We start from the raw sequence: 72,089 nt of genomic DNA, 5'->3' as shown, positions 1-72,089 counted from the left end.
AAATGGAGAGATTTCTGAAAACACTAAAGGTTCGATTTCAAGTTTGGCGGTCTGGGAGTGGACCCACCACACCGCTGCCCCACTCCCACACCGCCAAACCTGTGTGCTCACCACCTGCAAGATTATGACTTTTACAGTCACTGTCGTACTTTGATATTCGGAACCGCGTAGGGGACAGGGCCCTACCTCTGTCTATCTTGGTATTAGCGAACCGCAAATGGTAAATGCGGCACGTACGAGTGTTTTATGTGCCGTTCTAGCTATGAATGCACTGTGTACACGTTATTCTGCTCAACTACGCGGGTTCCATTTTGGAAGCAGTGGCCATCTTGTCATTGCCCTCACATAGGCTATGATGGAGTTAATACGGGCCTCACAGTACATGGGCTTTCCCTCTGACTTCTCTGTGACCTGGGCAGCTGGCTCTGCTGCCCCGGGTCAAACCGGTCTCACGAGCTCCCCTTCCTCCGTCCACCTGTGATTCGTATCAGGGCTTGACCCGTCATAAAACCCTTTCATTCTACACAATCCCCCGGCTAATCTCTTCCACACCTGCTTGTTCTTGCTTTATGACTTGTTTCCCAAAACAGGAGATGCTCATGTTTATTGGGGGGTCTATTTACTTCAAACGTGGGATCTGAATCTTACTGTGTAAATCATTGTGGGCTGGCCGAACTGGAATGTGGGATGGTCATCATGACTCTGCCTTTTCTTTGTAATGTACACTTGTATATTGCCGTATCATAAAACCTAGGAATGTATGCTTGAGGCAAGGAAAAGCGTATTTAAGATGAAGTCCGTTCCTATGATTTTCAGCAGTCTCCTGAGAACATACACGCTGTTGTACTTCTAGGATACCTGTCATTGGTCTGCAGCCAATAAACGATTCTTTGACTTCACCCAGAAGACTCTGTGTTTCTGTAGGTCCGGAACAGGGTGAAACCCAGAAGTCATAGGGTGTGTGCCCCTGCACCGCTGGGACTAAAATACCCAGTACTTCAATTTGGCGCCCAACTCGGGCCGATTTCAGCGGTACCAGTCCAAGCCAGAGGTTCGTGAGGAGCTTCGTGTGGAAATTCCGGAGGAAGGCCGCCACTTCATCGACCCCTGCATGTCGACGTGGTCCGAAAGTCTTTTCTGCGAGGTTCTCCGCGTCCCGACGGCTACGAAGGACTGCTGCCCTGATTAATCGACCTGTTTTGGACCCTTGACGAGTTTGAGAGAGCGAAACAATCGAGAGAGTCTTCTGGTGACGTCATCGATCAGCAATATTCAGTTAAGTATAAGTGGAGCGTCTCCCATTTGTTTTGGTATCCTTCGGGATCGTTTGGTTTGATTTGGTAATTGGTGATTTGGTGTTTGCAAACCCCAAAGCCAGAGGACTCGTGTATTCACGAGAATATCGTAATCGATAATCCTCTGACGTTTGGATCTAGACTAGTGAGCGAAGATGCCTGGTTCTGGACTATTTGGTAGGTTATTCTGTTTGGGTTGTGGAAAAGATTTCCAGCTAGAGGAATCATGTCCGGTTCCTCCGGTTGGAACTCCAACTTATGAGCTCTATGTGAAACATGGCGTAGGCCCCATTGCATATAACGAAGTGTGGATCCACTACACCAGGAAAGACGGTGTTTTAAAATGGCCCCAAAATGGTAGTTTTGATGCCGATATTTTAGATAATCTGGAAATTAAATTGTTTAAGAAGAAAGCCCGGCCGGCGATGTTTGACTCTTTCCGCTTATGGCGAAAGGAAGCCAAACAGAAGGAAATTAAGCTAGCGAAAAAGAATAAGAGAGAGAGAGGTATGTCAGTAATGCAAGCAGCTGTACAATTTAAAGACAATGAAGAGGAGCAAATGAATGAGCAATTGCACAGGCAGCGTAAGTTAGGGATTGACAAATGTTACCCAGCTTTGCCACATTCTAAGCAGGATGAGTTAGAAGAAAAGGAGAAAGATCCCCTGATGTCACATTTGTTGAGTTCGCCACCCCCGTATGCTCAAACTGCCACGGCGCCTCCCCAGCTTGTAAATATGCCACCTCCAGTGCATATACTGCAAGCCTTGCCGCAACCGCCAGTTGCTTTGCAACCAGTTCCTATTCCTGTAGCGCAGTCCTCTCAAGCGCCTCCGGTAGTGCTTCCAACTGCCCCCGCACTTCCTGCGACTTTGCTTAATCCAGTAACTGCCTCCCCTAACACTCTTCCTTCTACCACTCCAGTACCTGTCTCTACATCCTCTTTTCTTCCCTCTGTTTTTCCCCCTGTTCTCGCCTCAGCTTCTCCTTCAGCGCGACAGCGTTTAGCTAATGTGGTTACTACATTAATGTCGCCTCTCTTTGGGTCATCTGGTGCAACTCCTGGTGTACAGCGTAAGCAGTTGCGCAGCCAATTGCCTAACCCCGATGAGAAAAAGGTAATAGATCACATGGCGCGTAGATGGATCGTTTTTCCTTCACTGTATGATGTGGAATCGGTTGTTAACACTTTCCATCAATGGGATGCCCCAAAACAGAGATATGTATTTGAGAAAATGTGCGAAATTCTCTGTGAAGAATTGGAGGATAGTGGTAGAAATCCGAACCCGCAGGAATTGTGTAGAGTGAGGTTCGATTTTGGAACTGGTATAATTGTGGACCGCGAAGTAGATAAAGCAGTTGCGGTTGTATTGTCCTTAAGGAATGACGATTGCCAACAGTCATTGTTTGAACAAGAGGTCCTTGTGGGGAAAAAGGCAAAAGCGCGACAATACCCTATGAGAGAAGTTCCCCCGGTATGGAAGGAAGCAGTTGCAGCTGTCGGCAATAACCCCGCTGTGCCAGCGCATTTCCAACGTGTTTGGGTGCATGTTCCATGGAAGCGCTCTGAGGTGTTAGCACTTAAGCAGACATTGCCTGATCCCCGTAAAAACCCAGCAGGTTATTATAAAGAGTTGTCACAGACGGCAGGGTCATGCATTATGAATCTGGCCGACATAGACATGTTGTTTGGTAATGTTGTTCCACAGCCTCTATGGGGATCAATTCGTAATGTAGATCACAATGCAGAACTAGGGGATACATGGGCTAACATTGTCGCTGCTGATGCTAGACAAACGGGTGGTGCGAAACCAGAACCTTTAGTAGCTGAATTGCCTGGTAGAATCATCACGTATATGAAGACACTAATGCCTGCGATGCGCGTAAATTGGGACAAGTTATCTGCATGTAAGCAGAAGAAAGATGAGACAGTGTCAGACTTCTTTACTAGGTTTGAGGAAACGTTTATTGACCACAGTGGACAAGATATGAGTACTGAGGGTGGCCAACGGTTGTTTGTGGATAAGTTTGTGCAGAATTTACTTCCTGACCTGTGTAAAAAGTTGAAAGATTCAGAAAGTTCTTGGGCCGTTTCCTCTTCAGCGCAAATACTGGCTACTGCACAGTATTATGAAAACAGAGATAAAGACGAGAAAGATAGGACAGAAAAGAAAACGAAGGAATTAAAGACAAAGGTCCTTTTACAGCAGGCCTATCCACCACGTGGAGGTCAGAATAATTATAGGCAACCCCAAGGTGTTTATCACCAACCCCAACAATTTCAGAACAATCAGCAAATGAATGGGTATTATCACCCACGTGTCCCTGTAGGTCCCAACCAATGTTCATATGCAAAGAGGAAGGTCATTTTAAATATAGTTGCCCTAAATTAATGCATCGGAACGGTAATACGTATGGCGCCAGAGGTAGAGGTGGTCAGCAAGCTCCTAGAGGCAGAGGGCGTGGAAGTGTTCCCCAAAACGCGCGTCCTCTTCCGCCCCAAAGCGCCATTAATAGTTTTGATCAGCAAGCTAACGCGACTGGTAATACGGCACAGTATTACAATAATGATTATTATGTGGAGGATGTCGATGCAGAAAGTAATGATTACTAGGACAGCCATAGACAAAGAGAGGGAGTTGTTTCAGTGCCAGTGGATCAGAGTGGACCGTATGTTGAGGTGACTACAGCAAATGTAACGGAGCCTTTTCTGCTAGACACTGGTGCTGCAAAGAGTTCAATCATTCATTCAAAACTCCCTGGCGCACCTTTGTCTGGCGATATAAATGTTTCAGTAGGTTTTTCTGGCGCCCCAGTTAGGAACCCGATTTCCAGTCCCATGTCACTTTCTGTTGGACCTTGCGAGCTGAAAGCGCCCCTGATCCTGACAACTGGTTGTGGTGAGAATTTGCTGGGATTAGATTTGTTGAAAAGATTGCACGCTACACTATATTGTTCTCCTTCAGGAGTACAACTTACATTAGGCAAGAAAGTGGTTTCCCCAATGTATTTGTCTAAAAACACGATGCCACCTGAATTGTCATCCCTTCCGGATGCCCTTTGGGCTACTGGTCCCAATGATGTGGGCCTCTTGGAGATACCGCCATATGTGGTGACTCTAAAGGCTAATGTCAGACTGCCACGTATTCCCCAGTACAAGATCTCTAATGAAGGGCAGAAAGCATTGTTAGACATTGTCAGCGATTTGATTAATAAGGGTGTGATTGAGGAGACAAGAGGCAACGTTTGCAATAGTCCGATTTTACCTGTCTTAAAACGAACGGACCCTTCACAGCCACCTGTTTACAGATTTGTGATTGATCTTAGAGAGGTTAATAAGATTGTTGTGCCTCAGTTTCCGGTTGTCCCCGATATAACTGCCTTGTTAACGATGATTCCAGCCTCTGCTGCATGGTTTTCAGTGATTGATTTAAAGAATGCTTTCTTTAGTATCCCAATTGCAGAAGAGAGCAGAGACATCTTTGGTTTTAGTCTGGGAGGCCGAAGCTTCCGCTTCAAACGCGCTCCCCAAGGCTACTGCGAGAGTCCATCCATATACAGTCAAGCTTTGAAAGCGCAGCTTGATGCACTTGTTTTACCTAGTGGCGCTATCCTGATCCAGTACGTGGACGATTTACTGATCGCCGCGGATACTGAGAAGATCTGTAAAGAAGCCACATTGTCACTGTTGCGCCATTTATCCGCATTCCATCACAAAGTGTCTCTCTCTAAGCTGCAATATTGTCGACAAGAAGTGACCTACTTAGGTCATCTCTTATCGAAGGAGGGAAGGAGACTGACCCCAGAAAGAATTCAAACCATTGCACAGTTGAGTGTGCCAAAAACACAGAGAGAAGTGCGTGCTTTCTTGGGCATCACTTCATACTGTAGGCATTGGATCCCTAGTTTTTCTTTATTGGCAAAACCTTTGTTAGCCTTAACATGCAAAGACACACCGAATCCTATCCCATGGTCTGAAGAGTGCCAGAAAAGTTTTGTGGAATTACGCAATGCGTTGTGTTCAGCTCCTGTGTTGGGCACTCCTGACTATAGCAAGCCTTTTACATTGTATGTTCACGAGAAAGATGGATGTGCGTTGTCAGTGTTAACACAGCCTTTTGGCGACAGACCGCGCCCATGCGCATATTTTTCATCCACCTTGGACCCTGTAGCGAGGGCATTGCCAAGCTGTCTGAGAGCGACAGCTGCTGCAGCGATGTCTATCCGACAATCTGCTGGTCTGGTAATGGACAACACATTGATTGTCATGGTTCCACACGCTGTAGACACATTATTAAATAGGACCAAGACACAACACTTGACTAGTGCGCGGCTATCAGGTTATGAACTTACACTGTTAGCTAATCACATACACATAAAGAGATGCAATACGCTGAATCCAGCCACATTGTTGCCAATTCCAGCAGACTCAGATGAGATTGAGCAACATGACTGTCTGTTCAGAACAGAAGAAGAGACGAAAGGGAGAGTAGATCTCAAAGATACTCCCCTGACTGAGTGTGATGGCACTTTATGGGTAGATGGGTCATGTTTCAAGCTCCCTAATGGTGACACGACTGCTGCATATGCTATCACGACTTTGCACACGGTCGTGGAAACTGCACGAGTGCCACATAATTCGGCCCAAGCAGCAGAATTAATCGCCCTCACGAGAGCATGTGTGTTGTCTGAAGGAATAAGAGTGAACATATACACAGATAGCCAGTACGCCTTTGGCGTGGCTCATAATTTTGGGCGACTGTGGAAAGAGCGTGGGTTCCTGACGTCGCATGGAGCTAAAATTCAGAATGGCAAGTTGGTGAATGATCTCCTTGAGTCACTGACCCTACCTTTGCAAGTTGCGATCATGAAATGCAGTGCGCACAGGAAAGTCACAGATGATGTTGGACGTGGGAATGCGTTTGCTGATGAGACCGCGAGAGAAACCGCACAGAATGTGAAGACTAGAATGTATGTTGCAGGCCCCGCAAGATGGGTTAATGATGTGGGAATATGTGAGAACACAATAGAGAGTGTGAAGTCGCTTCAGGCTGAAGCTACGGAAGACGAGTTAAGTAAGTGGAGAGAGAGTATGGGTAAGTTGGATGAGAATGGTTGTTGGATTGACCTGACAGAACATAGGCGATGGTTGTTGCCTGATGCATATGTGCTTCCAGTGGTTACTATGGCGCATGGAATGGCACATATCAGTACGAAAGGTATCTGTAAGTTGTTGGCTCCAGTATGGCAGAATGCTGGGATTCCCAAGTGTGCAGAGAATGTGGTCAAGAATTGTATGGTATGCTTGAAGTACAACCCTGGTAGGGGAACCCCAACTCCGGCTGGTCACTTTGCACCCCCATCATGTCCATTTGAAGTTTTGCAGCTGGACTTTATTCACATGGAAAGATGCAACAACCTGAAATATGTACTGGTGGTTGTTTGTGCTTTTTCCAAATGGGTAGAGGCTTATCCTCTGAAAGATAACACTGCCCTATCCACAGCCAAAGCCCTTGTGAAGGAGTTTTTCCCCAGGTTTGGAATGCCGAGAATGGTATGGTGTGATAATGGAAGTGAGTTCGTGGGTAAAGTGATGAAGAATGTATGTGAAGGTTTAGGCATAAGGCAGAAATTCCATGCTGCAAATCACCCCCAATCAGCTGGATTAGTAGAACGCTACAATGGAGCCTTAAAGCTCAAGTTAGCCAAAATTCAGGCGAGCACTGGTCTTAAATGGCCTGACGCTCTGCCTTTAGCACTCTTGTCCACCAGAATGACGATACACTCACGAGTGGGACTTAGTCCTTATGAAGTAGTCTTTGGCCGCCCGGCCAACGTATGGGGTGTACCAAGGCCTACGAAGTTCAGCGAAATTGAGCATCCAGTACTGCTCGATTACCTGTATGATTTGACTGTTAAACTGCGTGTTTTGCACCAACAGGTACATGATACTCTTCCCCAAGCTTCTGGACCTCCTGGACACCCCATCAACCCTGGCTCGTGGGTCCTGGTCCGGAATTTCCAGCGCAAGGGCAACGACGAGCCTCGCTGGATCGGCCCTCATCTTGTTCTTCTTTCGACAAGATCAGCAGTGCGAGTGAAAGGGAAGAAACACTGGATTCATGGTACTCACTGCAAGGTAGTTCCCTTGCCTCCGCCATATGACCAGTGGGTCAAGGAGGGTATCGCCGACTCAGAGACAGACATTGTACCTTGCTTTGTACCATTCAGTGACGCACGCTTAAGAGACACAGCTTCAGTCCAAGAAAGTGACAATATTCTGCAGGAAGCTGTGCCGCCATCAAATCAACTGGACACCACTGAGCCTGAACTTTTGTTTCAAGACCAAACAGCACCTGGCCGTCTCCGCTATAATTTGAGACCTAGACCCATAGACAAATAAAGATTTCCTCATTATTTCCCTTTTGACATTTTTTGCTCTCCCATCTGAAGGACTTTCTTGATTTTTGTTTTTCGAACCACCATCCGGGTTCTGCCGCAGGGTCGCGGTGCCAAGACTTTGGGGTACAGGCCGAAGACGCTAGGTCAACAGTTCTGGTTGGTCTAGGGCGTTTCCCTGGACTGACAGGCGTACTCCTTAGCAGAAGAAACTCATCCACCGCGAGCGGCCCGAGTAGAGGATGGAGTTTTGTAAGATGGAGAGACCGATTGAGGAAATGAACTTTCAAACAAGAATGTGTAGAATTATAAAAAGTAAATGTTTTGTCTTTTTGTGCTTTTTTACACTGTGTAGTATCATGATGTTTATTGTAGGATGTGTGCTTTTCTCTGCTCAAAAACCCATTGCACCCACTCAACAGCCTATATCTCTTTCTACTGCCTCCTCTCACTCTTTTCACCCTTTGCCTGAGCACGAACAGACCAGACGATCAGAGTTCGTAAATAACTCGTTTATCCAACTCTTGCACCAGCACCAACTGGTAATGAATACGACCAATTGCTGGGTCTGTGGGTTAATGCCACATACCATTAACAAGGGTATTCCCTACCTGGTGCTACCGTACAGTTACAATGGATCGTCATGGGCATTCCAAACCATGTTTCTCTACGCTCTAGATACATACTCCCCTCGCCCACCGCGTTCTATCAGACCCATCACCAATAATAAGGCTTTGATGAAAGGAGTTGCCGATATGAGTAGAGATATTGATGCATACTCATCCATTCCTAAAGAAGAGCTGAGACCTTATGTAGGATGGAACGCGACGGGGTATAGTATTAGTCTGGGTGAAAGACAACGAAAAACCTCATCTCCAATCTGGGTCGTACCCCACATGGGTCGGTTCTGCTTACAGGGTAATGGTCAGAATCCAAGGGCTCAACTGGGAAGGAGTGACTGTACTGAAACGTACACTTTCCCGTCACAGTTTTCCCCTGCGTTTTTGGCTGCTAAGGGCACATATTTCATCTGTAATGATCGAGCATATACATGGTTGCCCCCTGATTTCTCGGGCACATGTTATATTGCGAACTTGCTACCGCCGACATTTACTGCCGCCTCTGACTATCACAAGACCAGAGTTGTGAGAGGTGTGATTAGTAAGGAGGACACTGCCGGTCAGGAAGCAGGAGACTTCTTCTTGGGTTTCCTGCCGTTTTGGGGACCTATGGTCAATAGTAGGAACCTGAGACAGCTGACTCGTGTGGTTGAATCCACCGTCAATGTAACGGCTGGTGCCCTTAGTAATCTGACAGCTGAGCTCCAAGCGGATCGCCTTATGACTTTGCAGAACCGCATGGTTCTAGACGTTATTCTTGCAGACCGCGGTGGGGTATGCAAGGTCATCCAATCCAGTTGCTGCATTTTCATACCAGATAATGCTCCAACAGTGTATCAAGCCATCTCCAAACTCCATAAAATATCTGAAGCCATACACGTGGATAAGGGAGATTGGTCACTGATGGGATGGTTCTGGGAAATGATATCTGCCTGGGGTTGGAAAGTTCTGATGGTCATTGGAATGATCTTAGCCATTCTTTTCCTGTTCTGTCTATGCATACAGTGTGCTCCTACGATATGTGGCCTCTGTGCTACCTTATGTGTAAGGAAACCTGTATCGAGGGACGAGCTAAGTAATAGGATGATGCTACAGCAACATCTCCATGACTTCGTGGACATTGACCTAGACTCGGATTAAGATGAGTATAGTGATTGCCTATGTAAGGGCAAAAGGAGGGTCTGTCGTACTTTGATATTCGGAACCGCGTAGGGGACAGGGCCCTACCTCTGTCTATCTTGGTATTAGCGAACCGCAAATGGTAAATGCGGCACGTACGAGTGTTTTATGTGCCGTTCTAGCTATGAATGCACTGTGTACACGTTATTCTGCTCAACTACGCGGGTTCCATTTTGGAAGCAGTGGCCATCTTGTCATTGCCCTCACATAGGCTATGATGGAGTTAATACGGGCCTCACAGTACATGGGCTTTCCCTCTGACTTCTCTGTGACCTGGGCAGCTGGCTCTGCTGCCCCGGGTCAAACCGGTCTCACGAGCTCCCCTTCCTCCGTCCACCTGTGATTCGTATCAGGGCTTGACCCGTCATAAAACCCTTTCATTCTACACAATCCCCCGGCTAATCTCTTCCACACCTGCTTGTTCTTGCTTTATGACTTGTTTCCCAAAACAGGAGATGCTCATGTTTATTGGGGGGTCTATTTACTTCAAACGTGGGATCTGAATCTTACTGTGTAAATCATTGTGGGCTGGCCGAACTGGAATGTGGGATGGTCATCATGACTCTGCCTTTTCTTTGTAATGTACACTTGTATATTGCCGTATCATAAAACCTAGGAATGTATGCTTGAGGCAAGGAAAAGCGTATTTAAGATGAAGTCCGTTCCTATGATTTTCAGCAGTCTCCTGAGAACATACACGCTGTTGTACTTCTAGGATACCTGTCATTGGTCTGCAGCCAATAAACGATTCTTTGACTTCACCCAGAAGACTCTGTGTTTCTGTAGGTCCGGAACAGGGTGAAACCCAGAAGTCATAGGGTGTGTGCCCCTGCACCGCTGGGACTAAAATACCCAGTACTTCAATTTGACGGGCAGTCTTTTGGCAGACCCACAGAGGTGCCTATGAAATCAGCACTGCAATGAGGATGTCAAAGGCAGTGCCTGCAAGGCATGGACTGGTGCAGTCCACGCCGTGCAGATACTGGGATGCATGCCCACAGGTATGCACTCTATGGCCCTGAGGCAACAGGGGGCCCTGTAGGGCCCCCTATGTTTCCTATCTGCCACGGTATTCCTGAAGTAGGAACCGCCATAAAAACTGTAGAGGAGAAGAAACTCGTAATATACTGGGTTGGACCTCGGCAGTCCTGCCAATCATATTGCGGACTCAGGACCACCTCACCACCGCCAGGGATTTATGATCCCTGGTGGTTGCAGAGGTGCAATGGTGGTCTGACCGCCCAAGTTGTAATAGGGTGGTCGGACTGCGGATGCGAAGATGGTCAGACTGGCACTGCCACACCACCGTGAGCCTGGCAGTCCGTGAACCACCAGACTCATAATCAGAACCGAAGTCAGAAACCTCTTCCTATCTTCATGCCAATAAGAACATTATAGATAGGAAAATGCATTGTTCCTAAATCAATGTAAGGTCATTCGTCAAACTCAAAATAGAATTCTCTGACTTTCTAGACACACATCAAATAGATATGTTTGAAACATAGACATGGGCAGACTGTACGCTTTGCCCAGACATGGTTGCAGCTATCCCACCTGCATACTCCATCCATAGAGCTGGTGGACTCCATAAATGAAGAGGCGGGCTAGCTATTATTTCCCTCAACAACTTGTCAGCCACTTTCAAACAAGTGTCCTCTCCTCAATGTGAAGCACTCTCCTTTAACATTGACGTTTCAAATAATCAATTCTTTATTGGGCAGCTATTGTATCGCCCTCCCAGTCCTAGACACAATTTCCCCATTATGAGCTCTCTGTTGGAATCCAGCATACTTTCCAATGATTTCACAGTGTTAGGAGAATTATTACCTTGAAGCCCAAACAGATAAAGACATTAAGGTATTACTGGAAACTATGTCCAGCTTAGGCCTTAAACACGTAGTAGCAGGAGGCCCAAATCATCTTGTTGGCCACACCTTAGATGGGATTTTTACTAATAACAGCTTTTTAAATAGCATAAATACTTTACCTCTGACATGGTCAGGTTACACCGCTGTGATGTTTTTTTTGTTAGTTTTTTTTTTTTAGTTTTTTTTTTTATTAGCATACAGTGTCAACATGTAATCAACTTACAGGCCGTGGTACAACAACATCCTTTGTCCAGTGTTTATGGGTTAACAATGTTACCGGAAATCTCACCATTTATAGTGCAGCTGTTAAACATAGTTAGTCAACTTGGTACATTTGTAAATATTGAACCAAATATTTCCAGTAGTCTCTAGGCTTAGAACCCATGGGTAGTTCCTCCTCATATGTTTGCAAAGTGTCTCTGCAGTACGTCAAGTCTTGAATCCAATGTTTAACCTTTGGCGCTTTATTGCTGCCCCAGCATAATGATATTCTCCGCTTAGCCAGGAGCAGTGCAATTACACAAAACTTACGCTTATTTGCCCGTATCCCAGGCAGCAGGCCCAGCAGACACGTATGAACAGTGCATGCAATGTTCGCGTCCACCATAGTACCCAACATCTGTGTTACTTTTGACCAGTACTCAGCCACTGCATCACAATCCCATGCCAGATGTATAAAATCTGCTAGTTCTGCATTACAGTGACAACATTTAGATTGTGCCCGCAGACGATATCTATGAAGCCTTGCTGGAGTGTAATAAGTCTGGTGGAGATATTTACAGTGTAACATACGCAGATTTCCATTTGGTGTTAACAAACCAGTAAGAGAGCAAGCCACGGCCCATTCCTCCATCGTCAGCGGATCATCTAGGCTACTATTCCATTTCCTCATTGCTTTATGTGTAGAGTCTGCAATATCTTCCTGCAGTGTAGCATATAGTCTGGATACCAGTCGCTTAGCAGTAGGGGTCGTGATCAGTAACTGTAAAGTGGTCAGTTGTGGTGGCTCCGCAGGGTGCGTCGGATATAATTTCTTCAGTGCTCCCTGTAGCCTATGATATGTAAATTGAAATAATAACGTTTGATTACTTATCAATGATAACTCAGCAAGTGGTTTAAAGGAGCCGTTTCCATATAAATCCCCCATGGTATCAAAGCCCACCCGTCTGAGCAGACCCATGCCCACCTCTTACTGAGTAACAGATAGCTCAGGGTGATAATGTATCGGCAGTGCCGGGGTGTACAATGGCAATTTACGCGCCTTCCTACCCATTGCTCGCCAGGCTTTATTTGTCGTATCGATAGTATTTATATCGCGATTGTGCAGTGGGGGCCTCTGATGGGTTATTATAGCACTCAATGGAGTCGGATGTGCATCACCCTCTTCAATCGCCGCATGCGTGAGATATGGAATTGGATGATACCAAACATGCGCATATTGTGCTTGCGCACATAGATAATAAAGTAAAAAGTCCGGGACCTTAAACCCTCCCTGCGAGTAAGGCAATGTGAGAGTGCACAGTCCAATCTGAGCTTGTTTACCCGCCCATATTAAGCGAAGGACCATAGCAGAAATCCTATGAAAAACTTCTGGCGGAGGCTGGATCGGAATATTATTAAAAAGGTACAATAGTTTAGGCAGGATAACCATCTTTACAATGGCTAGCCGATCGGCCAGCGATAGCGGCAACTGAAACCATCGCCTTATCTTTCCTTCTAATGCCCCAACCGCTCTTCCATAATTTGTGCGAATGACAATTTCTGGGTCACGGTGATACCAAACGCCCAGATATTTTACAGGCTCTGATTGCCACTTCAGTGGATAGTCCATAACGCACGGGCTAGTGGTGTCCGTTAGTGGCATGATCAGCGACTTGGACCAATTTATTTTGAGGCCTGTCTGCTGTCCAAATTTAATATATTCCCTCAGTAAGGGATTCAGATAGTTCTCAGGGTCCCGTACATATAGCATCATGTCGTCTGCATATAACGAAATGTGCAAGGGTCTTTGCGGAAATTGAAGCGCTGAGTAGTGGTGTTTCTGTCTAATTTTACAAGCCAACGGCTCTAGCGCTATCGCAAATAGCAAGGGCGATATTGATAGGTTCGGATATGTATTTGTTAACCCGTATACGCGCCATTGGCACCGTGTATAGCAGCTGCACCCCTTGGAGAAAAATAGGAGGGAAACCCATTCGCTGTAGAATCGTGTGTAGATATGGCCATTCAATAGAATCAAATGCTTTGGCAGCATCTAAAAGTACTGCAGCTGCTTTAGTAGTGGGAAGTAAATAATGCGACAATGCAAAAAGTGTCCTAGTGTTGACCTGGAAGGGATAAACCCTGATTGGTCCGGCAATATCAAATTGGTCATTAGAGGTTGCAACCGAGTGGCAAGGAACTTGGCCAATATCTTGGTATCTACATTAATTAGGGACAGCGGCCGGTACGAATCACAGTATTCAGGGTCCTTGTTCGGTTTTAAAACAGCAATCAGCATGGCCTCTCTTAGAGTTGGCGGCAGTCTTTTCTTTTCATGGGCGTCCCCATACATCTCAACCAGGTGAGGTGCCAACTGATCAACAAACGCCTTGTAAAATTTGCACGTGAACCCATCTGGGCCTGGTGCTTTCCCGTTTGGCAGGGATTTAACAACTTCCGTTACCTCCTCCACTGTAATAGGCATGGACAAGTAGTCTCTCTGCGCATCCGACAACCACGCTATCGAGACATCTGCTAGATAATCCATCATCGCCTCAGGTGATGCTGTAGGTCGCGAAGCGTATAACGCTTCATATGTGCATATGAATTCCCTTAGTATACCCTGCGTATCATATTTCAGCTCTCCTGTGGCATCCCTGACCGCCTGGACTGTCTGCGGTGCATGGCCGGAACATATTTTAGCTGCCAAACTTCTACCGGGTCTATCACCCTCACCATAAGCTCTCGCTACCTGGCGCTTGGCTTAGTATTTAAGTTCATCCTCTGCATAGGTTTGATATTCTGACAGTACAGTTCTAATGTCACCCAGTAATTTTGTATTATGTGTACGCTCATAGTCTCCTTCCAGGGCACGTAGCTTGTCCTCTCGCATAGCAAGTTGCTGTCTTATATCTTTGAGGATGCCAGCATTAGTACTTAGGCAGATACCCCGAATCGTGGTCTTAAAAGCTTCCCATAATAGGCCAGGATCATCCACAGAAGGTGTATTAAGGTCAAAATACTACTTGATGGCTTGGTTTATAGTGTCTGTATACACAGTATCCAGCAAAGCTTTGGCATTAAACCTCCAGCTATAAGGAGGCGGTGTATAGTGTGACAGATTCAAGGATAGTAAAACTGGGTTGTCATCTGACAGTGTCCCAGGGAGGTGGTTTATAGATTTCGTCCACAGTAATATCTCGTCAGAGCCCAACCAATAATCTATACGAGACCAGCTACCATGCGCAACTGATACGTGTGTGGCCTCCATACTCACAGGGTGCCGGGTTCTCCAAATATCTGTAAGACGCCTGTCGGTCATAATATCTTGTAGTTTACTCAAGGCCCTTTTATGGGGTTCAACTGACAAACCTGACCTGTCAAGCTTGTCCTGCATCACAATATTAAAATCACCCCCCCAAATTAACGGGATGTCTGGTAGTTCACTAAGTGTGCGCCATATCTTGTGATAGAAGTCAGGGTCATCAATATTTGGACCATATGTATTAAGTATAGCAAGTCTCTGACCCCGTATCGTTCCTGTTATTAGAACAGAACGCCCAGCTTGGTCCATGATGGTAGCATCTATACTGAATTGCAAGCCCTTTTTAATCAGGATAATGACCGCTCTGGAATACGAAGAGTATGAAGAGCAACGTGGTGCCTCCGCCCATCTGTGCCCTATATGAATGTTAGGGGTAGGTGCAAGGTGCGTTTCCTGCAGGCGGGCAATATCAATTTGGTGTCTGTCTAGATATGCCAAGACCTGCCTGATTTTTTTTAGGGTTATTAAGGCCTCTGATATTCCAGGTTAACAAGTTTAAGTGTTGAGGTCGTAACTTCACGTCAGTCATCTCTAGTAAGTTATACCCATAGTATTGGAAAATTCACAGTCTGCACTACAGCTCAGATACAAGAACTGGTTCTGGAGTTCAGCCATGTCTCTCAAGTACCTTAACCTGCATAACAATCCCCAACACCAACCCACCCACCCACCGCCCACTTCAGCATCCCAACCATGCCAAAGACATGTCCCACCATAATACAGAAACATAACTTAACTGAGATTGGGGAGCACCCGCTTGGGGGGTCCACCGAGAGCTCACAACTCCACCCATTATAATGGATGTGGTCAGGTATACGTGAATGATGCGAGCTACCTCTGACTCGCAGCCTAAAGATTGCTAACCTACCCTGTATTCGGCTCTACTCGTTGCACACAATATAATATCGCAATAGGTCCATTCTGTATCCACATGTTTCAAACAATTCGCAACAGCGTCCATGTTAGAGGGGCAGAGGGCCATAATCGCCTCGGTTGTTGTACCTAGGTGCATTGTGCCGTCCCAATACCATAACTCGCTGATAGCCCCCTCAATCTCGGATGTACATGCGCCAGTCTGACCACCACCCAGAGCCCAGGACAGCCAACCAGATGATCCAAACATATAGGCCATCAGCATCATCACTTACTGTCCCAACCGGAGCAACAATATGGTACATAAAGACGATCACCCCACACCAGAGGCACCCTCCCTCAGGACACCTCCCGCAGGCTAAAGGCGCGCGGTACACCATCAGTTCAGGAGTCCAGGGCGGTGCAGGCCCGGCAGGAGTCAAGTCCATTCGCTGCTGTTCACTACAGTCTCCTGCACACTGTGTCACCGCAGCCGCTGGGTCGCCTGGGGTATCAGCAGTCCATCCCCTTAAAACAAAACATGCACAGATCTTACCAGTTCGCAGTGCCATAAGTTCAAGGACAGCCGCACCCCATGTCAGCAATTAGACCGGTTCTTGATGCTGCTCCGATTGCCTCGGCTCCCTGCGTTTGGCACTGATTTTCTTAAGAAATTCTTGTGCCGCTTTCGGTGTCTGGAGGAGTGTATGGCGACCCTCATATGACACCCGCAGTCGCGCCGGATAGAGCATAGCGTATTTAATGTTTAGTTCACGCAGTTTCTTTTTTGCTGGGTTAAAGTCTTTTCGCGCCTGTTGAACTGACATAGTGAAATCTGTGTAAAATTCCAGCGCGTTTCCCTTGTAATTAATCTGCCGTTTCTCACGGGCCAGCCTCAGAATGGTATCTCGGTCTCTGTAATTAAGGACCCGGGCAATAATAATTCGGGGAGTTGCACCAGGCTTTGGACGCGGAGCAAGGGATCTGTGTGCACGTTCAATCACAAAAATTGCTGATAGGCTTTCCATTCCAAACACGCTACGAAAAAGCTCCTCAATATAAGTTTCCATACGACCTGTGTTCGTGGACTCCGGAATTCCCGCGATTCTGATGTTATTGCGTCTGGATCTCGCTTCTAAATCCTCCGCTTTATTTTTAATAACTTCCAGGAGCCTCTCCATTTCTGTGCATTTTAGAGTTGTGCCACACGATTCATCCTCCACCGCCGTGATACGGGTTTCCGCTTCCACAAGGCGCTCTCTGTGCCTGTCTAGCTTTGCCGCCATATTGTCCACCCATAGGGTGATAGTGTCCATCTTGCCATTGATATCCTGCAAACTACGCTGTATGGCCTGCAGAACACCCTCCATGCCAGTAGACGCCTCAGGGTCGGGTTCAGGCTCAGTGTCTGAAGGCGCTGTCGCTCCCTTGGTGTGCTTTTTCGTTTCAAATGGGAGCTTAGACTGCAGCCTGTCCGGCTTCCCCATGGTCATGCCGTGGAGCCCCACCTGGTGGAGAGGAAATGGATCACTTATACCGCTCGCCGCAGACTCCACGAGATACAGCTCACTGCTCCAATGATGACTGACAATTCAGCGCATAAATTCCCCTGCTGTCTAATAGCTGTCTCAGCGCGCGACATGTTACGATGTGTTCCTCCAACGCCAGGTCACGTCGCTATATCTGTACTGCGGTTAAGATGATGGCCAGTCACGCAGTCATCCCACAGCCGAGTCGGTTATCCAGCATTCACTGTGCACGAGTAATCATGAGCCGTGCCCCCAGCCACCACATCGTACGGGTCACAGAGCTCCGGAAAACAGCAGGGTAAATATACGATGGCCACCACAAAACTAACCTCCGCATTTCAATCAGGTAAGGCATCAGTATCTCCACTCCAGCATGTGTGGCAACGGAGGGCGATCCAAACCCTCCCAGCTATGCACGATGTGCATCTCAGAACCACCGCTTCATGGGGCACACAGCACTACAGTCCTACCCAGTGCGAGCAGACAGCATGGAGCACCGCGCGCAGCCCTCACCCGCAAGAAGCTTTTTGCATGGGTCACACCAGCGGGGACATCACTCGTTGCGGTAGCACAAATGAGCCGGACGTGGGTTGAACTGCGGTCCAGCTTAACTTCGCCAGTCATATCTGCAGATCGCGCCGTTCACAGCAGAGTTCGCCGCCATCAGCGCTGTCCGACATATTGAGCCGATATATAGGACGGCACCTCACATGAGGTACATGCACCGCACAAAAGGTCACCAGCCCACACCTGCAGTGCAGCGCAATCACAGTCCCCTCGGGCATGGATCGAGTAGGGCGCCAGCTCGCATCGTCGCAACCCCTCGTCACTCTCCACGTCTTCTTTGCTCCAGGCTGATTAATGCCTCAGGGCACCGCCTTCTTGTTCGCGCCCAACCGAAACTCGCTCTCGGCCGTCTAGTGCAGTTTACCGGCGTTAGATGGGCGCTGGCCATCTCTCTTCTCCTGCATCATAGAGCCAAGATATTCCGACCGCAGATTTTGTCGGCTGCAGACAGTTACGAGCCTGCTACACGCATTTATTCCCTCGTTATGGGCCTGACCGGTGGAGCTGTCTCAGAAGGCAGCCATTCCGCAGTGCGCCCTCTAGCGCCCCCCCTCACCGCTGTGATGTTTGACATAAATCTCCCATATCTCAGGCTCCCAGATAAGGTTTTCCCTAACCAGCAAACATCATGTACATGGCATAACATTCAAAGTGACCACTTAAATCAGATTTTAACTTACTCATAACCTCAGAGGACTTAGAGAAATCAACTGAATTTTTTTTTTCAACTGGATGCGTTCAGCTGTAAACTCACTGGCTCCTGCCAAGGTATTCTAGCTTAAGAGAAATAGACCATCAGCTCCATGGTACACGGAGAAACGTAGGACTCAAAAACAATGTTATAGAAGATGAGAACGTAAATGGAGAAAGGAATATAACCCGCTTCAGAAATTAAAAATGTAAGCAATGTATGGCTGTGTATAAAACCGTGCTAGAAAACGAAATTCTTGCTATTTTATGCAAAAAATTGAAGCTGCAAAACACTCAGTAAAAGAACTTTACTGACATCCATCCTTAGCACCAATTTAGTAGTAAGTAGCCAATCGTTTTGCAACTATCTTGCAAAGTTTTTCCAAAACAAAGTGGAAGAGGTATATAATAGGTTCTCTTCTATTAAGATATCCTTGTTGGAGAGAAATGTGTCTTCCTCTCCTCACCTGGAGATTGAAACCTTTTTGGAATTTACTGCTCCCACAGTAGAACAGGTAACTCAGACGATTAAATCCGCCAAGTCGGGCTTGCCTCATTATCCCTGCCCACCGTCAGTGACTAAATTTGCTCCTGAAATTATTGTCTCCAATCTTACAGTTATCTTTAACCAAATGTGCAAGACAGGCTACTTCCCCACTAAATGAAAGATAGAATCAGTGCTCCCACTGATAAAAAAAAAAACATATCTCAATCCTACAGATGCCAACGGCTATTGCCCTATGGCCTGTCTTCCACTACCTGCCACGATAGCAGAAAAGACTATGAATCAACAACTAGCCACTTTTATTCAAAACAGCCATCTGCTGGATCCAACTCTGAATTCAGAAGCAGCTACAGTACTGAGACGGCCTTAATCATGGCAGCAGAGGAGATTAGGACAACATTACGTCAGGGGAGAGAGCAACTCTTATCACACTTCAGCAGCATTTGATACGGTCAACCACGAGCTGCTAGTAGATCACCTGCATCGTAATCAGATTGATAGGACTGGCCCTCCAGAAATTCTTCCTTCTCTGCTAAAAACAATCAGTGGCACATAATGAACTATTTCTGAATCTTTTTCACTACCATGCTTCACTGAGCCACACAGTGTTTAAACATATCTGTTACAACCATGGCTGATTTATTCAGATCCTTTGGCTTTTCAATCGCATTGTATGCTGACGACACAAAGATTGTTGTCTCCTTGTCCAATAGTGATCAAGACACTGGTATTAGATTCCATGGGCTCGATTCAATAAGGTAAACTGAGATGAAAGTCTAACTTTACGACTTTCGGTATTCACAAAGGGTATTTGCGAGTCGTAAAATTAGACTTTTGTCTCAGTTAAACTTAAATTTTGGTCTTAAGTTTAACTGAGACCAGGACTTTTGGTCTCAGTTAAACTTAAGACCAAAACTTAAGTATAACTGAGACAAAAGTCTAACTTTAAGACTTGTAAATGCCTTTTGTGAATACCCACAGTTGTAAAGTTAGACTTTTGTCTCAATTTACCTTTGTGAATTGGCCCCAGGACATAACAGCGGGTGGCAACTTGAACCCCATTGGTTGGGGTGCCTACTCTCTTGCCATCCCAGAATGGAGAATAAATATAGGAGGTTTGCAGAGGCCCCTCAGATCTCTGCCTGACACATCTGAAGAAGTAGAAGAAGGTCTGCCCTGCTGGACACTTGGACTGCACCACAGAGGACTGTACCTGCTGCACCCTAAAGGCTCTACACAAGAAGGACTGTGCCTGTCTTAAAGGATAAGGAGTGGAATCCCTGACAGCAACAGGTAGAAAAGTGCTAGAATACGTCACCTGCAATATCCACTGAAAGGACAACTCCAGCTGACCAGCTTAACCTGGATTTTTCTAGACAGACCGGGTGCATTGGGAGAGTAGGAGTCCCAGGAACTAAGAGGAAAACCAGAGCTTCTGAACTCTTGGCAGGTGCTGTTGGAGCCTTCCTGACCCTCAAGAAACCTTTCAAAGGAAGATCTGAAAGGTAGAGAACATTTTGCTAACTTTTGTGAAAAAGCTCCAGAAGAAGACCTGCATCGGCGATGAGAGTCAAGTTAACGACGTTGAACCGCAACTCTGCCTGACTGTGTTGGTTTCTCTACCTGAATCGTCCAGAGCTCCTCGCTGTCGGCAATGTACACAAAGGCCTCCAGGGATCACCTAGGCATTACGCTGCAGCAGGCCATCCTCGCTGACTTGAAACATGGATCCAAAGACCCAATCGCTCGATGTCGAGTAAAAACACTCCAAAAAGTGACTAAGTCAGAAGGTAAAAATTTGATCGGATCCAACCGCTCATCGTGTCCAACCTATACTCAATTGTAAGGGCTTGAACTTTCAGATTTGACCTGATCCAGCGCGACCAGATAGCTGTGTTTGGCACTTTATGCTTTTAGGCACTATTCTGCAGGTTATTCTTCAAAAATGTATATCTCGGGTTCTCTACATTGGATTTTTTGTCATTTTGGTGTCATTTTAAAGATAAAAATATTCTCTATTTTTATAAATTGATAGTGAAGTTTTATTGTTTTGGGTCTTTTGCTTATTTACTGTTTCAATGATACTAAATGCTTTACACACCTGTCTCCTAAGTTAAGCCTCACTGCTCATTTGCCAAGCTACTCAGGTTTGAGCAAGGATGTATTTATTGAGACATGTCCTTATTAGCAATTGTGGTACTATTGCTAGTTGTAGGTACTTAACTGCACCTACTAATAACCAACCTTCTTACATTTACAATCACTGAATTAGCAGCCAAATATTAATAGTTGGCCAATTTATTGTGAATGGTAACATGAGTTGTAGCTCTAAACACATTTCAAGATCCTTCAGTCTCATCACTGATGTGCTGTGCTTGTCCCCATTCAAATTTGGGTCTATCATTGGCAGAGGTATGCATCCTTTCCAAGTAGGGACCACAATCTAGTCAGGGTAAGTCAGTTACACACCATAAATTAATCTGTGCTCACTCTCTGGTAACTTGGCAAACAGCAGGCAGGCTTAACTTAGGGGGCACTTTGTAAAGTATTCATGCAACACTTTAAACAGTAAAACAGTGAAAACACCACACAGATATAGTCCACTCCAGGTTAGAAAATAGAGATTAATTTATTGAACAGAAAAAGAATTAAAGAACAAAAATCCAATAAGTGGAATCGGAGGTATGAATTTTTAAAGAATATCTTGAAATATAGTGCTTAGTAACACAATGCACCAACAGGGGCTATCTGGTCGCGCGTGACCGGAAGAAGACGGAAAGTTCAGGCCGACTGTGATGGAGAGAAGTCAGATACAGGGGCCAAACCTGTCCCACTGAAAAAGTACCTTTGGATGGAATATGCTTAGACATTGAACACCCGATGCAAGGAGCAGAGGAGGCGATGTGTCTGCTTTGATCGATTCAGATGAAGGCAATGCATCAGTTCTTATTCACGCAGTCGAAGATGCATCGTCGGTAAACCCTTTGTGATGAAGGCAATGCATCATTTCTGAGCCATGCAACCGGCGATGCGATGTCCTTGAGCAGTGATGTGTTGGTATCGAAGGAGATGTTCTAGTTCCGATCGGTGCAACTCTGGTTATGCATGGATTTTGCTGGTTTCAGCACAGAAAACCTACTTTCAAGGGACTAGGACTGGAGTAGACCCACTTGGCAGGGTAGGACTCACGGATGGTAGAGTCCAGGTGCTATTGCAGGGTTGCTGGACATCTTTGATGTGCTTGAGAATTCAGAACAGGAGGCAAGCAAACAGGCCCTTGGAATAACTCTGGGTTGAAGTGGTGTAAGTTCAGTCCTTCTCACCTTGGCAGAGAGGGTAGCAGGCAGCAGGCAGGTTAGCACAGTAGAAAAGCAGTTCTTCCAGGGCAGCAGTTTAGCAGAGTGGCCATCCTTCAGCAGCACAGCAGTCCTTCTTCCTGGCAAAGTAAACACAGGTACAGAAGATTACTGAGTTGGTGAGATCAGAGGTCCAGTTCTTAAACCTAGTAGTGCCTTTGAAGTGAGGGATATTTCAAAGAAGGGATCTAAAGTGCCAGAAACTCTCCTTTGCTCCAGACACTATCAATGGGGTTAAGCAGTCATTGTGCGTGAGCACGACAAAGACCAGTCAGGTGTGTCTGCTCCTCCCTCCCACCCTGCCCCGGATGACCCATCAGAATGTCAGTGGCCCATCAGGCATCCCTAAGCTCCATTGGTGTGTGATTCTCTAGAAGGAAAGCACAAGGCCCACCTGTCACCCACCCAGACATGTATTGGAGACAGGCAACAGGCACACAGGGCTAAAGAGCAGAAAAATGGCAACTTTCTAAAAGTGGTATTTTTAAACATGTAATAATAAATCCAAATTTGCCATTAACGGGGGTTTATTATTACAAGTTCATAGATACCAACCATGACAGTTCTACTCCTTCTCAATCAGAAATGTAATAAGGCATTCCCAATGTTAACCTATGAGAGGGGTAGGCCTCACAGTATTAAAAAAATGGATTTAGAATTGTTTTCACTACAAGGACATGTAGAACTAAAATGTATATTTCCTGCCTTTTACTTACACAGCGCCCTGCCCTGTGGGCTACCTAGGGTCTACCCTAGGTGTTGTATCTTACCACAGGTAGCCGATTGTCTTTTAAGTATTCTTTATTAACTTCCTGTTGAAGGATAGTAATTATATACAAATGTCCATAAGCCTGGTATTCCTTATTCTCCAGCCCCACCAGGAGCAGCCTGCCTGCTGCTCAGCCCATCTTCCAACTGTCACCACTAATCCACAAGGCACCCAAGCATTTCAAGCATCACAGTCACACCAATATTCCACTGCCAACACTCTGGCTGAGCAGCAGGGAGATAGGTATTCAGGGATAGATATGATAACATAAGCAGGATATAACATATCCCCCTCCTATTAAATTAAAAATTAAATGTACAATAGAACAAGGGAGGAACTATAGACAATAATATACAAAAGCAGAGAAAAAATCCAGGACTCAGGGAAGCAAGCTAAAATACAACTTCGCGAGAGTTAGAACATTATGTAACCTGAAAGGAAGGGTAAACATAGTGAAAGGAAAGAATAAATACATTGACAAGCAATATAAAACCCACCCTCCCCAATAAAACAATTTTGGAAAATACGTAATGTGTAGCAAAGGGTGGACCACACCCGAGACAACGATCCCCAAAGACAGGAAAGGAACAGTGTAAACAAGATTCCTAAAACAAGGAACAAGAAATACACTCTGAAAATGGGAATAAGATACCCATAAGAACACACCCTGTGTGGGGATTAAATGTAAAACATGTAAATGGGGCTAACACCCATAACCCAACCCTGTCGACAGGGTATAAACAATGTAAATGGGACATGACCCATGAGACCTACCCTATGTGAGGGTGTAAAACCAAAGTACACATGTAGCACAAGGTGACTTACAGACAATGTGTCCAGAACGTGAAGCGAGAGGCGACTTACACACCAACAACAACACGTGAGGCGCAAGGAGGCTTACACACTAGACAATCAAGAGGTGTAGCGCATGGCGACTTACACACCAGCAAGACGAGACATGTAGCGCATGGGGCCTTACACACCAACTATACAAGACGTGTAGCGATTGGCGACTTACACACAACAGAGACAACACGTGTAGCACATGGCGACTTACACACATTCAACCATACACAGTATGTAACGTAGTGCAACTACAACACATAGAACCACCAAGAAACCAGAACCACCCTCATGTAAGGGAGTGAGGTGCAAAGATGGAACCTAAAAGCATACCCATCCCTCATGTAAAGGAGTGTAGAACATATAAAGAGATGTGAGCCCACCACCCACTGAAAGACAAGAACCTCCCTTGTGTAAGTAAACCTAAACTGTGGCATCACTAAAACGATGTTATAGATGAAAAATACTTCATAATAAATTCTTTTTCTATTCCTCTTGTAAATTTTAAACCAGTAACTCATCGCCGGTGAGCGACCTCTCACCCAAGAACTGGTACTCAGGCACATTCACATCATGTGCACCCCATGCACAGAAAACATTGTACCTTCAAACAGGTCATAAAACCAATGCAGCATGTGGATTGATCAATCGCAAATGAACAGAGAACAATGCGCAACTACAAATCGTGCATTCTTGAACTTGAAAGCAGGCAGCAAAATCACCATATAAAAAAAAAACATGCAGGCCAGTGTGCGGCAGCAAGCTTCCAACCAAAGGTAAGTGAAAGTGAAAAGCCAGCACCGGGCATTTAATGAAGCATGTCCCGCGGCTTGTTCAAAATGAATATCCCTTACGCTGCAGTTTGGTAGCATAGAAATGCCAGGCAAACAAAACACTAAGTCCCACCTCAGATCCAGGCTCAAGCTGTAGTAAGGACTGCTGATGATGCATGCACTACGAAGATTGCAACCAGTCACCTGAAATTTGGGTCTACCAGCATGCAGTCGATGCACGGCCAAACAAACCACACCAAAGGAAAATTGCAGCACGTACATTGCACAGCTCCGGATATCAAATACTGAGCAAACCTATAAAAAACCGCTGAAAACTATAAAAAATTTAAAATCCGAGGGAGCCCCAGGTCTGAACGGACTACCAAATGCCCGTGTTCGGCATGACCCCGCATTCTGGTCCCAAGTTCTGACTCCTCTTTTTTCCAAAGTTACAGCTGGCAGTTTGATCCCTGAGTCCTGGAGAGGAAGCATCCTTAATCCAATCTATAAGTCGGGTTCCCGCTCCGATCCCTCCAACTACAGATTGATTGCGCTGATAGACGTAGAGGCGAAAATGTACGCATCTAATCTCCTGGTAGAAATATAGGCTTGGGTCAGTCAAATAAACCTAATATCTCCTACGCAAACTGGATTTCGGGCGGGGATGGGCACCCTAACGAACATCTCTGCGGTCACTCTTTTAGCCAATCAAGCCTTTGCAAAATCAAGGCCCCTGTATGCCTGCTTCGTAGACCTCAAAGCGGCTTTCGACAAAGTTTCAAGAGCTTCTCTATGGGTTAAAATGCAAGCCTGGGGGGTCCCGCTCAGACTTCTGGATGCCATTATCAATCTGTATTCTCACACATGGGTGCAAATCAAGAAAGGAGACGGGTTCAGCGTAACTGGTAAGATTCCAACATCAAATTGGCTAAAACAAGATTGCGTTTTAGCACCTTGTCTGTTGAACATTTACACGTCAGATCTTGACAAGTGCTTTCAGTCAATTCCAGCTGACCCCCCAAAACTGGGCAAAATACGACACAGTGCCTTCAATACGCAGATGACATTGTGTTGCTAGCGCAAACACCAGCTGGCCTGCAGAAACTGATCACGGGACTAGGAGCCTATACCACCTTAAACCAACTCACGATTAACCATCAAAAGACAAAAGTCATGTGTTTTTCTAAACATAATAAAACATTGTACAGGCACACCTTTTCCAGGAAATTGGGCGAACAACCATTGGCCCGAGTTGCCTCCTACAAATATCTAGGCTTCTTGCTAGACTGCAAGCTCAACTTTAAGCAACATGTGGAACAAGGATGCACAAAAGAAAAACAATTGTTATTCGCCTTCAAAATCCTGAAGAAAAAGCTCATAGGTTGCTCCACCGGTCATCTGCTACAAGTGATCACCGCAAAATTCCTACCCTCCATCTCGTATGGCTCAGAAATCCTGAATACTAAAGATGCTACAACCTTAAATACAGCACAATCTACATTTTTCAAAAGACTGTTCTCAATACCGTTACACATCACACAAGAACAAATCCGTTTAGAATTTGGACTAAAAAATCAGATCATGGCCAGACAAGGTGCCTTAGTGAAGTACTACTGGAGGATGAGGGAGGCAGAAGATAACACTCTAGCCCACCGTTGTTGGGTTGAGCTTGAAAGTCAAGCAAGACAAGCTAACTCGACCACGACAATCCTGCAGGAATCTTTGTCGGCATTACAGCTAGAGGAGGTCTGGTCAATACCAGTAACGTATTCTGGATTCAAAAGCGTGGTGAATACCGCAATCAAGCGGATCTCTTTTTTAACTGATAAAATGATTTTTGCAAAAAAACATCACGCCTGGGCTGTGATACAGGCCTATCAGAGGCAAAAGCCGCAACAGTATTTGATTGAACACCTTTCCTACCACAAAAAGCATTACCTGATGTTGCTACGACTGGGATCATTCCCCTCAAAGGATTTGACCCCTAAATGGAAATTTGCATGGCCATCGAAGGAATGCCGCCTCTGTTGTCAAGGGGAGGAGTCACTACTACATTTATTATGTACATGCCCTTTTTTACTGAAAACACGCAAATCCATTCTTCGGGAGATTTTAAGGAATGAACAGATTAGAACATGTAGAGCTGCAGTCATCAGGTGTCTTGGAGGACTTTCGATTCCTCTCTCCTGTAGCGCCATAAAATTCTGGAAAAAAGCAGCAAAGGAACTGGAAAAAAATTGATTCAAGCCAAGCAGCTAAAAAATAACCTGCTGGCTGACTTTTTTTTTTTTTTTTTTAAATGCATCGTTCTACTTGCCAGCTTTTTAACAGTGGTCACGACTCTAAGGCTTTCTTTTCTCTCTTATGTTTAAAAAAAAATAATGCTCATTTTATGTTTAGCGTTTTATGATGGTTTGCCATCCTTTTACGATTTTTAAAGAATCAATAAAAGTATTTTTTGACTACTGAGCAAACCTGCTTGCGTGCTGTCACAAATTTGAAGAAGATGGCAACCATCCATGAAGCGCGTTGGATGGCACTGGGAACAGACATGGAAATTGAGTGCTGCTGCCAAACACAAGATGGCAGCACCACCGTTGATGCTGCTCCAGATAATTCCCGGCATCTCTGTGCTCCAAAGCGTCCCATAGCAGCCAGGAGCCGGGTAGAAGAACAGACGTTACAGAAGACCCCACCAAGGCACAAAGACAGGTAATGACTCGTGCCTCTGATTTTAAAATGTTGCGCAGCAGTTAAACAGCCAAAGAAGCCACACAAATAGTAAAAAAACAGTGGTATCCCAAAGTAGACGCCCCCAAAATGTCTCCAAAGCACTACTCTTGCTGCCGGCACTGCGGCCAGGTGCCACAGGAACCACTGCACATTCCTCAGCAGCGGTAACACACCAGAGAAGAGTTTTGCCCCCAAACCAAAGTAAAAGTGGCGTTTAAGGCTCGGCAAGGGGTATTAAATGTCAAGTTGACATTGTAGTAAAACTGCACATACAGGTTCTGCAGTGGCAGGCCTGAGACATATTTGAAGGGCTACTTAAGTGAGTGGCACAATCAGTGCTTCAGGCCCACTAGTAGCAGTTAATTTACAGGCCCTGGAGATTAAATAAATGAAATTTGCCAATTTTGGATACACCAATATTAACAAGTTTAGGGGAGTGAGCACATGCACTTTAGCACTGGTTAGCAGTGGTAAAGTACCCGGAGTCCTAAGGCCAACTAGAATAGATCAGCGAAAAGTGAGGCAAAACAGGCAAAACGTTTTCGGGGAAGACCACCCTACGGCTGACAGGCCTAACCACCCCTCACATCCCCCTTCTGGGATAGAACTGGCAGCTTTCATAGACCAATTCAGAGGGGAAAAGTGAAAAGCAGAAATGCCTCAAGGTCAAACACTGTAATTTAAGACATTGTGTAAGCTTTTCTTCTAATAATGCTGATGAATATTTAATATTTTAAGTTTAATGCTGTAACATTGTATTCGTTTGAATTAATGAACCAAGTAGACTCACTTGCTTCTGTGACAAAAAGGCAAAGACTATTTGACGCCAAAAGGAAACAACTATAAGACCTATCATTTTCTTTCATCGCTCAGAATACAACTGCTGCATCTGTTCTCATTAAATAACATATAAATTAGGGTAATTTACACAATGCCTCATGATATGATATGCACAGTATGCGTTTGAGGATCTTTTGCTTAACAGATAAAAGTGCACTTCTCTTCACTGGCCTTGACAATCCCCAAGTGGGGTGAAACACGTTAGCAGAGCCGCGAACAAAAGAAAATGCATATCAATGAACAAGCAATATAAGAGACATCATGGAAAGACAACTACAAAGATAAAATAACTTTTTGAGTGGCTGAAAAGTTTAAATCATGGTTTTCTTTCAACCTCTAAGAAGATTCAAGGAGTCATGTAGATTTTGTGAATGGTAGAAATATATTGACTTAGAAGTCGTTTTGTAAAGATCATAACTTATTTTACAATCCATATAAGATTGGTAAAATGTTTATGCATATTATATACTTCCAGGATGCAGTGGGGAGATGTTGTGAGATCCCTATAGATTTGCATCAGGGCTCCCACCCTGCCAAACCTGCAGATCTCCCATCTCATTCAGAAGCTGGGAAAGAGCTAGCTCTGCGGGGGGGACATCTGCTTGAGCACAATTATTGGGGCTTGTGCCTCTGTTCCAGGGCTGCCACCTTCACTGCATGAGATGCCCTGCCCTAAAATGATGGCAGGTTTCCTAATGCAAATTGCCCCTTTCTGGGTTTCTCATATGAGACACAGAAGACCCTGCCAGCAAAATTCATTAGTGGCCTCCAAAATCACTAAAAATCTCCCTGCAGGTCGGGGATTTTTTTTTTCCTTACCGGGCCAACCAGCTCTCAAGACAGCGCAGCTGGTTTTTATTTCAGTTTTGCCAAACATGCTTCCATCTTTCTAGGGGAACCTCTATATTTGTTGAATGAACCCCACCAATATGGCAGAAATCTTTCAATTTGGAGGCAATCCTGCTTCTGGCAAGCGGAAGAGATTCTGCTGATAAGTTCTCGCCTTTACACAAACAACAAATACAGGAAATGAACCACGCCTTTCAAAAGGAGAGTGGAAAGGGTGTGGTATGAACATTTTTAGGTCTCGCCTGATCCAGCGCATGCGATGGTCTGGCCGAGACATTTTGTATGCAGGTTTTCCAAGTGCTGCCTGTGGCCAATAGCTTGCGTGCACGTGAGCGTGCACACGCGCAGCCACCATGTGTCTTACTTTGCCTTGCTTGATCGCGTCCACGATCCCTTTCACGGGCCGCGCGGCCGTGTCATTTTCACGGCCGCTTGGCCAATGCTTGTTCTATGTGAGGTGAGAAGCTGTTTACCTTTTGTTCATCTCAGAATACACTGCTCTATCAAAATGTCTTCCTACTTCCAAAAAGCACATATGGGTTTTGTAGGCAGATGAGGCCTTTTGAAATATTTCAATATTATACAAACCCATAAGAAATAGTAACTGTGTGATTTCATTTAGAGCATGACTGATGCAAACTAGGTGGTCTTACTCGGAGATGTTTCCGAACATCCGAAATTGTGTGGATACTTGCACTGAACACTTGGTGTGTATGGCACTTGAGCCAAACTGATTCTTTGTGTGTGTTGCATGTGTACCAAATGTAGTGATCCTTTCTGGAGTGTCAGATACATTATTTGAACTGGAGGCAGTTGCGCGAGCGAATCTAAAAAAGAGTTGTACTTTTACATGTATTTATTTATTTTGAATTTTTACATTCCGTCAGCTAGCCCCTGCACTGAACATTGAGTGGGAAGTTCGTACAGCACTGCCCCTGGTGCTGCCATCAGACTCTCCAGAGCCTTCGACATCTGGTTTGTTTCCGGATTTAGACCACGTTTGGGGTTGCAGAGCCTAACTCTCTTTTATGTGTAAGTTTTGATTTAGTGCAGCCTATTACATGAGGCAGCGGCCGTGGATGTATGCGGGGCCGCCAGGCGAGACGTCATTGATGTCGTGGTGTAAGTCTGGCCACACGTTTTAGTAGTACGTTTTAATATTAAAAGCACTGCCTTGTGATGTTTTATACAAGCGAGTACCGTTGCGTAGCGATCCTCCACTGCCAGCTGTCGACGTTTAAATATGCAACCCCCTTAAACATTATTCCCAGCTCAGGTTAAACTCTCGCACAGGTCTCGTGAAGCTTCTTCGCTCTCCGAGGCTCTGAGAGCCAACGTTGAGAAGTCTTACATGCTGGTGGATTCTGCCGGGCCCTTCCTTCACCGCGTGCCAGGGTTGAACCCACTAAATCACAGCGGGCTCCCGCGTGTCTCGAAGGCTGAGGGCTCACTGTTTCCTGGCAGGTGGTGCCAGTGCTCGGTGCATCACCGGCCTGGCGGCACTTTTCATTTCTCCTTCTGTTGCCCAGGCACACTCCAGTGAGTCAAAATTAAAAGGAAACCAGGCCGCAGGAGCCAATGATGTCATGAGAGTAGGAGAAGCTTAAATTCAGGCTCCTCACATGTGGGAAGGGATTCCTTTTAAAGTGAGCTTAGCAGCAAATGCGATCTGTAGAGAACCGGGGCGCGGTGGTATTGGGAGTGTGATGTTTACTTACTGAAATAACCCTGCCCCTTGAGGGAAGGAGCCACACATCCTGCTTTTGATGTCTTTTTCGTGTTAAATGGATTCCCGCATAACTGCATTGTTGCTCCTTATAATGAATCCATTCTGTGTGTGTGGATGTGAGGAAGCTTGCACTGTTGATTCCTTTGTTGCATATGTGTGTGACGTTTGGACTGCCTCCACCCTTGGTGCATGTTTTCTCACTGCAAAGCAAGCAATCTATGCTTTTGCCTGTTTTATACCTTCTTTATGTGTTTGAGGAAACATTGCACTACTGCTTCTAACACACCTGTTTTATGTTCAAGGGAAGTTTGGTCTTAGTGTGTCTTCCGTATTTTATAGGAGGCTTGCATCGCCTCTGAGGAACGACAAATCCAGAAGGCTCTAGGTCAGATGTGTCAGCTGCGGTTGCAGAAGCCTAGATGGCATCCTTGATCTTGCTGGACGTGTGTTACAGATACCTCTTCTGCATTCCCACTTCGTTACCGCTGGGTCAAGGTAGGCCAGGACTACTTTCAATAGAACGTGCTCCCCTGTTATCGGCTCTTTTCTGCTGCTGTGTTGATGAAGTGGACGCCTTTGGTTCATGATTGTATGCAGTTAACGCTGCAGTTGTGTGCTAGGGGGCCCGGCGAGTACAGCAACCAAGGTAGGCAGGCAGCAAGATCTCCAGACTCGGGGAGAAGAAAATAACACACACCTACGCAGGGATTGTGCTTCGGTGCACTGACCCGGATCATCCGGTTCAGCCCCCATTTATTCACCTGACCTCTTCCGGGTCACAGGCTAGACCACCCTCTCCCTGGGCAGGGGGGTGTTCCCCTTAAACATAACATTCCTCCTTTATCATGGCAAACAAAAACAAACACCAACCCCGGGTAGAGAAAACCCTTCCAGTATGGAAGACGAGAGAGATGGAGGGAGAGAGAGAGAGAGGGAAAGAGAGAGAGAGAGAGAGAGAGAGAGAGAGAGAGAGAGAGAGAGAGAGAGAAGAAAAGAAGAAGAACGAGGAAAAAGAAAGAAAAACCCACTGCATTTCTTTTCCTCAGTCCATCACAAAACCTTTCAGTCGAGACGACACCGCCGGGTTGGCTCGGAGATGATATCTGTGACCACCTCGACCTTCGCTCCCAGCTCTACTGCCTTCAGCTCCAGCCGCCCCCGGCGAATGTTCCACAGCTGCCTCGGGCATTGGGGGGGCTGACCCAGGTGAGGCATTCTCCTCGTTGACGACGTCACCCATTGTTTCGCCATCCTCAGACTCTGGCCCCACCTCACTTGGTTGTGCCGGGCACTGGTACTTTTTGAACTGGGAGACGTTCCTGGTAACTGTCTCGCGACCCCTCTGGGCAGTGACCATCGTGCCCTTTACTGTCTGGATCACCCAGGGCTCGGGTTCAAAAGGAAGGGAGAACTTCCCTCGGGGATGTCGATTCTTCACCAGCACCAAATCACCGGCCACCAACGCGCTGCTTCGGGCATGGCGCCTCTGGGACATTCGGTCATTCTTGGCCCGCCTCTGTCGGAGGCGTTTGAATACTTGACGATACGCAGGCGAGGATGGTGTCACCTGAGGAAACACATCATTCAGCACCCGTTGGTTACACAAAGACCCAGGGCTGGCCATGGTGGTCGAGTGAGGTGTCAGTCGGTATTCTTTCACGAAGTTGTACAGGGCACACTCCATGTTCTGTTCTCGAGATATTGCTATCCGGAGTACTTTGTTCAGGGTGCGCATGAAGCGCTCCGCTTCACCATTAGCCTGTGGCCACCGGGGTGTGATTTTCACATGTCGGACACCTCTTGACCTGAGGTATTCAGAGAACTCGTGGCTGGCGAATGTTGGACCATTGTCCGTGCGTAGCTCCTTGATTAACCCATGGCTGGCCATGATTTTCTCGAACCGAGGTATGGTGTGGCTTGCAGTAATGGAGTCCATTATCTCAACCTCGGGGTATTTTGAAAAATCATCAATGACGACAAGCATGTGTCGGCCATCCGGTAGGCTCCCAAAATCTGCACTCACCCGGTTCCACGGGTGAGGAGGTATGTCCTCCGTCAGGATTGGGGCAGGCGGATCAGCGGGCCCCGCCGCTTGGCAGAGCGCACAGGACCGGACTGTTCTCTCCACCACACTGTCCAAGTCCGGGAACCACACCTTGCTCCTCAGGCGTGATTTGGTCTTAACCACCCCTTGGTGCGCGTTGTGAGCTAAATCCACCACTCGCTGCTGTAGTGACCTGGGGATAACTAGGCGCGTGCCTCTCATCAGGCATCCCTCGGGGGACACAGCCAATTCGGACCGGACGTTGTGAAGGGCTTTCAACGCCACTTGTGCATCAACTGTACGGTGTGCCAGGTTCTCCAGCAGGGAATGCCACCTTCCTGATCCAATCGCTGAGATCACCATCTCCCAGCAGTCATCTCGTTTGGTCGCCTCCAGGATGTCCTCTAGCCTGATGGGCAGAGGGCGAGAGCGTTCCACCACCAACCTGACGTACTCCTCCGTCTCTTGAGCTTCAGACTCCTCTTCTCGGGTAACCGGCCGGGCATGTCTGGACAGGAAGTCCGCCGGGTTTTGTGTCCCGGGGCGGTAGATGACGGTGAATTGGTACTCTTGCAGCTGCAGGATCCACTTTTCAATTCTTGGAGGTGGTTTCGACGACACGCCCATGAAGAGAGGAATCAGCGGTTTGTGGTCAGTGTGAACTGTGAATGGCTGTCCATACAAATAGAGGTGGAAATGGCGACACCCCCAGTGTATTGCAATCGCCTCTTTTTCGATGTGTGAGTACCTTTGCTCTGTTTCCGTTAGAGCCCGGCTCGCGTAGGCTACCGGGGCCCACTCACCGTCCAGTTGCTTCTGGGACAAAACGGCACCCAAACCAATGGGACTGGCATCCACCGATAGTTCAGACTCCCGGGCGGGGTCAAAATACGCTAAGGTGGTTTCGGCAGACAAAGCGTGTTTGGTGGCCTGAAAAGCATCCTCTTGAGCGGGACCCCATTCCCATGTGGCAGCGTTCTTTGTGAGGTCCCGTAGGGGTGCCGTGAGGTTCGTGAGATTCCGGATGAACCGACCACAGTAGGTGACCATGCCCAGGAAGCTTCTCACTCCGGTAACTGTGGTCGGGGCAGGAGCCGTCTGGATGTCACGGACTTTCGCGGGGTCGGGCGACACCCCCTGTTGTGAGAAGTGATATCCAAAGAACGCTATCTCCTTTTTTAGGAATTCGCACTTTTCACGATGTAGCGTCAGGCCACTGTCCTGGAGCCTCCGGAATACGCATCGTAGACGGGTCATGTGTTCCTCCAGAGTCGGTGCATGTACCAGGATGTCATCGCTGACGTTTATAACCCCACTGAGGCCAGCCAATACACTTCTGATGGTGTCCTGAAACACTTCCGCCGCGCTGGACACCCCAAAACTGAGGCGCTTGTAGCGGCGCAGTCCCACATGGGTGGAGAAAGTGGTTATGGCCCTTGACTCGGGATCCAGCAGGAGTTGATGGTAACCTGCCCGGAGGTCCATCTTCGAGAACCAGTGCGATCCGCTGACCTCCGCAACGATGTCGTCGACCGTGGGTGTCAGATGGCGTTCCCGCTTGATGGCACGATTCGGCAAACGCATGTCCACACATATTCTGACTTCACCTGGTTGCTTCGGTTTTCGGGCTATCACAATGGGGGAGACCCATGGTGTCGGTCCTTCCACTCGCTCAATGATGTCAGCGGCCTCCAACTTTCTTAGTTCTTCCTCGACCTTCGGCCGCAGATGGAACGCTACTCTCCGGTGCTTGAGAGCAACCGGTTGCACTGATTGGTCTACGTGTAGCCGTACCAGGTGGTTCTTTAAACATCCGATTCCGTCAAACAGGTTTCGAAACTCGTCCACCAGTGACTCAACATCTTCCAGGTGCACAGCGAAGGCAAACACCACCAGTTGCAAATGTTCCGCCGTACGACAGCCCAGCAGCATTCCCGCACCCTCCTTGGTGACGTACACTTTTGTGCGAACGGAGTGAGCCTCATGGGCGATGTCGGTGGTGAAAACGCCTAGCACCGTGAGTGGTGTGCCGGAGCCATAGGCAAACACCTGTATGGACGTTGGCTTTAGGACAGGCTGTATCGGGAAAGATCTCAGCATGGACTGGGCCATTATGTTTATGGACGCACCTGTGTCAATCAGCACCGGCGTCAGATGTCCTGCAATCTTGACGTGACACTTTGGGGCCCTCCGCCTCGGACATCCATCCGGTTGCAGGGCGTGAATGACATGGACCGTGCCTTCGTCCTCATCGTCGTCCATATCATCTTCCTCCGCCTCCTGTAGAGGGGCCTCCACCGCATTGATCTGCCGACCTTGTTGTCGTTGACGTCCCGCCGAGCGGCATACCTTGGCCAGATGGTTTAGACGACGACACGCCGTACACCTTTTCCCCTGTGCAGGGCATTGACCTTGGTGCGGGTACGGTCCTCCACACATGTAGCAGGAACGAGACGAGGGTGGTGGTTTGCTTTGCTCCGCTCTCTTTGAATTTGCTTTCTTCGAGGTCGTCGCCACCACCGCGTTCACTGGCTCCGTCTTCACTTGACGTTGAAGGGCTGTCTCCATATGTGCGGCACGCACTTTGGACAACTCCTTAGACCGGCCCATGGTGAGAATGTCGGCCATGGAGATGCCGGGCGTTTCGAGGATCCTTTCCCTCAACTTGACGGACGAACAGCCCTGGATAAACTGGGCCCGCAGCTCGTCGTCTGTGTCCGGGAGGGTACAGGTGCTCGCCAGCTCCTTCAACCGAGCATAGAAGGTGTCAACCGATTCCTCCGGTAGTTGCCTAGCTTGACGTAGGAGGAAACGTTCGTAATCTGGATTTGCTAGGGGTTCAAAATGCGCGGTCAGAGCTGCCTTGAGCGTGGCATAGGTGTGGGGAGGGCCGACTTCCACCACGGATTTGGCCAGCAGGTGAATGGCCGAACCACCCAGATGCAGTAGCATGGGCCGATGTCGTTCGGGCTTGAGGCCGACTGCGGCATAATAGTTCTCCAGGCGCTCCAGCCACTCTTTCCACTTGGCCACCTGGGCGGATGGCGGGCCGTCCACTATGAACGCCTCAATCGGGGGCACCGTCGTCATCCTCACACCGGCTGGGCGGGAGGTCCGATGCAGCAGGCGCAGGCGGACCGGGGCGGGACAGAGTACGTGTTACAGGGGCGGACGCAGTCCCAAAAGAACCAAACCCCTCACCTCCGGCACAGGCAGTGGAGAAATCGCGGCCTCCAGGCACTCAGCAATCAGGCCTCAGGGTCCGGGCGGTCAGCTTAGGACGGCACGCCCCACGTGGCAACCAGAGGCCGCAGGATCGGCCCCCTTGGCGAGATGGAGCAGTCAGGAACACCCCGCCGTCCTCCAGCAGCCTAGAAGGTACACCACCGCCTCCACGACAGCCACACGCACTGAACCTGACCAGGAAGCAGCAGGCTGCAACAGGCGTCCGTTTCTCCGGCCAATCAGCACCACCAGGACCCGATCTCCTGCGAGGAAACAGCATGCAGCAGGCCAGTCGAAGAGAGCTCCCCCACACGCGCTGTTTGCGCGGCGCCAGGCACGTGCGCGTGCGCCGTCACCGTGACGACATCGGCCCCGATGCGGGCCGTGGAGGAAGAGCGGGAGCAGAGAGGCGGCAGGCACAGGCCGCGGAGGCGCACGCACGTGCGAAGATCACTCCGGGAGGCAGCCACCACCAGAGCGGGTCAGGCAGCGCTTCGGCGCTCAGGAGCACACCCGGGCCCAGGGAGGAAGCAGGCAGCGAGGAACCAGCCCGCGTGGGTCAGGAGGTCATCAAACCCCCTCGTCGCCAGTTGTTGTGTGCTAGGGGGCCCGGCGAGTACAGCAACCAAGGTAGGCAGGCAGCAAGATCTCCAGACTCGGGGAGAAGAAAATAACACACACCTACGCAGGGATTGTGCTTCGGTGCACTGACCCGGATCATCCGGTTCAGCCCCCATTTATTCACCTGACCTCTTCCGGGTCACAGGCTAGACCACCCTCTCCCTGGGCAGGGGGGTGTTCCCCTTAAACATAACAGCTGCCGAGGTGAAGCCACGTGTATATATTGTGTTGCTTCAGGTAACTCTGCTGTTCGTCGCGTAAACCGAGCTCTCTTTTGCTGCTCTATTGACAAACTCAAGTCGTGTTCTGCTTCTTTATTTGGAAAATGTGCTGTCTTATTGAAATAGATTCTATTTGAGACACGCTGGCAGGACCTCTTCGGTATTAGCGACACCGTTGCACTTTTTCCCACTCCATAGTCTAGTGCTAAAAGTTCAACAGATGAAATGCGCACCCCTCCGCCATTTGCACCCAAACCATATAACGCTTAGAATTGCGAGAATGATGTTGCGCCATTTTTGCGCTCTATTAATAGCCAATGAAACTAATTAATGTTTCTTCGTTTTTAACATATGAAGTGGAGAAATGTCTTGGGTACCTTTGTTTCGGTTTCTTACAGCCATTAAAATGTTTGCAGGAAAGTAAACGATTTCCTTCGGCCAATATTTGCCGGAGTGCAAGAATGTAAATAATATATGTTCTGCTTTTAATACCACATTCCGAGGCAAAGCCAGCTAAGTAAAGATAGGTCTGCGCAACCTGCGCTTGGTGTGCGAGGTGAAGATATGCGCGTAGGGGCGGCCCATGGGCCCCTGTGGTGCAGGGAGGGGGTGGGGACTCCAGGGGCTCCCAGTCACCATGAAACTTGTGATATGTGTGAAACGCAGGAGTCTCAAGACCCCACGGCACATTAGACAGGAAAATCGCTCTGTGGAAATATTATGCCGCACAGAACTTCAAAGTAGCGTACGTCTTAGAACTTAGTAACTGCCCCAGCATACATTTTGCTTCTGTGGCCCCAACATTCGTTTCTAGGGGGCAGATTTACAAGCCCCTTGCGAGACATTTACGCCGTCGTTGTGTCACTTCTGTGACGCAGCAGCGGCATAAACCATGCGCCATGTTGTGCCTTATTTACACCGTGACGCATCTAGGGAGATGCGTCACGTAGTAAAGCCCTGCGCTACAGTAAACCTGCGTCAGGTTTAATGTATGCAGGGTGGGCGTTCCGTCGGAAAAAGCCTCGGAAAAGTGAGGCAGTGAAATCTACAAGATTTCACTGAGTCACTTTTCCGACGCTGCTGCGTCTAAACCCTGCGCCTGCTTGAAGCAGGCGTAAGGCATGAGGCAGCATGTTAGGCATAGGGCGCCCCTGAGCATTGCTGGAGTTGCGTCGTGCTTGCGACATGACTCCAGCGATGCGCCGCCCTTATGCCATCAGATGCGTCACGCATCTGTTTATCCTTGCGCCACGATGCGCTGCATTGTAAATGCGGCGCATCTGTGGTGGCGCAAGGGTAAACTTGCGTGACGCATCTTTCCTGGCGCATCCCTGCTGATTTGCAGGGATGCGCCAGGAAACATAAATCTACCCCTAGGTGTGTAGACATTAGTGTTGTGCCTTTCTCCAAGGATTCAAAAATACGGGGGAAACGAATATTCGCCTGATTCCATCGAAGTTCGTGACCACTGCATAATTTGTGCTGGTGCGTGTAGGTGGGGCCCACCAGCACTCATTTTTGGGGGCCGGCACATATTCTTCCTATTAGTCTTTGGTCCAAAACAAGAGAGAAACATGCAAGTGGGAAAGCAGGAAGAGAAAGAAAGACGCGTGTAAAAGAGGTATTATTATCGCTGCTGGGCTGTGGCATATAGGAAAGTCCTTAGCATGACCCCGTGACCCATGTACATGTCACATAAGGCAACTCGTCGCGGCAGCGGTGTGGGATGTGCCCAACATCATTACATGGTGTGGTGATGGTTTCCGGCGCTCCAACCCATCACTGAAAAAGCCTCTTAAGGCCAGCGGCAGAGCAAGGGGGTCTCGAGGCCCCATAGGCAAGCATTTAAGTAGCGAAATGCAGCCATGTCTGGCGGTCCGATGGCCTCCCGCGCCCACTGGCACCGGTGCCACTGCACCTGCTGCATTATTTATAGCCACGCTCCTGGACTAGATACACTTCAGATGCAGTGCCCATTTAAGTCGATTGGAAGCTCTCGAAGCAGATCTGCATGCCCTCTGTACTTCATTTTAAAGCGATTTTCTACATGCTCAGGAGTTAGCACATGTTAGTGTGGACGGGCCATATTGGGCTTTGAGGCGCTGCACAAGCTCACACATTCTGATCCGAGTGAATGACATCAAGCAACACGTTCTTCGCACTGTAGCGCTGGCTGTGCAGGGTTGTATGCCGGAGTGGCCACTGGCCAGCATAAGTCAGTGGTAAACACACTCATCCGTGACACTCAGATCTGGCCTAAAAAGGCTGAGGACAGGCAGTGGAGGGCTCTCTGTGCCCCGGAAGTGAGTTCCTGGTCTTGGATTTATTTTTATTGATCTAGACCCAGACTCAGGACTGCAATACCATCACAGTAAGAGATATACACCTCCACTGCTACGTAAAATTGCATAACTCGGTGGGGTGCTAATGCAATAGGTCTCGCATTTGCGAGATTTTGGCTTTTTACATTGTAAATCACAATGCTTTTTATTTATGTGTTTAAAAAACCTGCAATAAAAAAAGGCATTGTCATTTACACTACCAATAGGTCAAAGTTACGAAAATGGGAGACCTATTGCATTGCAAATGCTTGTTGAGTACGCTGTCACAAATAGGTTACTACAGTATGGTGTGGTAGCACACTCATTTACAGACAGCACATTTTCCTTTGAAATGGCCTCAAAATTCACCCTCACTGAGACGGGGTTTTACTTATAAAACGCAAAAATGATAAGATGAGAAAATTGTGTCAATAAATATTTATAATTTGCACCTCACCAGCTAAAGTGTCTATATTGGGGTCCAGACCCCAGAACTTTAGAACTCTTTTGAATTCAGAAATCTGCAAAGAAGAAGAGCTAAATTAGCTGTGAGAGGAACTACCACTTTGCTGTGTTGGCCTGCAGTGGCTGCTTCTGTCTTGGGCAGAGAAAGGACTGGACCGAACTTTTAGCAACTTCTTTCTTTGAGTTTCTCCAAGAGCTTGAGGTAGAGCTTGACCCCTGTTCAAGAAGTCTCAGGAACAGCAAAGACTTCAAGTTCATCTGCTACCAACACTGGGACCAGTGTATTTTGTGCTGCAACAGAAGAAAAAGCAACCCAACACCATCACCGTTGCTGCTGCCGACTCCATGTCCTGAAGGTACTGCAGAGGGCACTGCCACACTGTGCACCACATCCCTGGTCTCACCGTCAATGCCACCCGACGACGCCACCAAGCTGCTGCTTGTACCGTGACATGTGGGCTCCGCACTCCACACCACCTCACTTCACGAGAACGCCCTGGTATCCCCGACGATGTTGCTCCATGCAGACATAGACGCCGCTGCCTGCACTGTGGCTCGAGGGCCTTGGCCTACCGAAACTGGCCACATTGACTCAGCCGATGACAGCGCTTCAGCAACGACAATGCTGCTGCTTGCACCATGACATGCCAGCACCACGATGAGCACCGTATCACTTTGCACCGCAGCTCTGATCTCACTGACGCTGCTGGACGACCGTCACCGAGCAGCTGTCTGCACCGCAACCTGAGGGCACCGCACGCTGCACCACTGCACTTCACACTGCAACCCCGACTCCTGCCGATGCCGGCCTTCCCAACTTCAACTGCGAAGAGTTCGATCTGCAACGTGTGTGACTTCAAGGGCCCGACGACTCCTGCACCGACCTCCAGAACCGACACCTGCCGATGCCAGCTCTTCGAAGCTCAGCAAGAGATCGCCGGCGCGCTGCATTTCTAACGGTAGTGTTTTGCGGCTCTTCCCGATGCTGTAGCCAGTCGGCGATGGCACAGTCAGACATAACTGGATTTGTTTTTCACGACGCCGTGAAAGCACGGACAGAGCTATGAACTTGAAGGAACTGTGTTTTAAGTCTATTTTTGATTGTTGATATTTTTGAGAACTATATAGTGGATTTTCATAATATTGGGTCTTGATTTACACAGATAAAATATTGGATATTTTTCTAAAACTGGTGTAGTGTCTTCTTGTAGTGTTTTCACTGTATTACTGTTGGTTATGTGCAAATGCTTTACACAGTGCCTCTGAGATAAGCCTTGCTGCTCGTGCCAAGCTACCAAGGGGGTGAGCAGGGGTTATTTTAGAAGTGTATCCCCCTTATCCTGACTAGGAAGAAGGGCCTCTACATGGACAAGGTAATAACCTGCCAACTAGGGACCCTCATTTCTAACAGAGTTCTTCTCCAGTGCAGTGCATGGAATTGATTACCAAAAGGTTAGCTTCCAGGAGATCTACATACTTTTTATAGATTTGCAGGTTCTGAGTACAATGAAAGTGATCTCATTACATGGTAAAAATTGTCAGCAATGCACAGTAAAACGTTTACTGGGAAAAGAGATAAGAAAATGTGGGAAACTTTACAAAGGTTGAAAAGGCAAACATGAAAATTCATAAAACTTTGTAGGTAAGATAATAAATTGCATAACCCTAATCTGCATTTGTAGATGTTCTACAGCTATGAAAACTAACAATGTCTGCAACTAAAGTTCTTTAAAAAATGAGTCTACTTGTGGTCTTTGATAAATGCTAACACAAATATGATATTTTTTTCTGTGTTTTCTGGGTTGCAGTTAATTGTACAGGCCTCACCTTTCTGAATATGCCAATGTAATTTCATCAAAGCACAATATATTCATGGGATGGGGTGGATGGCTAGTGTCTTGGGCTATGCGTGGTGGATAAAGCGGGACATATTTAGTTCAGTTGTGATTTCTTTATTGGGATGCAGGGGCATTGACCCCTTGTTGTTTTGTTGCCCCCAATGCAGCCCCATAAATGCTTCAGAAACCATTTCATTTTAGCCGTGCATCGGTGGCATGGCCTTGCAGAGTTCAAGGAGTTTGCCTTAATTGCCTTTGTGAGTGAGTAAGGGGGTGGAGCTTAATCGTGATAGGCATGTCATAGGTGGTTCAACTGGGCCTTGGGGTAAAGTGCGCATGTCCAGTTGGATGGGTGCCTTGCTGTGCCCAGCTCGGCATGTGCACTTGAACCATCCCCATGCTGCTCAATGTTAGGAGCCTGGGGGTTTAGAGTTACAACGCCCAAGTCTCCTAAGGAGCAAATAGAAGTGCTGCTCTCATGCTGTTTATTTAGCAAGGAAGCAGCATCTAGATTGGCTCAGGAGACACAGGGTTGGGACTGAAGGCCCGAGCTGGTGCTCATTGAACTCACAACTTCCTCCATGCACCCCGGGAGACGAGGGACAGAAGTCAGAAGTCATGACGACGGAAGTGCTCACTATTCTCTGAGATGACTAGCTGACCCGGTGACTGTGAGTCAATCACTCACCACTGGTAATTATACTTAATTTATCTTATTTTTGACCCCACAGATGCGAGATGCCCCCAGAACTTGACAACATTTGGGCAGGCTACAGGGCAAGCGGGAAGCTTTGAAGTGCCCCTGCAACATCTTCTCAGCCTGAGCCTGTGTGTGAATTTGGGGGAGACTGGGCCTGCTGCTGCTGGGTGTTCTTGCTGTTTGGTCGGACTGGCCTAAGGCTATAGTCATGGCAGGCCGGGCTGTGCGTAAAGCGCTGATGTGCCCCCGTGCCGCATCTACCTCTCTGAGAGTGCAGCGTGTGTGTGATTTTTATTGGGCGATTCGGCATGCTGCTGGTTGTTCTGCCCAGACCAGGAGCCTGTGTTGTGTCCCACTCAACCCTGACAGAAAAGTAACAGTCAGTCAGTCAAACAAGCTTTATTCGACGTATAGTCATAAAAGCACATAAAACATTTATAAGGTGTTACAATAATACAATAAATATCAAACAAATTTTAAAATGAGCATGTTTGACCAGTAGAAAATTATGTACATCATAAAAACAGAAATAGATAGCTATCTTCTGGAACAATCTCCACTATATCAGTTAGTCAGACCCCAGCACAAAAATCACATTTCATGAAACACTATGAATGAAAGTGCATACTAAAATGATAAAATCACTGTGTCTGAGAGATGTTTTGATCAATTATACAAGCACGTTTTGAGCAGGGCTGGATTTCGACCTGATTATCCACATCCACCCTAGATATTTTGCAACTGCTCGGGAGATAGGGAATGTGGTATTGGTGCAAAGGATTCTTTCTGCTACCAAACTACTTTTTGTCCCCATGGTCATGCATATAGGGCTCAACCACACCCTTCGTGGTATTACGTAAGCTGGGCAAACAAATAGCATGTGTGCAACTGATTCAGTACATGCCTGGCAACTAGGACACTTTCTGTCGCCTGATTTGTTCCATCTTGATGTAAAAGACCCTAAGGGCAGCGAACCTGCTCTCAGCTGAAAATACAGCTTCCTGTCCTGTGGCTTAGTGACAGAATCCCAGTAAAATTCCAGACTCGGGGTAATTTTAAAATCAAAGAATCTTCCTGTTAATGAGGAAGATACGCTAGTTATTAATTTGTTGAGTACGACCATTTCCCAATACTTATCTTTTAAAACCTTTTTTGAGGGAAAACAAGCAGTAGCGGGGTCCTCCCAAAGAATCAACATACCAATTTTGACTAAAACATCTTTAATGCCACGAAGCCAGCTGATTTTGTGGAAAATGTCAGATTTTATTACATCCGCAAAGCCAGCGGCATATGGTGCCAGTTCTGGTGTAGTCCACAGTCTACGCCAGTATAACACAATACGTAGCTTTGAGGTGTCACAAAGGGGTTTTCTCCCAAGATCATAAAACAACAGGCACAATGGCGTGCTTTGTGGAAGGTTGGTAATACCCCGTAGGAACTTGTTTTCTGACAGACTGAGCTTGGATATGTTATCTAATTCCCATAGTTCAACACCATATAAAGCTGAGCTTACCACTTTAGTGTCATACACCTGGAGCACAGGTCTAGTAGGTTTCGTAAAGGAACTGTTGTGCTCGAGACGTAAGGCCCCCGAAAGTTGCCTGTGTTTCAGTGTGGCCATATCAATCTGGTGATTCCACTTGAGATCACTCTGTATGTTCACCCCTAGATATATGAACACCCTAACTTGCTCCAGAGGGCGATTGTGCATTATGATGCCACTTTTAAAAACTTTGTGTTGGTTAAAAGTCATACATTTAGTTTTCGAGACTTGACTTCGAGACCCCAAGCAGTACAAAAATCCTCAAATACTTTCAGAGCTCGCTGGAGCCCACTCGGGGTCTTCGAAATTATCAACGTATCGTCCACGAACATTAAAATCGGGACTTTAGACCCAGCTAAAATCGGAGCATCAGTGTTCACACGGGTCATGCAGTCAACTACACTGGTAATAAACACAGTGAACAAGGTCAGCGCCATAACACAACCCTGGCGCATCCCCCGCTCAACAGGGAAAGAGCTAGTAACTTGTCCCTGGGAACCCCATCGTATCTTAGCATAATTACCCTCATGCATTCTCTTTATGAGAGTCAGGAGTTCAGTGGGTAAGCCAAGTTCATGGAGGGTTGCCCAGAGGCTAGAGCGGGAAACAAGATCAAAGGCGGATTTTAAGTCGACAAAGGCAGCATACAGACTGCCTTTGCCTAAAACCACCACTTTCCAGTGTATTAAAACAAAACAAAACATCGGGTCAATGGTGCTTATGGAAGCACGAAAACCAGCTTGTAAGGATGACAATATACTGTACTCCTCAACCCAGTCCTGTATTTTGTTGAGGATCAGTCTCCCTAGTATTTTTTGTATTGAGTCAATCAGGCTAATGGGTCTGTAATTCCCCGCAGAGACTTATCACCTTTTTTGTACACAGGGATTATTTCCGCTCCTTTCCATGAGACCGGTACAGGGGCTCCTTGTGCAATTGCATTAGCCAGTAGCATTAGGTACTTTCCCCATCTGGTTTTATCATGGAGGAACACATCGGCAGGGATGCCATCTGGGCCGGGTGCTCTCCCTCCTACCACTGCACCAAGAGCTATCTCTATATCCCTGCTGTTAAAGACCTCCTCTTCATAAAACACATGACTTAGACCTGCCGTGGTTGGCTCTAGTGGGCTACATGTATATTGTGGTTCAAATTGTTTAACCCACTCTTCCTGTGAGACATGATTATGTGGTGGGTCTGTGATGCCTTCCCTGTCCCACTTTATGGTGTTCCAAAATGGTTTGCTGTCTTTCTTAATGCTAGCCTCCTTGAGATCCTGCCATCTTTTGTCGTCCCAAGAACGTTTGGCTATGGACATAGATTTTTTTATAAGCTTGCCTAGCTGCACGTACTGCAACTGGTTCGCCACCTCTGATGGCCTTCCCTAGGAGAGCTCTTGACTGCCGACAATCAGTGTTGTACCAACGGCTGAGTTTCTTGTTTGTTGCTTTTCTAGGCTTATGTGGTTTAGTGAAATAAGTTTTCATATAAGAAAAGAAAGTATCATGGGACCTAGTAACAATCTCAAGACCTAAACTGGTACGATATGCGCTATCCAATGTTATTAGGACATGGTCAACATCCTTTGCCATCATTTCTAGGGCCCCGTGTTTTCAACTATACTTGACCACTTAAGTTGTCTCATGTCGTTAGTGGGAACAGCATCATGCGAGTGTAAATCAACCTCTCTACCGGGTGATTTTGCCGGCCGCCACCAGCTAGAGGATACACACAGGGGATATGGTCACTTTCAAGACGAACCCTTACTTCCATATCGTCAATGGTATACCAAAGTTTCATGCTCACAAGTATGTAATCGATCCTGCTTGTGCTGGATCCATTACTAAATGTATTTGAGCCTAGTCTATCTAGGGAAGTCCTACCTATCAGAGCCCTAAGCCCCTTCTCTAGGCAGATAGAGTTTATTTGGATTACCGCCTCTGTCCATTTCTTTATTGGAGTAAGCTCCAATTTTGAAATTCCCCACTGGGCATCTTCCTCATCAATACTGAGCCATTCATCGCTGATGAGTGGCTCAAATGTTACGTTAAAATCACCTGCTAAGATTATGTTACTTTCTAGTGAGTGTAGTTCGAGGAGGTCATCTAAAGCTGCTAAAACTTGAGACCTGACCCCTCTTGTTCCCCTCACATAGATGTTATAGATATCGACTTTGCCTATTATTCCCAGGTTTAGTCTCACTACTTGGATGTCATTACAATTAGAAGGTAGTTCCTTAATGCTAATACCTAGTGCTTGCCGTACCCATATGATCAATCCACCCAACGGACGGCCTTTAGCCCCTTTTGCTGCTGGCACAAGATAATTTAAGAAGCCTACCCGATGTTGTGGAGTGAAAAGCCACGTTTCTTGAAAACAACAGATGTCGAATACGCCAATAAAAGCCAATCTGGTGATGAAAGTTTAGAGCTAACTCCTGCAATGTTCCATGATACCAGTGTGTCCCTATTGGTGCCATAACCACTACATATTGGGTCTACGTGGTTCCCAGTAGGAGAACTACTGTACCCTATTGGGCACACAAGTTCAGGTAATTGCAGGATTGAATTTTGAGCTAACATGTTTAACATGTCTTGATCACCACAAGTCAAAATCCCTTGACTGCTTTCTCTAGTTGTTAACAAATCTTCAGCCCTGCCAGTTTGAGATCTAGGTACTCCAATCAGTCAATCATTCCCTTCAAGCGTGTAGCTACCTATCCGCCCTGCTGCCAAATGCTCTAGGTGGTTATGGGGCTTGCTAATGGGCGGAGTCTGCCAGAACTGGATAGACGAGTGGTCAGGTGAGCAGGTTCTCTATTCTAAGGCTAATAGATATTCAGCTAGTGTATCACTCAGGAAGGTTAGTTCGATACAGACTAAGGGGTTGGTGAGAGAAGTGAGCCTGCGTGCTTTCATAATATCATACCTTATTACTAAACGGCAGCTCTTTACATGCCGTATCCAGTGGATAGCCTTGTTGGTCAATGAATCTGCATTTTCAGTTTTGTTTTGCCCCAACTTCGGCACATTCACCATGAAAATTCACTGATTTTTTTGCGGCTTGGTAATAGCACAGTCCCCCCTCCCTTCACTGGTAGCTCGCTGGTTAATCAAAGGTATGCCATTAGTTATATTCCTATTCCTACCCTGCTGTGGCTGTGTCCAAGATGTAATATTAGATAAAGGGCTGACAGTGGTTCTGATGTTAGACAGTACTTTACTTTCAGGGGGAATCACTGTAGGGGGATTATTTTGCTTGGCTACCTCGCTGCACGTGGGGGTCACTTTTCTCTGCATTTCTCTACCTTGGGGGGTAGATGATTTTACCTGGACTGGTGGTTGGTTATGTAGAGTGAGAGCACTAAAGGCTGGACAGTTAGTACTAGGAGACCTTCCTTGTGTTAGGAGAGTAATTATAGATGTTAGGTTCTCCATCATTGTCTTCAGAGACCCTAATTCGGTTCGAAGCGAATGAACTACAAGGATAGTCTCCTGTGTATCTAAAGCATGCTTTTTAGCTTGGTTATCAACCTGCTCTGTACTATTTATGATTGGGAGTTCCAAGCACTGTGTACTTCCCTCTGTCTGGGGACTAGACAATATGGCATATCTGTTTGTGCAAATGACTGTGGGATCAATTAGTATGGGATGGTGACTATCAGGTTCAGTGAAATTTGGTACAATGTCAGAGGGGGCTTCCTCCCTGCCAGGATTTGTACGACTCTCATCTATGTTCATCTTAGAGCTCCTTTTATGTTTAAGGAACATGTTAGGGATGACAGATTTTTTGGGCTATCCCTAGTGGGATGTTCTGTACTGGTCAGGGACTTATCCGCCACCACATGTAGGTTGGACTCACTTAATAACAGATCCTCACATTCCTCTATGAGTGTATCAATACAATCCAGTACACAATTACTAACTGGATGTTTAGGTGCCCTCTTTGCTTTTATCCCTTTGCGAGTTTTATTAGCCAGACCGTCATCTCCCCCCACTCCCCCCCCCTTCCATGGACTTTCTTTTCCCCATCTTTACAAAGTAATGATGGTATTTTTATAGAGCTTGCACAAGTCTACAGTAATTAGCAATTTGACATTTGTCCAAGTTTTCCACAGTAATGGTGGAGGAAAGGCGAATATCGCCAGAACAGTACCTTGTCAATGTTGTCACGATCCCGGTATACTTGCCCAGGTCTGCAGACGAATGGGGGGTTGCCCTGCCCTGCTTCTCCCTGGCACTGACAGCCAAGGACGGGTGGCCACAGTGATATTCGGCGCTTTTTCAGTGCGCCGCCAGTGACACGCTCCTACCTCCCTCCTGAGGAGCAAGGAATCCTGGGACTTGGTGTCCCCAGCAGCGGCAATGGGCCTCTAGGCAGCTGGAAGGTGTGTTTTGAATAGCACATCCCCAAGAGGCAGTCTAGCTCTGTTGAGGATGCCCACACACCCATGCTCCATCAGGCAGTACACAGGCCGCTCTACTCTTCCGACTGACAGGCACTTCAATGGGGGCCCGCCTGCGCCGCACCAACGATATTCGGGGCTTGTCCTCTGGTCACAACTTCCGTCCCGTGCACGGGGACCTCCACCTCACCTCTCACCGCTGTTCTCCGAAATGCATCACGAGACACGTAGGCAGTGAAGGTCGCCCGGCTCCCTCCTCGGTGAAACACCCGGGCACCTCTGCTTCCCTCGCGGCCGCCACTGATCCGGCCTCCGCTTCGCTCCCCACCCAGCAATATGCCGAGTTCAACTGCAGCCACCAGCGGACACCAAACTTCCCTGTCCTGCGGATCCGATACTCGGAGTTGACTCCCCGCCGCGGCCTGGTAGCGAGCCTCCGATGCTTTGCTTGCAGTCCGCCCCATGCCGGCTAAGCTGGTCCCAGTACGGGACTCTGGTGCGAGATGGGCGTTGGCCGGGGCGTAGGCTCGTACTTACCCCGCTCGGTAAGTTAACCCGAGGCTGGCCTGAATTGGGCTGTAGTACTGGTAAGGGGCAGATACAAAAAAGAAGGAGAATACTGTAGGAAGGTGGATATCTGACTATGGTTGCCCCCAACTTTTTGCCTAGTGTCTAGCTGGTTTTTCGACTTAGTTGGCCTGAGATCCTGCCATTCAGGGTCTCAGGCTGTCTGCTCTCTCTTTAAAATGGACTCCATGTACCCTAGGTACATAACCAATTGGTAAGGATCACCTTATTGGACCCTGTACAGTGTACCCTAGGTACCCAGGGCATAGGTGTACCCTAGGCCTCCCAGGGGCTGCAGCATGTATTATGCCACCCCTGGTCTGGCCTTCCAATCAGACACAACTGGCTGATCACTCAGCTGGGGCAAGGTCGTGTAATCACCCCTTGCTTAGATATAGTATGCCTATATCTACCCTTATATATAGACACATGTGTACCTATCAGTCACTCCTATGGCAGGCCTTAACAATCCTGGAGGCAGAGTGCTTGGTAACATGTGAGATGGTGCTCTAGCATGAGCTGAGCCTGTCTGCAGCTTTCGGAACCATGTCCTTATAGCTGTTCTATGATATAGCCTACCATATACTCTTAAAGTGCCTTATAATCTTAAACGGTTATGGTAACTATGGTTTGGCTTTATCAAAACATGTCGTGTAAGGTGTCTAACACTTTGGAATAATACCCCCATACCATTTCTGGTGATGAGGATATTATTCCTCCCTTCTAGAGGGAGAGACATGTTAAAATCCTACTTTGCTGTTTAACTCTAACCAAAGCCTCAGCATCACAAAATGGATGCTGCTGCCACAGACACGAGTCTGACCCCCTGCTGCTGGGAGTGATCCTGGCAAGGGAGGCTTGGACAATAGGTTTCCTGCTTGGGGAGGTGCTAGCACCTCCCCAGACAGACTTTAGTGTATTGGGGCAGGGAGGGCTGAAAGGAATGAGACATGCCTGGGGCACACAAGGTGTTCCTTGCATAGTCCAGTTCAAACCGGCGCTGGGGCACTCCAGCCCCAGCTCTGGCGCGAAACTTGACAAAGGGAAGTGGGTGTAACCACCCCCTCCCAGGTCCCACCCATAAGGCGTGACCTAGCAGGTATCCCAGCCCCCCAGATTAGTATAAGAGTGGGAGTTGGGCCTCAAGACTTTAGATTATCCTGAACCTGCAAACTTGAACAGAAACTCTGGACCTTCGACATTCGACGAAAGAAGAAGACTGAAGAATCTCCCTTGTGGCCAAGGAGTGGCTACCCTGTGCAAACAGGCACCATCAAGAGACTACCCTTTGCTTTGCCCACGTTCTACGAGGAACTGACTGCAGAGCCCGACCAGAGCCTTGACTTCCAGACTTCTCCGACCCTGATCCACATCCACAGCAGAGCTGAGATCCGTGGAGGCGACGAGCGACGTGGGACCGGCTACCTGGGAAAAGTGGCTAGTAACTTCAAGCGCAGCTTCTGAGGCACCCTCGAAGTTGTGCACCGGGGATTGAGAAGCCCCAACCCCAAGCATCATCTGCACCGAAGATCAGCCCCCCACACTCCACGAGTCCTGCGTGGGGCCCTTCTGCATTTTCCTGCTTGCCGCGTCTGTCCGGTTGCTTGCCCGCTGGCTAGTGGCCTTTGTGGCGACGCACCCTGAAATCTTCTGCACTGGTTTGGCTCCTCCAGACTGGCTCCCGCTTCTCTGCAAATAAGAAGCACCCCAGACCTTCCTGGTCTGCACCAGAAGCAAGTCCTCCGTTCTTCGTGGGTTCCGCTTGCCAAGGCTTGGTGAGTCCTAGTCCAACTTCGACGCCGCCGACAGCAAGAGCCTTCGTGGGACAGCTCGCCTCCTGGTCCTGGTCGTCCTCGACGCTTCCTGGTCCTCCTGGCTGCAGCGACAAGCTTCACCTTCACCTGCAATCTTCACGACATCGCCTGGTTCCTTCCTGGTTCCACGTGGTCACTGGCTAGTGACCTTGACTCTGTCCCTTCTGCTTGCAGGTCTCCTCTCTTCTTGATCCCAGCCTTGGGATCCACCGGACACTCTTCACTGACTGCCTGTCAGCATCTTTCTTCAGGCATCCATAGGAGTCGACGACGAAAACGACGCATCTTCACCCCTATGCACCCGCAGCCTGTGGGCTAGGCAACTTGGGTACTCCGGTGCTCATCAGGATAGTGACTATCCTAGTGTCTAGTTTTCCAGTCTCGACTTCCTAGCTACTCCGGAAGTGTCCTAAATCTATCGTTTTCTAAACTGTACTATTGCTAGTGACTTTTACGCATTACGCGTGAGTGTTTCCACTCTGCACACGAATCCCGTGGGCCTCCCACTTCCTAACTAACGCTAGTGTAGTGTAGCCCCAGTGATTCCCTAGGCCTAGGCCTATTCTATTTCCGTGACAGTGGTCCTTATACCACTTACTTAGTATATGGTTTGCGTGGCCCCTAGGGCCTAACTGTATTACTTACCTGTGTGACTTAATGTATGCTTAAATAAGACTGTGTTGTACTTACCTTTAATCTCATAAAGAGTGCTGAGGGTTTGACTAGAATAAATACACTTTATTTTATATATATGTCTGTTGTGGTGTCCTTTCATTTGGTATTCAAGGGATTATATATGGTATCACAGCTGGCTTCACATGCCATTCAGAGTTTAGCCTAAGACTGCTCTTGTCCATGCTACCACTAGGATAGCTGGTCTATAAGGTTGACTTTACAACCAATCACCATAAGGGTATTTGGACTGATATAAGGTGTACACTAGAACTAGTGACATCATACATCAGGCCAACTTCTCACATTGGTGAGCAGCGGTTGGGATCTGAGCTTGCTGTTGTAATACCATTGTAATCTTGAGATACTAAATTGAAAGATCACACAGATATTGTCTAGGTACATATAACATAGATTATAATACTTAAGTCCTACTGGACTTAGTAGTTGTAGGTTGAAGGGAGTAACACACCCTGACTACAACTACCAGAGAGGTTTAGTAGAAACAACTAGTGTAGGTAGGTGCACACACCACACCCTCACTAGATCATGTCTCTGGGAGGAGATCAAGTAGATGCTCTCTCAGGAGGGTCAGGTCTGCAGAAGACCCCCTCTAGATATGATACTCTAACATTCCAGGAGATGAGACAATTGTGTACCTCCAGAGGAATAAAACAGGGTGCAAACCCTACCCTCCTTCAGTTAAGACAACTCCTAGAGGAGTATGATGCTCTTAAAGCCTCACAGGCAGGTACCCTAGGTACAAAGGAGGGTCTACCCACCACAGATGAGTCAGATGGGACTTCAGATGAAGAGGTAGACAGCCAGGGCCAAGTAGGAAGACTTAGCCAGGCTAACCTAAACTTACATGGGAGTTTGCATGGGGTCCCCCCATACAGACCCCCAAGTGGGCTTACACAGAGAAGCAGGAGGGACAGATCCCCTTCAAGGGAATCCATCCACTCCCATGTCTCTAGCATCTCTAGTGTTTCCTCTCACAGGGGAATGACTTCCCCTGAGAGAAAGGAACATGAAGCCAGAATGAGGGAAGCTAATCTGAGGATTCAGAGAGAAGAACTTGCCCTTGCCAAGGAGAAGCTTGCTCTGGCTAGAGAGCAAAAATTGTGTGGGTCAGAACCCACTGGTGGCAGCAACATTCCTAGAGATAGGGATAGGTCTTATGACCATAGAAACCTAAGCAAGATAGTCCCCCCATATCAGAATGGGGATGACATCCACAAGTGGATGACTGCTTTGGAGAGGGCCTGCAAAGTACAGCAGGTACCCCAGAGTCAGTGGGCAGCTATCTTGTGGCTCTCCTTTTCTGACAAAGGTAGAGACAAGCTCCTCACAGTCAGTGATGAGGATGCTAACAATTACAAAGTCCTGAAGAGTGCTCTGATAGATGGGTTTGGCTTAACCACTGAGCAATATAGGTTGTTGTTCAGAGACACCCAGAAGACACAGACACAGGACTGGTCTGATTTTGTGGATTGTGCCACTAAGGCTTTGGAAGGTTGGTTAACTGGCAGCAAGGTGCAGGACTATACAGGATTGTACAACTTGATTATGAGGGAGCAGATCCTTAGTAATTGTCAGAACCAGCTTCTCCATCAACACCTGGTAGACTCAGATTTGACCTCTCCCCAAGAATTGGGAAAGAGGGCAGATACATGGGTCAGGACCAGGATTAGGCCTAAAAATCAGGGTGGTGACCAAAAGAAAGATACCACCAAGCCTCAAGAGAAGGGTGGGGATAAAACAAAAGAGAAATCTTCCTCAGGGCCCCAAAACTCCACACAGGGTGGTGGGTCCCAAGCTCCCTCCTCTACCACAGTTAAAAAGCCTTACTGCCATGAGTGTAAAGCTCCTGGGCATTGGAAAACTGACAGCAGTTGCCCAAAGGCTAAAAACAAAACTGTTCCTCCAACTACTCCTGTCACACCACCTATTACTGTCAGCAGTAATCCCCAAGGTGGTGGGAGTGCCCCCAACAATTTGGTTGGGTTTTCTTGGGGAACACAGGGGGACCCTGGCTTAGCCAATTCCCCTACAGCAGCTACTCTTGTCTGTGATGGTGGCATGGGGTTTGCCAACTTCACTGCCTGTCCCAACACTTTGGGTAGGTACAGACAGGAGCCCTAAATCAATGGTAGAAAAGCTGAGGCCTACAGAGACACTGGAGCTAGCATCACTATGGTGGCCCATAGGCTAGTTCCCTCTGAGCAGCTTTTGCCTGGTTTCTCATACCAGGTAACTAACATTGATGGCAAACAGAACAGTCATCCCATGGCAGAGGTATGTCTCAGCTGGGGAGGGGTCACTGGCCCTAAAAGGGTGGCAGTGTCTCCAACCTTGCCTGTGGACTGCTTACTGGGGAATGACTTAGAACTCTCAGCTTGGGCTGAAGTTGAACAAGACACCCATTCTAAAATGGTAGGCCTTTCACAAAAGGGTAGTGGGGTTGTGCCAGCCACAACCCCTGTCCAAGTAGATTTCCTCCCTGAAAAGGTTGGAAGGGCAGTGGTAGCCACAGCCCAGGCAAAGACAGACTTCCCTGTAGAGACTGGCAGAGCTGTGACAGTCACAGCTCAAACCCAAACTGAGTGCCTCCCTGAGGAGGTTGGCAAGGCTGTAATGGTCTCAGCCCATACTCAGACTGACATAGGTGTAGTGAAGCCTGAAACTATGGATCACTCCACACAAACAGAGAGTAGTGGGGAGGAAGAAAAGTCTCCCTCTCCCCAGACATTAGGAAAAGGTCAGCCTCCTCAGGGATCTGACCTCACCCCTTGTGAAGGAACTGCCCCAGAGGTAACCAGGCCTGGCCTGGCAGAGCCTCTGATGTCAGTGGCCCCTTCCAAGGTGGGACCCAGTCTGGTGCAGGTAGCCTGCCTCTCTCTACCCTGCCTCAGTCAGCCCAGGGCTGCAGAGGTCAGGGAGGCCAGTGGACCCCAAGAGGGCCCCTGTCCACAAGAACCCCCCCATCAAAAGAATGAGGATTGCCTGGCTAGTAGCCCTAGCCAGGTGATGGGTAAAAACATTCCTGAGGGATCCCCTTTACAGGTAGTTAGGGACCTCCCCCAGAGGGATTATGTTGGGCACAGGCAAACCTGGGACCTTAGGGCCCCAAACCTGACCTGTCCCTCCAGTAAGCCCACAAAAGGGACCCAGCCTCCAGCTTTAGGTAGCCAGAGGCTGACCCTGAGAGCACAGTGCAACTCAGTGAAAGAAAGAAAGGCATCCATGGTGGAGGATGATTGGAGGAAGCTGAGGCCTCACTTTGAGGACACTCACTTCAGTACTCCATCTCAACACCAGCCTTTTACTTTGCAAAGACACCCCAAAGGTAGAGATTCCCTATGGTGGAGACCCTATGATACCTTTAGGATGAGGGATTGCTTAGTGGACCATGAGACAGGGGGTAACCATGCCAGTGCTAGTTCTTCCTTATATGGCCACTTAGGCAATAGAGGCTTACCTTGTCAAGGCCAGACTTATCTCCTTTCGTTTGGGGGGGGTTGTGTAGGAAGGTGGATATCTGACTATGGTTACCCCCAACTTTTTGCCTAGTGTCTAGCTGGTTTTTCGACTTAGTTGGCCTGAGATCCTGCCATTCAGGGTCTCAGGCTGTCTGCTCTCTCTTTAAAATGGACTCCATGTACCCTAGGTACATAACCAATTGGTAAGGATCACCTTATTGGACCCTGTACAGTGTACCCTAGGTACCCAGGGCATAGGTGTACCCTAGGCCTCCCAGGGGCTGCAGCATGTATTATGCCACCCCTGGCCTGGCCATCCAATCAGACACAACTGGCTGATCACTCATCTGGGGCAAGGTCGTGTAATCACCCCTTGCTTAGATATAGTATGCCTATATCTACCCTTATATATAGACACATGTGTACCTATCAGTCACTCCTATGGCAGGCCTTAACAATCCTGGAGGCAGAGTGCTTGGTAACATGTGAGATGGTGCTCTAGCATGAGCTGAGCCTGTCTGCAGCTTTCACAACCATGTCCTTATAGCTGTTCTATGATATAGCCTACCATATACTCTTAATGTGCCTTATAATCTTAAACGGTTATGGTAACTATGGTTTGGCTTTATCAAAACATGTCGTGTAAGGTGTCTAACACTTTGGAATAATACCCCCATACCATTTATGGTGATGAGGATATTATTCCTCCCTTCTAGAGGGAGAGACATGTTAAAATCCTACTTTGCTGTTTAACTCTAACCAAAGCCTCAGCATCACAAAATGGATGCTGCTGCCACAGACACGAGTCTGACCCCCTGCTGCTGGGAGTGATCCTGGCAAGGGAGGCTTGGACAATAGGTTTCCTGCTTGGGGAGGTGCTAGCACCTCCCCAGACAGACTTTAGTGTATTGGGGCAGGGAGGGCTGAAAGGAATGAGACATGCCTGGGGCACACAAGGTGTTCCTTGCATAGTCCAGTTCAAACCGGCGCTGGGGCACTCCAGCCCCAGCTCTAGCGCGAAACTGGACAAAGGGAAGTGGGTGTAACCACCCCCTCCCAGGTCCCACCCATAAGGCGTGACCTAGCAGGTATCCCAGCCCCCCAGATTAGTATAAGAGTGGGAGTTGGGCCTCAAGACTTTAGATTATCCTGAACCTGCAAACTTGAACAGAAACTCTGGACCTTCGACATTCGACGAAAGAAGAAGACTGAAGAATCTCCCTTGTGGCCAAGGAGTGGCTACCCTGTGCAAACAGGCACCATCAAGAGACTACCCTTTGCTTTGCCCACGTTCTACGAGGAACAGACTGCAGAGCCCGACCAGAGCCTTGACTTCCAGACTTCTCCGACCCTGATCCACATCCACAGCAGAGCTGAGATCCGTGGAGGCGACGAGCGACGTGGGACCGGCTACCTGGGAAAAGTGGCTAGTAACTTCAAGCGCAGCTTCTGAGGCACCCTCGAAGTTGTGCACCGGGGATTGAGAAGCCCCAACCCCAAGCATCATCTGCACCGAAGATCAGCCCCCCACACTCCACGAGTCCTGCGTGGGGCCCTTCTGCATTTTCCTGCTTGCCGCGTCTGTCCGGTTGCTTGCCCGCTGGCTAGTGGCCTTTGTGACGACGCACCCTGAAATCTTCTTCACTGGTTTGGCTCCTCCAGACTGGCTCCCGCTTCTCTGCAAAGAAGAAGCACCCCAGACCTTCCTGGTCTGCACCAGAAGCAAGTCCTCCGTTCTTCGTGGGTTCCGCTTGCCAAGGCTTGGTGAGTCCTAGTCCAACTTCGACGCCGCCGACAGCAAGAGCCTTTATGGGACAGCTCGCCTCCTGGTCCTGGTCGTCCTCGACGCTTCCTGGTCCTCCTGGCTGCAGCGACAAGCTTCACCTTCACCTGCAATCTTCACGACATCGCCTGGTTCCTTCCTGGTTCCACGTGGTCACTGGCTAGTGACCTTGACTCTGTCCCTTCTGCTTGCAGGTCTCCTCTCTTCTTGATCCCAGCCTTGGGATCCACCGGACACTCTTCACTGACTGCCTGTCAGCATCTTTCTTCAGGCATCCATAGGAGTCGACGACGAAAACCGACGCATCTTCACCCCTATGCACCCGCAGCCTGTGGGCTAGGTAACTTGGGTACTCCGGTGCTCATCAGGATAGTGACTATCCTAGTGTCTAGTTTTCCAGTCTCGACTTCCTAGCTACTCCGGAAGTGTCCTAAATCTATCGTTTTCTAAACTGTACTATTGCTAGTGACTTTTACGCATTACGCGTGAGTGTTTCCACTCTGCACACGAACCCCGTGGGCCTCCCACTTCCTAACTAACGCTAGTGTAGTGTAGCCCCAGCGATTCCCTAGGCCTATGATGAATACAGGCCCCAGCTAGGCCCGCAGGACACAAGGGTTCGCTCTCCTGTAATGGAATCTATAAGGAAGTTGGCACGGAAACTGCAAAGTACAAAGACAGCATTTATTAACCCTTAAGGGTGGTCCTACAATCCACACAACACTCTTCAGTATTGCATAGAGTAGCACAAAGAACCTTCGTACATGGTCCCCTTTTATACACAGTAGAGGGGCTCATAAGTGGGTGGATACAACATGAAGACGAAGAACATTACCATTTATGGTCATTTTCGATACTGAATCAATATGTGGGCGGAGCTAACGCACTCCTTGAGCCCGCGAAAACATGGTCAAGCAAGGCTAACTGATAACAGATGTGGTCAAGTCTGGGCATGCGCCAGATGGACAAAGGAGCTATTTATAGACTGTTACTGGGCAGATTACAAGAGCAACTAACACAGAGGTTGGACTCTTCTCGTGGGAAACACGTGGAAGCATGACAATACAAAATGGAGTCCAAGCTTCGGTCAACATAACAGAGAAAACACGATCTATAAAAGGGGGAATTAATGTCTTTAGTAAATGCTTAATCACATCGTTGTTTCAATTTACAACAGACGACCCTTTCAGCATTTACTGAAGACATCCGGTTTGTTAGGATAATCATCATATATATCAATTGTCATCATTCCTTCAACTTCTTTAGCTAAACGTTTTTGGTGGGCAACATCAGCAATAGCTTTCTTATCAGGGATACAGAATGATACACATAATGAGCAGAGCAAGGGACCACATTGAATACAAATACAGCATGAAAACAGAACCGCTACAATAATGCAGAGACCAGTCAGAACCTTCCATCCCCAGGCGGTAATTAACGCCCAAAACCATCCAGAAAAAGACCAAGTGCCGTTTTCTGTATGGATCTCAGCTGCAATTTTATGCAGTTTATTGATGGCATTATAAACTGATGGCGTATGATCAGGAATAAACACACAACAGCTGCTTCCAATAATTTTACATGCTCCTCCTCTGTCAGCTAGCATAACGTCTAATACCATACGATTCTGCAATGCAACAATTCTAGTGATCTGCAATTCCTCGGTAAGATTCCCAAGAGCAGCAGCAGTCTGATTTGTCACAGCTTCTACCACTCTTGTTAATCTTCGGATCTTCCTACTGTTCAGGGCAGCTCCAACAAAGAAAAACAGTCCTAAGTTAAAATCAATATACTGTTGCAGACTGGTGTCAGTCTGATCTATATCATCAATTGATAAAGTACGTTTATACCTATTTACAGTCACATTATTTAATAATTTCAAATCCTTATGATAAGATGCGGGAGCTAAGAATACTGGAGGTAGTAGAAATGATACATAGCATACCCCAGACCACCCAGCCGGCAGACGGTAATAACCTTTATTTCCACACACAAAGTACGTATTATGGGAGGCTAAGAAGGTACTATTGTTCAATCCATCAATATTCAAAACAGTAATGCAATCACTGACACCAACAGGGATGAAACCCACACTCTGGACACACAGGTCCGCTTGAGCTTGTGCTACTTGAATCACTAATTTATCTTTTCCCACAGTGTCTCTTGTGTTCGTAAAGATGTAGGGAATGGATTCATTGTCTGGTCGGTACTCTTCCCACTCCCAAATTGTCCCATTCGCTTGTGGATACCCATTCTTGTCTTGATGGCATTCTTTATTGAGTCTAAAAAGCAATCGTCCCACTGTCGGTTTCCGAGTGGCAAAAAGCAAAGTATACCATGCTCTACAAGAGCCATTATGAGAGAAAGGAAGTGGTATAAATGGCGTTCCTCCTTTCTTCTGATGAGCTGGCATCATCCCACATATCCAACAGTTCGTAGCATTCGTAGCAACGTGGGTATGATGTAGCATCTGGATGAAAGTGTTATTCAAGTAAGATTGTCGATGCTTCAACTCTTGATACGGTAATGTATAAAAATAGTGCTCCTCAGGCACCGGAGTTGTCAACACAAGAATCTTCCGAGCGGGAGTTACATCCTCCACGAACCATGTGGTTATCCCAACAATGGCTACTGTCAACATGAACCCTAATGCACAAAGGATTTTCTTTTTCTCCATATCAAAGTAAAAATAAAACCCAATATCTTCCTGAAACTAAAAGTCTGTCAGAACTCTTCCCCTTGGGCAGCGGTTGATTTCTTCACCAGCGGGCCAAGACGGGTGTCGCTACACTAATGCAGGGCTGATCCCCCCCCCTTGCCTCATCGGCTCTCCGTTTCACTAACCCAAGGGCCGTTCTGACAGTATGTCCCGGTACCGAAAAACTCACTTCCTTGGTCGAAGATGATATCGCCTTCCTCCAGAAGTCGCGTGGTCCGGAAAGAGCTCCTCAATGGCGTTGGGCTCCGCAGCACGGCCTGTCTCTGCAGCCAAAATTTCTCGTTGATCGGTCAGTACGGCAGGTTCCACCAATCCGGGCGGCACCTTCCTACAGTGCAGGGAGTGGATCCAATTCTTTCTGTTGGAGACTCGCACAGCCGTCCTCGTTGCGAGGAGGACCTGCTCAGGGCCCACCCATCTCGGCTCCAAACTGTTCGTTCTGTCGAAGACTTTCACCATGACATGGTCACCAGGCCGGAGACCATGTCCTTCGCCGGTAGACCGATCAGGGAGCGCCTCTCGGACCTGTTGATGGATAGAAACCAAGTTATCCGTTAACTGTGCCAGATAATCGCTCATCATTACACAAGGTACATCATACACAGCCTTAGGTCTTGGTGGACCCCAAATATTCATTGGGCGTCCAAAGACGATCTCATATGGCGTAAGGCCAGTTCGAGAGTGCGGTACTGATCTAATTGGCGTCTGGCCAAGTCAAAGACGTCGAAGCTTGAATTTTGGCGATCTTAAGCTTCAGTGTACCATTATACTTCTCAACTAGGCCTGCAGACTGAGGGTGAAACACGGCGTGGAACTTCTGAGTGATGCCTAGACCCTTCAAAACGTACTTTATAACATCCGCTACAAAGTGAGGGCCATTATCACTCCACAGAAGTCTACAGACGCCATATCGAGGGAAGAACTCTTTCAGCAGCATCTTCGCAGTAGTCATCGCAGTATTGTCTTTCGTAGGGTACGCTTCAACCCATTTGCTGAAAGCGCAGACCACTACTAGAACATACTTCAGATTATTACAGCGCTCAAGCTGGATGTAATCCATCTGCAGAACCTCAAAGGGTGCAGTGGGTGTCACAAATCCTCCTGCTGGAGTTCGAGTACCTTTTCCTGGGTTATACCTCAGGCAGATCATACAGGTCTGCACCACCCTCTTTGCTGTGCTAGCAATCTCTGGATGCTCCCAGACTTGGGTAAGCAATTTCACAATTGCGGAAGCTCCAACATGTGCTAGCCCATGTGCCATCTGAACCATAGGTTGTACAAAGGCCGTGGGTAATTTCCATCTATCCATCTGCTTATTTCTCCAGCAACCCTCGTCATCCAGTTCTCCCTCTCTAGCCCATTGTTCCCGCTCTTTGTCAGAAGCGGTCCTTTGCATTTCTCGCACTTCCTCCTTCGCATCATGCCATCTCTCCACCTGTGACTTCACTACATACATGGCAGTAGTACCGGGCTGCATCGCAGTCTCCCGTGCTACTCGATCCGCTAACGCATTCCCTTCTCCAACTTTATCAACCACTTTCCTATGGGCGCTACACTTAACGATGGCAATTTTCTTTGGGTATGTCAATGCAGTTAAAAGGTTATGAACTAACTCTCCATGCATTATCTGCACTCCATGTGACGTTAAAAACCCTCTCTCCTTCCAGAGTAGGCCGAAGTCATGCGCTACTCCGAAGGCATAGCGGCTATCTGTATAAACATTCACACATAGTCCTGTACTGAGCTCACATGCTCGTGTTAATGCTATCAGTTCCGCTGCTTGAGCTGATTTCTGTGGTATGCGTGCTGTCTCCACTATCGTTTGTAATGTGGTAATTGCATATGCTGCTGAAGTCGTACCATCTGGTAGCTTCAGACAGGATCCATCCACCCACAGTTCTCCATCTACATCTGGAAAGGGCGTATCCTGGAGATCAATACGACCCTTTGTTTGTTCCTCAGTCACGAGAATACAATCATGCGCTTTCCGCGCCTCAGGCTGGGTTTCGGGGTATGGCAACAATGTTGCCGGGTTCAACGTTACGCACCTTTTCAACGTAATATGAGGAGCCAAAAGCGTCAACTCATATCCCGTTAAACGGGCGCTGGTCAAATGCTGCGTCTTCGTTTGATTAAGCAGGGCATCGACAGCATGGGGGACTAATACCAACAGCTTATGAGATAACACAATTCCCTCGCTTTGGCGTATTGACACAGCTGTCGCCGCAACCGAGCGAAAACACCCTGGTAATGCTCGGGCGACAGGATCCAGTACAGCCGAAAAATATGCACATGGGCGCTGCTTATCGCCATGCATCTGCACTAAAACTGACAATGCACATCCATCTTTCTCATGCACATACAACGAAAAGGGTTTTGCATAATCAGGGGTTCCTAACACTGGTGCTGAACAAAGGGCCTGTCGTAGTTGCTGAAAAGCAGTATCACACTCATCTGACCAAGGGATTGGGATAGGCGTGTCCTTTGTCAAAAGGGCTAACAATGGCTTAGCTATGTGCGAAAACCCCAATATCCACTGTCTACAAAAAGAAACAAGGCCCAAAAATGCACGCACATCCTTCTGTGTGGATGGTCTCGGTGTATCCAAAATTACTTGGATACGATCCGGTGTGAGTGCACGTCCCTCCTTAGACAAAAGGTGACCCAGATAAGTCACCTTTGGTCTACAGAATTGCAATTTCTTCCTAGATACCTTATGATTGCGGGACGCTAGAAAGGAAAGTAAGGATAACGTACTTTTTTCACATAACTCCAGGGTGTCAGCCGCCAGTAGGATGTCATCAACATATTGAATGAGGGCGACCCCCTCGAGCAGAACAAAGAAATCCAATTGTCGTTTCAAAGCCTGACTGTAAATGCTAGGGCTTTCTGTATAACCCTGGGGAATCCTACAGAAACGATAAGATCTATTATTCAATGTAAACCCAAAAAGATATCGGCTATCAGGGTGAATGGGAATAGAAAAGAAGGCATTTTTCAAATCAATCACTGAGAACATGGTCGCCGTAGGCGGGACCAAGGTAAGCAACGTCGTGATATCGGAAACCACTGGGTATTGAGGTATCACGATCTTGTTTACTTCTCTCAAATCAATGATAAACCGATAAACTCTGGCATCCGTATCCTTTTTCAGTATGGGAAGAATCGGACTGTTACAAATGTTGTAGGGGACTTCCTCGACTACCCCAACCGTTATCAAATCCTGCACTATCTGTATGAGAGCCTCCTCACCCTCCTGGGAAATACGGTACTGTGGGAGGCGTGGTAACACCGCCCCCTCCTGGACGCTAATGTGGACCGGTGGAATCACCATTTGTCCCACATCAGTATCCGAAGTTGCCCACAAAGCACGAGGGAGGGTAGCTAACAGCGCATCCTCTGACATTGTACACATCCGTTCAGATCGGGGGTAATTGTCATTCAATATTACCCGCACACCAGCAGGGGAGCAGCGGATAGTAGCCCTAAAGTGCTTTAACATATCAAGACCCATAATATTGTCCGGTGTGTACGGGGCAAGCAGAAACGGACAGGGTGCAGAAAAAGCATCAACCTTAAACATGAGGGGCTGTGAAAGAGGGCTTCGGGAGAGTGTACCATCGAACCCTACCGATGTGACCATTAAGCCGGATGGGGGAGCCCCCGGAACCAATTGCTTAGATAGCGCACTACGTGTCGCTCCAGTATCCACTAGGAACTGATCAGTAGAGCCCAAAACCTCAGCCGATACATAAGGGCCCTTCTGATCGACCGGCACCTCAACTAATTCTAACCCCCATCCAACGCAGTCCTATGCATGTTGAGGGTCATGGTACCCCGACCGGTCAATTCCTGATGCTTGATACTGATGCTGGCGATCGAAAACATTTGATCTATCTCGGTGCTGCTCAAAAACATTTGATCTATCTCGGTGCTGCTCAGCAGAGTCAAAACGAGCCTGTTCGTTAGAATTCCCTCGAAAGTTCGAGGAACCCCCTCTACCTCGCGGGCCACCGTGGGTATGCCCCTGGCGCGATGCATGCAACACCGGGCAGTCCCTAGCCCAATGACCCGATTGCTTACAATACGCACATTGATTCCTATTCAAATCAGACCGGCCCGAGGGAGGACCATAAGATCCTCCCCTACCTCTACTACTACCCCGTCGAGGCGGGCCATAGACTTGCGCCAACATCACCTTTGTTTTCAAATCTTTCGATTTCTTTTCCTCCTGGCCCTTTGCTTCTTGCTCCTGACGCTCATAATACTGAGCGATAGTCAGGAGGGCCGTCGGTGTAGCGGAGGACCAAGAACTTTCACTCGCTTTTAGACGGGCCGCAACTGCCGGCAGCAAATTAGCTACATATTTATCCGCAAAAAGGTGGCGTCCCGTATCGTCGGTAAGCGACTGGCCACTAAAATCATGAAACGTCTCCTCAAAGCGCGTAAAGAAGTCCGCAACTGACTCATCAACTTTCTGTTTACATGCAGCTAACATATTCCAGTCAATCTTTTTAGGGGGGATAATTGTCTTCAACTTAGTCACAATAGCAGCAGGGAGATCTAAAATATTCTGGGGCGGTTTCTGCGCAGGCTTCCTCTCCCTATCCTCATCCTCCAGTTCAGACCATCGAGCCTTAAAAGTGGCAACATCATCTACCTTCCGCACAGATCGCCACATGTCTGGTGGTAGAATAAGCCCAAAGAACAAATCTATGTCTGCTAAAGTCATGACGCAAGAATTCAAGGCCCCCTCGACTTCTTCATAGAAGGCCGCTGGATTCTTGCGGGGGTCGGGCAGCGCATTCTTCAATGCCATAACATCAGCCCTATGCCATGGAGTGTAAACCCAATTATACACGAAATAACCCTTAGCATCGGCGGAGGTAATGTCCGAGCTAGTCCCCGCTCCTTTAGGAGGAACATACAAAGGCGCCGCCTCTCGCATTGGTTTAACATGCACTATGTCATCCTTATCTGACTGGGAGGTGGATGAGTGGCCCTCTGTTGTGCACGAATCCGACTGCTTCTCCTTCCCTGCTCGCTGGCGCGCTTTCTCTTTATAGACCAGCACCTCGTCCCGCAAGGCGAACAGCCGCCGAACCGTATCTGAAGCCTTAGAAAAAGAGAAAACACCATTACGCAATGCTTTAGCATCCGATGATACTTCGTCGGGCTCAAAAACACCAGAACGTTTCCGGAAAGCATCAATCACCTCATCCGCGAAATGACCCAGAAAATACACTTTATCTCTCTCCTGCCACGCCTCCCAAGTATGAAATAAGTCCTCTATAGATATCTTGCCATTAAGTGCACTGAAGGAAATTTGCCGAAGCTCAGCCATTTGGTCGGCTGATAACATGGACCGCGTATCTACCTTACCCGGACCCGGGCCAGAATCTTGCGGCCTCGGAGCAGATGCGCCGACATAAGGGGGCGGAGAGCGGTCTAGTAGAGAAAAATCATCATCAAGATTATTAAGGACAGGATAAAGTGGCTGCCGAACAACGTATTGACCCGAAACTTGTAGCCTACGCTCCTTCTCTTGCCTGTCCGTCTGCTCTCTGTCCTCCCGTCGCTTCGCTTCCTGTGCTCGCACATGATCATTCTTCCGTTGTTCTTTATCAAACAGCGCTTTCTCACGCTTCTCTCGCTCACGCACCTCCTTCACCCACAACCGTACACACTCAAACATATCCTGACGAGCACGCCGCTTACACATACACTGTTCCACATACTCAATCTTACGTATATCAAACGATCCATACAAAGGCCATCGCAACTCAGGATCTTTTTTTGTATATTTCCTCCATACTGTGCTGTACATTATGGAAGAAAGACCATGCTTCACATACATATCCCTATTAGGAGTCCCCTCTGGGGGAGCTGGAGCAGATTCCTCGAGGTTCAACCGGTTTCCGAAACAGCAGCACCACTTACGGAGTGCGCTGAAAGCAGGCATGCTCAGAAATAATGCAAAATATGCAATATTATAGAAAAATGGCACTTAATCGTTGCGCCGTTCAAAGTTACACAGCTCTGGAGAAATCTCTCCACATTACCTGCCTATATGTGTTGCAACGCATATATATTTTTCACAAAGACAAATTCAAAATATGACTAGTCATCACAAATCAAACTCAAATAGCCAGATCAGGCTTCAAAAACTCGGAGCAAGTACCGTACACCGGTTCTTACCAATCAAGAGTCCAGATTCCAACTGCCAAGCTCCACAATCGCCCAAACGGCTTTCACGGCAAGACCGACAGAAGAGGTCTCAGTCGAGGACCGGCGCCACCCAGACGGTCAGCTCGGAAGGGAAGGAAGAAAAACCTTGGGATGCCAGGGCTAAGACGCCACTGGCAGTGATCACGTCCCCGGCCCAATTCCTCACCTTCGTCGCGACCAGTCCTTCGAGCATCCGAGTCGCCGATGAGCCCCACGTGACGGGCGCCAATTGATGAATACAGGCCCCAGCTAGGCCCGCAGGACACAAGGGTTCGCTCTCCTGTAATGGAATCTATAAGGAAGTTGGCACGGAAACTGCAAAGTACAAAGACAGCATTTATTAACCCTTAAGGGTGGTCCTACAATCCACACAACACTCTTCAGTATTGCATAGAGTAGCACAAAGAACCTTCGTACATGGTCCCCTTTTATACACAGTAGAGGGGCTCATAAGTGGGTGGATACAACATGAAGACGAAGAACATTACCATTTATGGTCATTTTCGATACTGAATCAATATGTGGGCGGAGCTAACGCACTCCTTGAGCCCGCGAAAACATGGTCAAGCAAGGCAAACTGATAACAGATGTGGTCAAGTCTGGGCATGCGCCAGATGGACAAAGGAGCTATTTATAGACTGTTACTGGGCAGATTACAAGAGCAACTAACACAGAGGTTGGACTCTTCTCGTGGGAAACACGTGGAAGCATGACAATACAAAATGGAGTCCAAGCTTCGGTCAACATAACAGAGAAAACACGATCTATAAAAGGGGGAATTAATGTCTTTAGTAAATGCTTAATCACATCGTTGTTTCAATTTACAACACCTAGGCCTATTCTATTTCCGTGACAGTGGTCCTTATACCACTTACTTAGTATATGGTTTGCGTGGCCCCTAGGGCCTAACTGTATTACTTACCTGTGTGACTTAATGTATGCTTAAATAAGACTGTGTTGTACTTACCTCCAATCTCATAAAGAGTGCTGAGGGTTTGACTAGAATAAATACACTTTATTTTATATATATATCTGTTGTGGTGTCCTTTCATTTGGTATTCAAGGGATTATATATGGTATCACAGCTGGCTTCACATGCCATTCAGAGTTTAGCCTAAGACTGCTCTTGTCCATGCTACCACTAGGATAGCTGGTCTATAAGGTTGACTTTACAACCAATCACCATAAGGGTATTTGGACTGATATAAGGTGTACACTAGAACTAGTGACATCATACATCAGGCCAACTTCTCACAAATACCACAATCGCATTACAGCTACGCACATGGAACAGGTGTAACCGTCGCCCCTGTGACAGGAAACCTATTGTCCAGGCCTCCCCTGCTGGAGTTTCGGTCAGCAGCAGGAGGCCAGACTCATGTCTGTGGCAGCGGCATCCATTATGGATGCCAGGGCTCTAGAAAGTTGGTACCGGGTATACCGGTGCTGTCATGTCTCTCCCTCTAGAAGGGTGGGATCATACTCCCACACCAGTTGCTGGTGTGGGGGTACGATTCCAAGGTGTTTGACACCAAACACGACATGTTTCCGTGCAGCTATCCCAAAGTTAGCTACCGCAAGGTTATAATGCACTTAAGAGTATATGGTCAGGCTGCACCACAAACAGCTTCAGAGAATAGACTCCAAACTCTGCAGAAGGGCTCTAATCATGCAGGGACACACTCCCACATGAAAACCAAACACCCTGCCTTCAGGATTGATAAGGCCTGACATAGGGGTGACTTAAAGGTTTATATGTGTGTGTATGTTGGAGTGATCTAGGTAACCTATACCACAGTAAGGGGTGCATGCACCACCTTACCCAGGCTGTAGTAGCAGACCTGTGGTGTCATTTTGGATGCTTTATTAGGGGTGGCATAATACATGCTTCAGCCCCTGGTAGGCCTCTGGGGTACCTATGCCCTTGGTTCATAGTGTACCATATACTAGGGACTTATAAGGGTACCCCAGAATCCAATCTGGAGTGTACCTAAGGTACATGGAATCCATTTTAAAGAGCAAGCAGATAGACTGGGGCCCTGAAGGGTGCAGTCTCTCACATAGTGGACTTTCTTCCCACAATACATGCAGAGTCCTTGAGCTCTATGTGCCTCCCTCTCAGTTTTTCGATAATGGGGGGTCTGACCGCTCCCAGATCCATGGGTTCAGGCCCTACTTCTGATGAGGGATGTGTGGTTCGACCGTCATGCTCCCACCTGGCTACAGATCTCTCTCCTCTTTTCCGTTCCCCACCCCTTTCGGATATTCTATGATCCAACCTCAGAGTGAGATTTATCAAATCAGTGCAGGTGGTGGGTTGGGGGTCTATTTGCGCCAACACATCCTTCATATCGTCCTTTAGTCCCTGGTAATACAGAGACATCAGTTTCTCCTCTGGCCAGGCAGTTTTGGTCACCAGTCGGTTAAAAGCAGTCAGGTAGGTGATCAGATCCCTCTTCCCCTGTGTCAGCTCTAGTAGCTCTCTGTCTGCGCTAAACGTGGTGGCCTTGCGATCAAACACCCTCTCGAATTCTCTATGGAATGCCATCCAATCAGTGAGCAATGGTTCACCGTTTTTGACCAAAGGCACCGCCCAATTGGATTATCTATCCAGACACCCCAGAAGTGCTACGGCCCAAGAGGAGGAAGATGCCGCAGACACAGAGGAGTATGTCAGATGCGTCACGGAACGGTCGTGGCCCATTCCCCTATCGATGGGTGGTCTGAAGAGTGAAACTGACAAGGACGAATGCCTGCAAAGAATCAAGAAGACGAAGCATGGACATTGGCACAAAGCCCGAGACAGATAGAAAATACTAACCGTAGAGGCCAGCAGAATACTGGAGAGTTTATATCATGTCCAGGAAGAACTGGTGGAAGACACCACAGGCTGTCTCATGCGAGGACACTGGCTGGTAATTCCGTTCTCATTAACCGACAGTCATTCAACTGGCACACAGTGGACACCAAGGAATGGTGAAAACCAAGTCGAGACTGCGAACCAAAGTGTTGGTTCATCTAATGGACGAGCTTGTGGAGGCTGCCGTCCGTGAGTGCCAGTGGTGTCAGGTAACTGGAGGAAGCCCCAAACCCGCTCCTGTGGTCACAGAGCCAAGGCCCGCTGGTCCATGGCTGAGCGTCAGTCTCGATTTTGGGAGTCTGCCAGATGGAAGACATATCTTTGTAGCCATCAACGAGTACTCCAAGTATCCAGAAATTGAGGTTGTGAATACACGAAGTGCTGCAGAGATAATCCCGAAGTTGGAGAAGGTGATGGCGACACATGGCATTGTGAAAGAACTAAAAACTGACAATGGGCCCCCTTTTCAAAGTCAGGAGGTAGCCACCGATGTTGCCTCGCTGGGCATCAAACATCGACAGATAACCCCTCGCTGGCCACAAGCCAACGGGGAGGTGAAGAGATTTATGGTTATCTTAAACAAGGTTATCCGCATCGTACATGAATGACATCAGCCCCTGGAACTGGCTCTATTTACGTTCCTGAGAAATAACCAACAAACTCCTCACACCACGACAGGACTGGCCCTCAGACATCTGTCAATGGGCCGAGTGGTCACAGATTAATTCCACATCATCCCAGATGGTGCCCCGACGACCCTGATGACCGCAGGATAGATGACAAGAGGCGTAGGGCGCATGAGCAAGTAAGCCAGCGCCGCGGGGCTCAACAAGTGCAACTGCAAAGAGGAGACCAGGTTCTGATTAAGAACCGCATGACCAAAAGCAAATTCCATCTTCCATACAACAGGCGCCCCTGGACTGTCATCAGAGTGCGAGGCACAAGAGTAAGTGCTCGCAAGGATGGAGAAGTTGTAAAGAGGAAAATTTCCCACTTCAAGAAGTGTCATTTTGCAGAAGCCATTGCATCAAACTAGGGTGCGGAAAGCCAAACCCTGGTCCGTGTTAACGATCCGGTTCTCCGTAGAACTGTGGAGGAAGCAGAGGAGGTATCATCACCAACACCTGGAAGAGATCCCCGTTTGTCAATGGACACTGACACCGTGGTAGCTGAGCATGAAGAAATGCCAGAGAGCTCCAGAGAATCACTTCCCCCAGCATCGAGCAAGGAGACTGGAGTCGAGTCCAGTGGGCGGGGAAGTTCCCAGTATCTGCTCCGACGCAACCCTGAGCCAAACAAGAAGCTGAGGGACTATTTCACGTAACACTGTTCTTTTGTTTTTACATTATTGGTTTTGTTTCGTTCACTGCCGGATTGTGCCATTAAGGTGGAAGAATGGAGGCAAAGTTTCATGGACTATTGCTGGACTATGTTTTTTGTTGTTGAGTTACAGCTGTGAGGGCAACAGCGATGACACTGAGGGCGCCCCCACGTATGCATCCCCAAGAGGGGAACATCCTGAGAAACTCCCATTGTGGCCTGACCGTGTGGTATGGTCCCGGTCACGTGTTGGCACAATAATAACAAGCATTGGCATAGCCAATATGTCTCGCCTTTGGGATCTTATATGTGTTTAGCCATGCGACAGTTGCATAACTAAACACTTATAAGGTCCCAAAAGCGAGTCCTATTGGCTATGCCAATGCTTGTTTTAACTGCTGCAATCTATTGAAGCCTCACGGAGAACATCAAAGCAGCCGTGCGGCCGCGAAAGTGATCACGATCGCGATCAAACTTCAAAGCGGCCGCGAAAGTGAAAATAATCTCGGTAAAGTGCGACGCGCGCGCCCGCGCACATGCACTGTAGGTCTAGGCTGGCCTGGTAGCACTTTTTGGAGCCCTCACAAAATGTCTCGCCAGACCACCACATGTGCTGGGTCAGGCGAGACCTAAAAATGCCTTCTGTGCGAGCGACGTGACGAGACGCGCGTACGTGGTAGCCTTAGCACACACCAATTCAGGCTCGTGTATTTATTGTCAGAGGCCCCGTTGCAGCCATTCCAAGTGCCGGCGATCTTGTGCTAAAGTTGCTTGGCACAACACAACGGATCAGCAGTGCCCAGCCCGAGGATGAGGCCGTTTATTACTGTTGTGTGTGGGACGGCACTGGTAAACAGTAGCACAGTGAGACATGAACTCCCTCTCTTTCTTTTTAGAAGAAGCAGAACGCAGTTGCCCAGGCGACTGCAGAAAGTACACACCCCTGGTGGACAGCCAAATAAAGGTCCATCCAGGATTAATAAAAAGGTGTATTCATGAACTAGAGTGGCCTCTAGGCACTTACAGCTAGACAAAGGATCTGCGGTACAGGGAGAAGAAGTACTTTACACAATGTACATAAGGGATTCGAACCACAGAGACATTTTCTTCTATAAAACTAGTTTTACAGCCAAATATGAGATTTTTTACACTGTCCAGCTATCCTCAGTGTGGTATACTGGTATGGTATTTATTTGCTGTTGCTTTAAATGTTTAGAACTCTTATTGTAGATTCTAACTGTGTCATGTTAATTCCATGGAGTTCAGTTGCTGTTGGGTTCCTGACATATCGAGTTGCTGTCTCCGTGGGCTCTTCTTTGTTATTTTCCACTATGCTTGTAACTGGAATAAAATAGTGGACTTTACGTGGCAAGCTTCTTGGTATTATTGGCAACACCCCTATACTACAATTGGTACCAGGAGTGGGGTTGTCGCTGATTCTCCTGACAATTTAACTGCCGACATCCAGAGGCCCACCGGACCGATACCGTCGTACTTCTAGAGATCTCCTGCTTTGTATCTTGTGTCAGATTGGTGGACCATAATTTGGATTTCTACAATTTCATGGCACGCGAGCGCGAGACGCGAGGAAGCCACTTTTGAAAGTCGCTTACCTGCTCGCTCTCTACGTTCCAAGCTCGCTTCTCTGCCATTCCGATCCATTCCAGTGCTGTCATCGGATCTTGCTTCCCTACAGGCTCCGCGCGAAGCGTGCTGACGTCATACGCTCAGTGGCGGCCATATTGGGTAATAACGAAGCTAATCCGCCGTCAGCTGTGTAAACTAAGCAGCGTTTGTTCAGCGAATCATTTCTTCAGATCGTTTTCGTTCAGTGCGACGTTGGTTTCGGTGATTCGCACACCACCTGCTCACCTGAACTGTTACAGTGAGTTCTTTCTACAGATCTCAAGAGATTAATTCCTTACTTTTATTTGGCAACGTACAGCTACTCGCCTATTTCTGGGAGATACTGCAATTTCTATCATATTACGACAGCAACTCACTTTTTATTAATTTAATTTCTAGTGACTAATTTACTGTTGCTTTCTGCTTGGATTTGTGTTAAGATGGCGTCCATTCAAGGGGTTATTCAGCCAGCACCTTTTCTGGTTAAACCTGGTAAACCTGAGTTGAAATGGTCTGAATGGTTGAAAGATTTCGAGAATTACCTCACTGCTATTGACGCTGACAGTTATTCTCCTACAAGGAAATTGGCTCTTCTAGTCAATCATCTTGGTACAGCTGGTCGCAGGGTTTTCGACAATCTTCCACACTACCCTTCTCCCGCGACCGAAGATACCGTATGGAATGTCTTCATAGAAGCTAAATTGCACATGGGT

This window comes from Triturus cristatus, chromosome 11, assembly GCF_964204655.1.
Source record: "Triturus cristatus chromosome 11, aTriCri1.1, whole genome shotgun sequence".
Lineage (NCBI taxonomy): Eukaryota > Metazoa > Chordata > Amphibia > Caudata > Salamandridae > Triturus > Triturus cristatus.
The sequence above is the reverse complement of the archived record's forward strand: the minus strand, read 5'-3'. Positions refer to the sequence as shown.